Source organism: Coffea eugenioides, chromosome 3, assembly GCF_003713205.1.
Source record: "Coffea eugenioides isolate CCC68of chromosome 3, Ceug_1.0, whole genome shotgun sequence".
Classification (NCBI taxonomy): domain Eukaryota; kingdom Viridiplantae; phylum Streptophyta; class Magnoliopsida; order Gentianales; family Rubiaceae; genus Coffea; species Coffea eugenioides.
The window spans coordinates 37,533,049-37,595,732 of NC_040037.1; the positions used below are offsets into that span (position 1 = coordinate 37,533,049).

Consider the following 62,684-nt stretch of genomic DNA (forward strand, 5'->3'; position numbering starts at 1 on the left):
GTACAAAGCGCGTATGGTTGCCAAAGGTTTCCATCAACGCCCAGGGGTTGATTTCTCCGAAACCTTTAGTCCTGTCATCAAACCAACCACTGTACGTCTAGTTCTTAGCCTTGCGATAAGTCAAGGCTGGTCACTTCGCCAACTGGATGTCAACAATGCCTTTCTTCAAGGCACACTTTCAGAAGCTGTGTTTATGTCTCAACCTCCAGGCTTCATTGATCGTGATCATCCTCACCATGTCTGCAAGTTTCGCAAGGCCATCTACAGCCTCAAACACGCTCCACGCACCAGGTATCATGAATTACGCCAATTTTTGCTCACTTCAGGCTTTCATAACTCTACAGCAGACACCTCTTTGTTCATATTCAACACTCAAGGAGTTATTCTTTATCTTTTTGTTTACGTTGATGATATTATTGTTACTGGAAACACAGCTCAAGCTGTACATCAGTTTCTTCAGCAACTCTCTATGCACTTCTCCTTAAAGGATCTTGGAGACTTACACTACTTCCTGGGTGTTGAAACGTGTTGAAGATATGTGTAAATATTAGAAAAAATATGATTATAGTATCATGTATTAATTAGGTATCATATGATTATAGTATCATGTATTAATTAGGTATCATATGATTATAGTATCATATATTAATTAGGTAGTTACACTTGTGTATATATATGTATATTGTGTAGTCCAAAGGAATAAAGAAAAGTATTTTCTCTCCCTTTTTCTTAGTTTTCATGGTATCAGAGCCCTACCATCAAGGTTAGGGTCTTTGTCCGCTGCCAGAAAATTCATTAGTCATCATTCTGTTCATCTGGTTCTGTATAGGACACATCTGTGTTCTATTCTTCACTCTTATTTTAAAGAGTTCAGATCTGTCCTTTTTTTTGTTAATTCTGAACCCATGGCAGAAACGAAATCTGTCGTTACGTCTGATGTAGTTCCTGTGATGTCTAAGATCACGGACCACAAATTCAACAATTCTAACTATCTTGATTGGAGCAAAACGGTTCGTCTTTATCTACGAAGCATTGATAAAGACAATCATCTGACTGATGATCCTCCAAAAGATGGTTCAAGACAGACATGGCTAAGGGAAGATGCTAGATTGTTCCTGCAAATACGGAATTCTATTGACAGTGAGGTAATTAGCTTAATTAATCACTGTGAATTTGTTAAGGAGTTAATGGAGTATTTAGAATTTTTGTATTCTGGTAAAGGGAATATTTCTCGCATATATGAGGTGTGTCAAGCCTTTTATCGTGCAGAGAAACAAGATAAGTCCATCATGACTTATTTTATGGATTTTAAGAAAACTTATGAGGAGCTTAATCTGTTATTACCGTTTAGTTTTGATGTGAAAGTTCAGCAAACTCAACGGGAACAGATGGCAATTATGAGTTTTTTGGCTGGTCTTTCACCTGAATTTGAAGCTGCTAAATCTCAGATTCTTTCCAATCCTGAGATCTCATCCTTGCAAGATGTGTTTAGTAGGGTGCTTCGCACAGAGAATACCCAGTCTGTTCAGTCCAGCAGTGCTCTTGTTGGTCTTGAAAAACAGCAATACAAAGGTGGTGGTAAAGGAATTGACACTCGGGGACAGAATGCAGAAGTGGTTGTGTGTTACTATTGTCATAAGCCGGGTCATATGAAGCGTGATTGTAAGAAATTGCAGTACAGGAACCAGAGAACTCAATCCGCACATATTGCTTCTACCAATGATGCTATTAACCATGAAAAGTCTGTTACGATCTCTGCAGATGAATTTGCTAAATTTTCTCAGTATCAAGAATCATTAAAGTCTTCATCTACTCCCGTAACTGCCATCGCTGAGTCAGGTAAACCAAACACATGCCTTGTGTCCTCATCCTCCAAATGGGTAATTGATTCTGGTGCCACAGATCATATGACAGGTAATTCTAGTTTATTTTCTACCTTTCAGCCACACACATCTGCACCTACAATTACCTTAGCTGATGGGTCAAAATCTCGTGTTCTTGGATCAGGCTCAGTTAACCCCACTCCATTAATCTCATTGTCATCTGTCTTAAGTTTGCCTGAGTTGTCTTTTAATCTAATTTCTGTGAGTAAACTTACTCGTGCCCTCAATTGTTCTGCCCAATTTTTTCCTGACTATTGCTTGTTTCAGGATCTTACGACGAAGCAGATTATTGGTAAAGGGCATGAATCTGGAGGTCTTTACATTCTTGACACACAGATACCAAAGTCCATAGCTTGTTCTGGAATTGTAACTCCATTTGAAGCACATTGTAGGTTGGGTCATCCTTCTCTCCCGTTGTTAAAGATACTTTGTCCACAATTTCAGAGTTTGTCTTTATTAGATTGTGAGTCTTGTCAGTTTGCTAAACATCATCGTGTTAATCTGAGTCCTAGAGTCAATAAACGGGCGGATGCTCCTTTTGCATTAGTTCATTCAGATGTCTGGGAACCTAGTCCAGTCATTTCTAAAACTGGATTCAAGTATTTTGTTACTTTTGTCGATGACCATTCTCGTATGACTTGGTTATATTTGATGAAAAATCGGTCAGAGTTGTTTTCTCATTTTTGTGCTTTTTGTGCTGAGGTTAAGACCCAATTTAAGCGTTCTGTACAAATATTGCGAAGTGACAATGCCAAAGAATATTTATTCGCACCTTTTCAATCTTATATGGTGCAAAATGGCATTATTCATCAAACCTCTTGTGTGGATACACCATCCTAAAATGGGGTCGCAGAACGAAAGAATAGACATTTGCTCGAAACTGCAAGAGCCTTATCATTTCAAATGCATGTTCCTAAACATTTTTGGGCTGATGCAGTGTCCACAGCTTGCTTTCTAATTAACCGTCTGCCTTCATCTGTTCTGAATGGTGGGACTCCTTATAACACTCTTTTTCCAAATAGACCCTTGTTTCCCATCGAACCTAAAATCTTTGGGTGTACATGTTTTGTTCGCGACTCTCGTCCCCAAGTCACTAAATTAGACCCCAAATCATTGAAATGTATTTTTCTTGGTTATTCCCGTGTCCAAAAAGGATATAGATGTTATTGTCCTAGTCTCGGTAGGTACATTGTGTCAGTTGATGTTACTTTTCTTGAAAATACACCTTTTACCCCATCCTCATCTCATTCATGTCAAGAGGAGGATGATGATTTGTTAATCTATACTGTCACATCCTCAAGTTCTTCCCCTGCTAAACCTCCAATTACTCAGGTATATTCTCGACGACAAAAGTCTCCTGATGCATGCCCTGAACCGGTTCCTTCGTTACTAGATCCTGTCTCAAATGATGATCTTCCTATTGCTCTTCGCAAAGGTAAGCGTCAATGCACTTATCCTGTGTCTTCGTGTGTATCTTATAATCATTTACCCACCTCTTCTTGTTCCTTTATTACATCTATTGATTCTATCTCCCTTCCTAAAACTGTTCATGAAGCCCTATCCCATCCCGGATGGCGCAATGCTATGATAGAGGAGATGAATGCTCTAGATGGTAATGATACTTGGAACTTAGTAAATTTACCTGCAGGGAAGAAGGCCATTGGGAGTAAGTGGATTTTTGCAGTTAAATTTAATCCTGATGGGTCGGTTGCTCGGTTAAAAGCTCGTCTTGTTGCCAAAGGCTATGTCCAAATCTATGGAGAGGATTATTCTGATAGTTTTTCCCCTGTTGCTAAGTTAACATCTGTCAGGTTATTCATTTCTATGGCAGCCACTCATAATTGGCCTTTGCATCAACTAGATATCAAGAATGCCTTTCTTCATGGAGACCTCCAAGAGGAAGTTTATATGGAGCAACCACCAAGGTTTGTTGCTCAGGGGGAGTGTGGGAAGGTTTGTCATCTTCGGAAGTCCTTGTATGGACTGAAACAAAGTCCTCGTGCTTGGTTTGGAAAATTTAGTCTAGCAGTTGAAAGGTTTGGGATGCAGAAAAGCAAATCTGATCATTCTGTTTTCTACAAACAGTCTGAAGCTGGTATTGTTTTGTTGGTAGTATATGTGGATGATATTGTTATCACTGGGAATGATGCTGCAGGTATTTCATCTCTTAAACTTTTCTTCATAGTCAATTTCAGACAAAGGATTTGGGGCTGTTAAAGTATTTTTTGGGTATTGAGGTAGCAAAGAGTAGGAAGGGGATATTCCTGTCCCAAAGAAAATATGTTCTTGACTTGCTATCTGAAACGGGAAAATTGGGGGCTAAACCAGCTAGTACCTCAATGATTCCTAACTTGCAGCTCACAAAAGAAGGTGAATTGTTAGAAGATCCTGGGAGGTATAGAAGATTGGTTGGAAAGTTGAATTATCTTACAGTGACTCGTCCAGATATCGCGTATTCAGTTAGTGTTGTTAGTCAATATATGACTAATCCTACTATTAATCATTGGGCAGCTGTAGAACAAATTTTGTGTTATTTAAAAGGAGCTCCTGGACGTGGTATTCTGTATAAAAATCATGGTCATACTAGGATTGAGTGTTTTTCAGATGCTGATTGGGCAGGATCCAAGGCAGATCGAAGATCTACGACTGGATTTTGTGTCTTTGTTGGAGGAAACCTGGTCTCATGGAAGAGTAAGAAGCAGAATGTTGTCTCACGATTGAGTGCAGAGTCAGAATATAGAGCTATGGCACAATCAGTATGTGAAATCATGTGGATAAATCAACTTCTAACTGAAGTAGGTCTCAAAACCTCAATGCCTGCAAAATTGTGGTGTGATAACCAAGCAGCTCTTCATATTGCATCCAATCCCGTATTTCATGAGCGAACAAAACACATCGAAATAGATTGTCATTTTGTTCGTGAGAAAATACAGCAGGGCTTGATCTCTACAGGATTTGTAAGGACTGGAGAACAATTGGGAGATCTCTTTACGAAGGCTCTACATGGGGTTCGAGTTGATTATCTTTGTAACAAGCTGGGCATGAGCAACATCTATGCTCCAGCTTGAGGGGGAGTGTTGAAGATATGTGATATGATATTATGGAAAGATATGATTATAGTATCATGTATTAATTAGGTATCATATGATTATAGTATCATGTATTAATTAGGTATCATATGATTATAGTATCATATATTAATTAGGTAGTTACACTTGTGTATATATATATGTATATTGTGTAGTCCAAAGGAATGAAGAAAAGTATTTTCTCTCCCTTTTTCTTAGTTTTCAAAACGCTCTCCCATGACGATGGTCTGTTTCTTAGTCAACGAAAGTATATTGTTGATCTTCTTCAAAAAACTCGGATGACTGAAGCAAAACCAGCCACTACACCTCTAGCAACAAGTCCGCCTCTTACCTTGCATGCTGGTACTCCCTTATCTAATCCTACAGAGTATTGAACCATTGTTGGAAGTCTTCAGTACCTCTCCTTGACCCGTCCAGACATTACTTACACAGTCAATAAACTTTCTCAATTCATGCATCAACCAACGAATGAACATTGGACGGCTGTCAAACGCTTACTTTGCTATCTTTGTGGCACGTTAGATCATGGCATAACACTTCGTCGTAAGTCATCTCTTACTATTCATGCTTTCTCCGATGCCGACTGGGCTGGCAACAAGGATGATTTTACTTCCACCAATGCTTACATTGTTTATCTCGGCCATAATCCCGTATCTTGGAGCTCCAAGAAACAGAGAACTGTTGTCCGATCTTCAACCGAAGCTGAGTATCGATCAGTTGCTGCCACGGCCGCTGAACTCCGATGGATTTGTTCTCTCCTCACTGAACTTGGAGTTTCTATTCCCCATCAACCGGTGATTTATTGTGACAATGTTGGAGCCACAAACCTCTGTGCCAATCCAGTATTTCACTGGCGTATGAAGCATGTTGCCTTAGACTATCATTTCATTCGTGAACAAGTACAAAATGGTCTCCTTAGAGTCTCTTATGTCTCAGCTTCTGATCAGCTTGCTGATGTCCTCACCAAGCCCCTGTCTCGTCAACAATTCACCATGGTTTTGAACAAGATTGGACTCACTCCACCACCGTCCATCTCGCGGGGGCATGAAAAGATAACATAACCGATGCTCTATTTTTATGATAACTGTTTTGCTGTTCCTAGATTTCTGGTAGTTAGTTCTACTTTGAATTAGTCTAAGATAGATATATCTGTTGTAACAGAACAGATTCTCTAGGCTGTATTTTGTGTTTAAATACCATGGCAATCGATAGGAAAGTGGTAAAGGGAAAACGTTATCCGCAAGCCTCTCTTCTTCCTCACCTCTATTCTACATGGGGCTCTTCTCAGCAATAGCATGATAGATTTCGCCAAGACGTACTCCAACTCCAATCCAGGCTGTTTTGCTCTTAGTATCGACGGATATTCCACTCAGATTCCTCATATCAACAACAACAAATGGCTGGAGATAATAGGAAATAGAAGAAAGGCCCTCGTAATCATGGCCTCCGGATCTAATTCTGATTTGTACGCCACTGGATTTTGCACAATTTACAACTAACTGGACGTGAAAATCGTTCAGTGGCGTAACTATGACCGAGGGCTTTCTTTCCATGGGAGATATAAATCTTATGTCCTGTATGGAAGATTGCAAAACAGAATTATAGGAGGAGTTTGTTGGTTTATACATGACTTGGGAGATTGAGTCATTGTTCTGAGAATGAAGACACTGAAGAAATCTATCATGAATTTGAGCCCTAGTGCTCCGCAACATTGAGAAAACAAGAACTAATGAACAAAGAAAAATGCATGAAACTTTGGTGCTTGGAGTAGTCTCCATTATTGGCAAGGTTCTTTAACGTATAGAATTAATGCACTGCACTATCCTATGAGCATGGCTATTTATACTTGTAACTTAATGATAGTTTATGCTCCTGATACAGTATTTACAGTTTTTGTAAAGGCTTCTTTTTCGAATGGATTGCATGCCGACAAAAATTCGAACAATCTAGTTGACTTAATATAGATCAATTGTAGGCCAGTTGTAGGCCAGTTGGTTTTTGTAGGCCAGTTGTAGGCCAGTTGTAGGCCTTTACTGGTTCAAATCGAACAATCTAGTTGACTCCATATTACTAGTTGACTTAATATAGATGGTTTTAATCAAAATCATCAGTTGGTTTTTCTGTTTGATCGGTTTTGCCCCTAATTCCATTACATCTGACTCTCAAAATTGATGGAAGTCCTCAAACTAAGCATTTTTTTGGTCAAGGGCTTATTTGCGACAAATTATAGCTAAGGGGTCAAAACTGTATAAAGGCAATAATTTAGGGGCTGTTCAGAAAGTTTCCTTGCGTCACAAACTTATCTTCAATGTGCATCATTGTATGCCTCTTATGTTTGAATTATTGCATTGGATTTAGAATGAATGTCACATTTGTGTTTAAAGACGAATCCGTGCACAATTTTTACATAGAGGAGAGGGTTTTATAAATTTAAGAAAGAATTGTAAATAAAAATGTGTACTTTGTAAATTTTTAAAGGGATGAAAGTTGAGAAATTTTACGAAATTATGAGGATGGAGGGGCCAATAGGTGCTTTGACAAGAATTCAAGGGAGGCAAATAAGTTGCAAAAGTGAAACTAGTCTCATACTTTAAACCTATAAGGCTATTATACAATTTTCTAGAAATTGATGAGGGACCAATTGCCATAACTTTGAACTTTCCCAATTTTTTTTTTTTTTTGTCAAACTTGAACTTTCCCAATTAGTTTACTTGCAAATGCGTCTGAGTTTGGCATTACACAAGTAGGGAGTGAGGAAATTTCATGGCCCAAGATCAAAGAAATTAAAATCTTAGATACAAAGAAAGAAAGTGCACGAATATATAGGACCCCGAAGGATAATAAATGAGGTAGGATTTGTGCCATGTGTGTGTACAAGAGGACTTAACATGGATTCTCAGTGCGTAAACATACATGCCTAATTATTTTTTTGAGTCAAATTTGTGGAAAAACCAAGTAAGTTTATCAAGGAATGTCAAGTTTCTGCAAATACTCGTCTTTATGGGACAAAATTCAAAGTACCAAACTCAAGATATTGAGACATCGTACCTAGTACGGTTGGATGCGAATACTTGGCTTATGGGAGAAAATTATGAGTTTCAAGGTGTTCAAATCTATCGTTGCTCGTCTAACTAAACCCGAAACATTTCTGTAGTTGGATTTATAGTTTCAGTGCAAAACTTCATTAATGTCTTCTTTAATTTCAGCATTAATTTGAATGGTGGGAGGGTCACTTGAAACCCGTCCCTACTAATTAATTTTAAGGATTTTGACCTAAAAAATTAACAGTGTTTGAGAAGTCGAAATATGCAATGGTTATTTATTAAGATAACTACTCATTTTTCTATCTTCTCAGTATAATTTGACTAAAAGAAAAATATAATTTGACTATTCTCTAGTATTAATATCTATGCAATCATCTAGTTGTTTTATTTTTATTTTTTAATAATTGAGTGCATGACCATTTACGGTGTGGTTGTAACTGAGAGGGATGTTTGCCATGTGTGTACACGAGGCTTCAATATGGATTCTCAGTTTGTCATCATAGTTTTGATTAAACTTACATGCCTAATTATTTTTGAGTTTGGGTTCTCTTTTCCCACCATACACTGATCAATGTCTAAGTAGATATGCCTAACTATCAAGCTTTTGAGCCAAATTAGTAGAAAAACCAAGTTATCTTCTGGCTGTATATATGAAACTTCTGCAAATACTTGTCTAAAAGAAGATAAAATTACATGTACCAAACTCAAGAAACTAAAGGGCCGCTTAGATTGGAGTTTTTGGGAGATTTTGTAGAAAAATACACTAGGGGTGTTTGGATATTAAAATTTTTTCAAATATTGTTCTGGATATTAAAATTTTTTCAAATATTATCCTGTTTATATCTCAAATATATTTTTTAATTAACTTTTTATCTTTTCAACCGTTTTTTTTTATTTCAAATATATCACATCATAAAAAGTAATATAATAATTATTCAAAAATAATATTTGAAATAATCTCATACCTAAACAAGTCACTGTAGTATTATGGTGTATGTGAAATGAAAAGTTAATTGAAAAATAATCCAAATTGTCTTTTCACTTATGTTGTGCTATTATATATAGAGAAGAAGGAGACATGAAGGAATGAGGCATATTGGGTTTAACTTCCGCTTGACGACATTAGCTAGAGATAATACTATTAATAGTTGGCTGCTTATCACATGTACATTTGTATAATAGGATGAGACCTTCTATACAGCAGCGCTTGCTTTCAGATTAGTCATTCATCCAAGGGTTCCATTAATCACTACAAGAAAACATGTTACTTTTAATTTCAGTCTATTATTTTGCTCTAGTTTGCACATCTCATAAGATCAACATAGAGTTCTCATATTTTGAGTTTACTGATGCTTTGGAATTGGAAGTGGAATGCCTGCTAATTATATGGTTATAGCATATTGTTGAAGATGGAGAAGACATTAATAAAGGCTTATAATGAAACCTCAAATCCAATTACAGAGAGGTTGGTTTCGTGTGTATTTAGACAAACAATGTAGATTTGAATCTTGATGGTTGACCCCTAGAAGGTCCTCGTGTTGCATTCCTCCCTCTATCGATGTTTCTTTGAAAAGGAATATTTATTAGTCTAATTACTTCTCATTTTATTCTTTTTCTAGACTAACTTGTCAATTAAATATGTATAAAAACCAATTAACGTGAACCAACTAAGTTTATCCATTTACATTTCAAACGTATCCAGAGTCTTGATTTTCTTTCTTCATTTCCTTCTTTTTCCTTCTTTTTTTTTGCTTTTTTTTGGGGGGATGGGGAAGACTTGTCCTTGTGCATATTAAAACCATTTTGCATTTAAGACGTTGTTAGTGATGCCTGCATTTTGACAGTTTTTTAATAGATTACCAAACTTATACGTTTGGGAAAGTTCAAACTAGTGGCAAATGGTCCCTCATCAAGTTTTAGAAAAGGGCAAATTACATTTTATCGCCCTGTAGTTTAGTGTTTTTTACATAACTCCTTATGATTTCATAAGTTATACATAACCCGCTTATGATTTGGAATAAAGTGTCAAAGTGATGGAAATAGTTATTCGTAACAGAACTTCTAAAAATATCGAAATTACCCTTATAAATACATGATACACTAATCTCGTATGATTTTTATATTTTACCGTATAATCCCCTTACGGTTTAATACTTTACCATATAACCCCCTTATGATTTTTAAAATATATACATAACCCCCCTTGGTTAATAAATAATTTTCAACTTTACATAAAAGTATTTTTGATATTTTAGGTGACGTCGTTATTTTAGGTGATATTTTACATAAGAGTATTTTTGGTATTTTAGGTGATATTTTTGATATTTCCGTCATTTTGACACTTTAATCCAAATCATGAGGGGGTTATGTATAGATTTTAAAATCACAGGGGGGTTATGTAAAAAAATACTAAACCACAGGGGGGTAAAGTAGAATTTGTCCTTTAGAAAATTGTAAGGTTTTCAACTTTTTTCACTCTTACAACTTATTTGCCTCCCCTGAATTCTTGTAGAAGCACCTGTTTGCCCCTTTGTTCTTATAATTAATTTTGTAAAATTTGTCAGCTTTCACTCCGTCAAAATTTACGAAGTTCACATCTTTATTTACAATTCTAATTTCTTAAAATTTGTAAAAATCCTCGTCCTCTAGGTAAAAAATCTACAGAGATTCATTTAGAACACAAAAGCAATAATTTAAACAATAATTTTTCAACTTGACCAGAAATGTGATACTTCATTATAAGTCCAAAGCAATAATTCAAACATGAGGCGTATACAATGACGAAGACAAGTCTTTAACACTATCAACAAGTCTATAATTGACAATTGTCCCCCTAAATTACCAGCTGGATCCTGACTTGTTCGCTAGTCCAAATTGAATTTAGGTATGAAAAATCAATTGATCTCATCCTTCAACTTGCCTGCCAGATTGCCTTGATTTTTATCAGTCTGCAATCCATACAAAAGTGCAAATGTAGTAGCAGGCGTACAAACTATCGTCAAATTGTAAGTATAAATAGCCATGCACTTAGAATATTGTAGTGCATCAATTCTTGAAGTTAAACCATAAGAACCTTGCCAAGAATGGAGACTACTCCGACCACCAAAATTTCATACATATTTCTTTGTTCATTAGTGCTTATTTTCTCAATGCCATGGAGCACTAGGGCTCAAATTCATGAGAGATTTCTTCAGTGTCTTCATTCTCGGAACAATGACTCAATCTCCCAAGTCATTTATACACCAGCAAACTCTTCCTATAATTCTGTTCTGCAATCTTCCATACAGAATATAAGATTTATATCTCCCATGGAAAGAAAGCCCTTAGTCATTGTAACGCCACTGAATGATTTTCACATTCAGTCAGCTGTTATTTGTGCGAAATCCAATGGCTTTCAGATCAGAGTTAGATCCGGAGGTCATGATTATGAGGGCCTTTCTTCTATTTCCTATTATCACCAGCCATTTGTTATTGTTGATATGAGGAACCTGAGTGGAATATCGATCGACACCGAGAGTAAAACGGCCTGGATTGGAGTTGGAGTACGTCTTGGCGAACTCTATAACGCGATTGCTGAGAAGAGCCCCAATCTTGGTGACGGGATTTTTGTATCATGCAAGTTTAATTCCGATTTTACACCCGTTGGACTGCAAGTATACAGGTCGCAATTGTAGTACAAGATGTGTATCGGGTCGATCCCACGAGGAGCAATTAAAACAATTATTAGATACTAATTTACTCTATTATTTAGACTTACAATTAATTTGAGCAGAAACTTCAGATTTTAATTCAACTACAAAAATTCTTAAATAGATAAATGCAATTTCACAATAGGAGTAGAATTCACTAAATATTAAGATCTAGGGATGTAGATTCCACTTATGATTCAAAAGATCTAAAATGAATTAATTCAACACTTGTTACTGCTCTTGTTTAACCAAGGATTCATTTCCAGAAATACCAAAATCACATTCTCATGATGATAATGGGTTAAAACAGATTAGTTTTTCCTAATCTCTTGGTAAATACTAAATCTGTTCTTATTTACACATGAAATGCAGATTTCATCCACTTGAATGTATTTCTATTCTCATGAATATACAACTCAAGTTCTACTTGTGTCATTCCATTATTTTTACCATTTCTCAATGAGTAAAAACAACTATAAACCTGCTATTGGTGATCAAGCAACAACAAGTAATCCAACATACACAAGTAGATAAGTTAATACAAGACATAACAAGCATAAATCACAATCACTTCATATCATTTGGCCATAAGCTTCATCTACTCCCTAGATAAAGGAAATTAGCTACTCATGAATGATGAAACACTCATAACTTCATTAATGTAAATCATCAGGAATTACAAATACAAACAGAGTAAAGAAAGTCTTAGCCAAGATATGGTAAAGCCTTCCAAAAATCTCCTTTGTCTTGAACTAAGATGATTACAAGATGAAACCTCAATTGCCCCTTGCAAGTACCTAGCTAGAGAGACTATGTTTTTCTGTAAGAAGCTAAGCTACGAATGGTTGTTCTGACCTCTCCCCATATCTCTGCATAAAAAACACTCAAATGCTCCATTTTTCCAAGTCAAATTCTATCATTTGATTCCCAAATCTCCACTTTGTTAGCATATTCAAAAACCAATATTTTTGACTTGAAAATAAGCCACTTTTCTTGCCCTTTTGTCTTCTGAAGCATGTGCACCGAATTCCCTTGCATCTTATAGCTGGAAAGTGGTATGAACACAAGAGAATTGGCTGAGTCAAATTGCAGAATTTCGGCTATAAAATGCGCCTACACAAAACGCGGTTACAAGTCACGTTTTGTGTACTCGCGTATTCACTTTGGCCTTACTTCATCTGCGATTTTCTCTATCATAAAGGCCAAACTAGCTTTTGTGCAAAACACAAAAGTTGTAGCCCTTTGAGTTAGCTTTCCAATGCTTCAAGAATCATCCAAATCGGAGCTTTGTAGCCTGAGATATGATCGAAATACTGTCACCTGTTCAAACCTCTGTTTTAACTTCCGACCACAGAATGCAGCTTCTGTATTCCAACGTTTTGCCCATGAAGATGGCAGAAATGGATTTCGATGTCTTCATACGAATTGTAGGTCTCTTTCTTAGCTTTAAAATGGTATAAAGATCACCTCAATCCGATAAGTGTAGCTCCAGATATGGTCAAAATACTGAAGAGTATCAAAACTGACTTGTATTGCATTTCCTCACTTGAACGTTTTTCACTTCATTCTTCTTGTTGCCACTTGAATTCATCACCAAATCTCTATTTTTTTACCTCATTTGACATCCTTTGGTGATTGAATCATCCTTCCTACATAAAAATGAAGTTTTTACCATTAAAATCAATAGAAATGCAATATTATCCACTTTTACCAAAAATATATAATTTTACCAAAAACCTCTTTATTTTAATTATAAAACTAAATAATCAACTCAAAATTAACTAATAAAATGCACTTAAAAATATGTAAAATAAACTCTTATCACTTGGCTTTCCTGCAGGGACGTGTCCTACCGTAGGAGCTGGTGGACATATTAGTGGGGGAGGAGAAGGCACATTGACGCGAAAATATGGCCTAGCTGCTGACAATGTCATTGATGCTAAAATTGTGAATGCGGATGGAGCAATTCTTGATAGAAAATCAATGGGAGAGGATCTTTTCTGGGCTATTAGGGGTGGAGGAGGAGCCAGTTTTGGAGTAATTCTAGAGTACAGACTCCAATTGGTATCCGTTCCATCCATAGTTACTGTTTTCACAGTCAACAGAAATTTAGAACAGAATGCAACCAAGCTTGTCCACCGATGGCAACAAATTGGATACCAGCTTGATCGAGACTTATTCATCAGACTCTTGATAACACAGGCAAGGAGCGGTCAGGGTGGAAACTTAACAGTTCAAGTTGGATTTCAATCTTTGTACCTCGGAACAGTTGCCAAACTTCCCACTGATGCAAGAAAGCTTCCCTGAGCTAAGATTACGCCGAGAAGACTGCACAGAGTTGAGCTGGATTGAGTCTGCTCTTTATTTCTCTGGTCTTCCAAGTGGATCAACCGTGAATGATTTGGAACGCAGCACTCCATATCCCAAAAATTATTACAAAAACAAATCAGACTACGTGGTCGAGCCCATCTCTGAAGTTGCATTGGAAGGATTGTGGAAAAGACTCTTCGAAGAAGGGGCTGAGGCAGGTGTGCTTATCCTTTCACCATCTGGTGGAAGGATGTTTGAGATTTCAGACTCTGAAACTCCGTATCCACACAGAGCTGGAAACATATACCAGATTCAGCATATCTCTTCCTGGACTGAAGAGAACAATGCAAATTCTCAAAGGTACATAGATTGGGTCAGAAGGGTTTACAAATACGTGACTCCATTTGTTACTAAATTTCCCAGAGCTGCATACCTGAATTATAGATACTTGGACTTGGGAGCCAACAGGGAAGGCAACACAAGTTTTGCACAAGCTAGTATCTGGGGTATGAAGTATTTTAAGAACAATTTCTATAGGTTGGCCCATGTGAAGCAGGAGGTTGATCCAAGTAACTTTTTCAGATATGAGCAGAGCATCCCTCCTTTCTCATCCTCATAGAAATGGAGAAATGCTTGAAGGATTAGTATATCATATGGTCATCTATCAGAAATTAGTACATATATACGAGTGCAACTACAGTTAGCTTGGGTCATAAGTGTTTTCTTTTGTATACTTATTATAGTTGATGTGTTTTAATAAACATAGAAATATGGGCAGATGCATCTTTGTTAGATGTTTAATTATGTTAGTGTTGTAACATATGCCATTCCTTGAATGCTATGAGGTACTACCTTGGGGTTTTAATTGTGTACGTATTATATTTTTCAATTTTATTCACCATCTGTTGCAAGTAGGGGTTTATTGACTTCTTCTATGACTTACTTCTTAGACACGCATTTGCTTGTAGAATTCATCTTAAGGTCACTGTTTATCTCGTGGAGTTGCAAAATATTCTATTTTTTATGGTCAGAATCATAGTACCAGTAGTTGCATTATTCATCAATCCTGTAGCAGTTCAACTAATGAAATTTTGGATTGCAAAACAAAAAATCAGAGATGAATTTTTGGATAAATGAAATTTTTTGGGAAGATATTTGGGCCAAATGGATACCCAAGTATTTTCCAATATTTCCCGTCAAATAATGGGTACAATTGAGATGCATCCCATTTTAAACTCAATATCAAATTACAATACCCATCCCGCCCAAAGTTCTTTTGGACATGGGTAACCCATTGGGACTTGGGACAAATTGCCACCTCTAAGCAGTTGACAGCCACCTTACTTTGGAGGTGTTAATTGCAGAAGATTCGGCTTCAGCCCTCGATTACACCTTTCATGACTAGAATGATAATGTCTCACTTGTCATGAATAATTAAAGAAGCAAGTCATACAGGTTAGATTTACCGTGACCGTGAAAGCCAATTTGTTTCACATAATTAGATCAGCTATTGCATGATAAAATAAAAGATATTGAATAGCTGGAGATGACAAATCCGAATAAGAGAATTAGTATTAGTTTGCAAATGAAATATGCAAATGTACAGTAAAGACTCTAAATGTAGAAATAGAACATGTAAATGTATACATGAGTGTTGAAAGACGTAAAAATGAGTGTTCTAATGAAAAAACAAAGTGGACTAATTGATCAATGATCTAACGCCGAATCTTGGTGTTAACCAAACGGGGATTCAAAGCCGGATCTCGATCGGAAAGGTCCTAAGTTTCCATTTTTTACATCTGGCCTTGGATATGGTCAGGATCAATTAAGGATGTGCATCTTGATTCGATGATTTGAAAAACCCGATGATCCAATTTGAATCTGATTTGAATTAGTGGATATTCAATCTTATAGATCATATATATGGGGATCGGATCACAACCAGATTAAGAAGTTATGTGGATCGGATTCAGATATCATTTTTGTGCTCCGCTGATATCAGATCCTATGTCCACTAATTTATAATAGTTTCATCTCTTGTTTCTTATTTTTATATCTATGCCTTCTTTCAAAATAGGTTTTTTTTGCATATGGGGTCAACTTTTTTAAAATTTATGGATTAAAAAAATTATAGATGAAATATTGAATCTTATTTGTTTGAATTAGAATAAGAAAAAAAATGAAATTTACTTTATATTTCAACAAAAAAGTATTGATTAATTTTAGAAACTCATATGTAAGCACACCAAATTACTTACATGATATTTTTTAAAGAAATTTAAAAAATTAGATACGAATTGGATATCCGATTGATCCGATACGCATAATGCAGATATCCTAATATTTGCATTAGCTGATCAGTACATAGATCACAAATGATCACCCTGATTTTTACGGATAGGGTCAACAATTTGGTTCATGGATCAGATATCCAATCCACGAACACCCCTCGTCATAGTTATTAAAACTGTCAATTGAACCTGTGAGCTTGGTGACCCAGGCATCAGACAAGGTCGAGTCTCCAGTTTGACTAGACAAATAATTTTTGTCTTTTTTTTTTTTTAACAATTATGGGTCTTTGTTTGTGAAACAATGTGTATAGATGCATTTGTCAAGATTTGTGCATTATATCTGCATTTAATTGTACATAAGACTTTACCACTTGGTTAGTTTTTATTTGACAATTAATCTGTTTTGAGTTATAACCCAGTTATGGTAGGTCGCAGGAGCCAATCCATATAAACCACTCTTTTGGCACAACATGTATGACAATAACATGCATGTGGCTCAACTGGCTCTCCAATGCAGAAAGCCAGCTATTGAAATTTGAAACTTTTCCTCTGGATTTTCCTCCAAGGGTTTTCATTTCCGTCTACAGAATAATAGAAAAAAGGGCAAATTCCACTTTACCCCCTTGTGGTTTAACATTTTTTTACATAACCCTCCTATGGTTTTAAAAATTATACATAACTCCCTTATGGTTTGGATTAAAGTATCAAAGTGACGGAAATAACCATTCGTAACAGAGTCACCTAAAATGTCAAAAATACCCTTATGTAAAGTTGAAAATTATTTATTAACCAAGAGGGGTTATGTGTATATTTTGAAAATCATAAGGGGGTTATATGGTAAAGTATTAAACCATAAAGGGGTTATATAGTAAAATATAAAAATCATACGGGGTTAATGTGTCATGTATTTATAAGGGTAATTTAGACATTTTTAGAAGTTCCGTTACGAGTGACTATTTCCGTCACTTTGATACTTTAATCCAAACCATGAGAGGGTTATGTATAACTTTTGAAACCATATGGGGGTTATGTAAAAAAATGCTAAACCACAGGGGAGTAAAATGTAATTTGCCCAAGAAAAAATGACTATAATTTTTTGAGTTATTTTAACTGAATTGCTAGGCCGAAGATCCATTCACCATTGTGATCCAAATGCTATTCTCCTGATCTTATTCATCATCGTATCAATGTTGATGGCAATTTCCTGTGTACCCCCACATTTACTCTTGAAATTCTGTGATTACTGACGAATTAAAATCAGGGCTAAGGGTTATTGTTTTCAATATATGGCCATTTCCGGTCCCTTCAACCAATACTTCAAGACTCTTTGGATCAGAAATTCTGTCACAAGAATAAACGAGCCATCTTTACTAATTGCCACCCCTGCAAGAATTCTGACCAATACTGTGGCTTTTTCCATCCGTGGATCATATTTCAATAACCTTCCTGATGCGTCTCTAGTGGAAATTATTTGTGAAATTTGACTGCAAACAAACAACGTTTTACATAAAAGTTCAGGAATTAAGATTCAATCTTCTACTTCCAAAGTATCTAATTATCTGAGAAAATTAGCTTTGCAGTACGAGTTATCCTGTCAACCTGATGATATTGTACCAGAAGCTTGCTTCTTCGAAGTATACATACCAGATTCTTGATCAACTTCAAGGCCACCAGGCAAGCCAAATGGCTCTTCCTCAGCACCGGAGGCAAGTTGTTTTCCAGGACCTCCTCCAGGTGGGGCTAAAGATGATATAGAGTTTGAATATTTATGTATAAACGAATTGAATATTCATGCCTCATAGAGGACTATATTCAATGGCTTTAAGAATATACGACTAAAATTCTGATTATTGTGTAAAGATAGACAGTTAGCACAAAGTTTATAGTAATTTTTTTTATTTCACTCTCAATAAAATTTTTTGAATTCTTTGTATTTCAAACTATATATAGTTACTATCAGAATCGAAGTACAATTTCTGCATATATTTGCAGGGCCACAAGAGTTGTGGTGAGAAAGAAGAAGGAAATTTTACAAAATTTAAAGGGCGCAAATGTGAGAAAAAGAGAAAAACTACAAGTTTGAAAGCCAAATTTTTAATTTTTAAGAGTTGTGGGGAGGCAATTACTCGCCCTCGCAACTATGTGGCTCACAAATACTAGTGAGGATCAAGGTAGTATTTACAATTTGTAATTTCTAGTTTACAACCTGTCAGTTGCCTTGTGCATTATGATAAATATCTCTAATTATGATGGCTTCGCTCTCATCAAAATGATTTGTACTTGTACTTTTGGAGCTCCTCCTTTTTTTTTTCCCTTCTAGCTGGGAAGGATGGGATTTGAGAAACAGAAGAGGGGTGCGTGGGATTTAGGAGCTCTTTCAAATTAAGCTAAATTGGTGCGAAAATGTTGATTTTAGGATGTATTTGATAAAATTGAAAATTTAAATTTAAAATTTAAAATTTGAAATCTGAAATCGGAATATGTTAAATTATTGAATTGTTACGTATTAAATCTAATACATTTGAGTGCATATTATATTTAGTGATAAGTGAATAGCTTATCATTTATTTTTTATAGCAGGTTTTGCCTAAGAAATTCAGTGTCATTTAATTAATTTATATGTTTAATTTTTAGTTATCAAACACATCTGAATATGTTAAGATCTCGGAACCACAAATTTAGCAATTTCTTGTAGAAGTATGAATTTGGTGGATTTTCACTTCTTAGGTCTACTCAATTTTTTGTCGCCTGAATTCATTTTCGGGATTCGTGGTTTTGAGATACTTTAATCGGGATTTGATCGATTTTTTTTGTCAGACTCATGATCATGCAATTTTAATTGCGTGCAGTCAAAAAAGTGAATTATCAATTAAGGTTGAAAATTGTTGAGAAATTTCATTAGTTAAGACACAAAGGAAAATGACCAACAAAGAGTTCTCCCCATTGTCGTCCGTCCAAATATGTACGGACAATAGTATGTTGATTGTTCTATGATGGATGGATTCAAGGATTTTTTTTGTTTGTTCTGGTATTAAATAGGTCCCCACAATTCCAGCATGGATGATATTGTAAAAATGCTTGCTCACATCGAAGTTCTACTGCATGTCGCTGATATTTAGAAAGCACCAATTTTTTTTTAAATTTTATTTGTAGGAGTTGTACATTTCAGTAGTTTTCTTAATGGACTAACTTTTTATACACTAATAATGTAGTAATTCTTTTACGTTAGCAGTTATGAACGTATGTCACATATACATGATTTGAATTTCAAATTTAAATTTATGTTAGGTAGTATCATCTAAACTTGCTAGTATTAAAATAATTATATATTGACAGTGTATAAAAAACTTGTCTTCTTTTTAAAAATAATTATGTATATTTTGTCTTTTTAATCCGGTTGTATGCCTTTCATATTATTTATAAGAATTTTCAAGCAAATTTATTTTGAATAGAAACTTTAAAGGTAATGTCCCAATAGCAACGTGGTCATCATCGGCCATTTGCCATCACAGCAATGCATAAAATGAGCCTAAGCATCCTTTGGCAATCTGTTTTAGAGCGCCCATTCGTTTTGGTCGCATTTCGACTACATTGGGATTTAGTATGTTGGAATCAAAGTCCAAACGGTAAATGGGGTTTAAAAAATTAATTCACTTGTTCTTTTCTTATTTTGGCCCAAATTATCTTTTCCATAGAAATTCTGAGGGGACCGTTTAGGGCACTGAAAGAGCAGCATAACCTTTCAAAGTTTTAATTACGAATTCTTATGGCCGAGAAATATCAACAAGACACAGTCAATTTGGCAATTTATTGTTTCTCCTTTTCGCTCATTGCATAAAGACTTGTCATCGCTTGGAAATTAGAAAGCGCCTGTCAATATGGGCTGAGCTCTTCACAGAAGCATGTATTCTTTTTTCTTTTTTTGGTATTATTAATATCCATAGTAGCTTTCATGTATTACGGTACACCGATAGCTAATATTTTCTGACATCAGCACACATCATTATAAAAATTCGACTTACAAAAGGACTTGCATAATGAGTCTAGCTACTTAAATAGTAATCTTGACGTTTAGGGCATTTCAGTTTATTGTCTTTTTTTTTCTTTTTTTTTCAGGTGGGGGGTATCCGGGACCACCCGACTAGTCCCACCAACCCTGAGGAGAGCGGGCTCCACCGATCCCCAGGAAGTTACCACGAGCCGCCCAAGCTTGGAATTGAACCCAGGACCGGCGCCTTAACTAAGGAACGTGAAGTCCGCCCGAGCAACCCAGGGGACTCATTTCAGTTTATTGTCGTTCTAGCAAGGTTTAGGGTGCTTCTGTTTGATTTGTTAAAGACTTTCTCTTATTGACTTTGTAGACAAATTGAATGTGGTACTGTTTGTTAGCGTATACCATCCGAACTAGTCTTTGTAGTCTTTGTCCGGTCTTTGTGGTCTACTACTTAGACTAGTAGTCAGCCTAGGAGTCTACTACTTAGACTATAGTCTGCTACTAATTCTATATATAAGCTTTCGATTGTACAAGAGAAAACAATGGGTTTTTCAATGAATAAGATTACCATTCTTTGTCAGGTACAAAATGTCCAAGATGAACGTCATTTCTTGGAGTGTTATGATTTTTAGAGATACACAACTTTGACCAGAAAAAGTGGATGAGTTTTAGCTGTTGATAGAAGGTTTTGAGGCAATTAGGATTGTTTGAGGCATTGAATAATGGGTATTATTGGGTAACCCATTTATACCTATATGCAAAAAACTTAAGATACTCATACCCATCTATTCATAGACAGGTATGGGTAAATTTAATTAAATGGATTAATTTGCCACCTATAATTCTAACCAACAATGATATACTTTAATGATTAGTCCATTCTAAGTTACTTGTAATTATAAAAAAAAAAAAAAAGTTTCAGGAAGATGCAATCAGACATAGCAAATCCGGACCGCTTACTCAAGTCAATGGCCAAATGGGCACTACATTTTTTTTTTCCGGTATATAGTTTATTCCACTGGAAAAACAATTAAAAACTAAACGTTGTATTCACTAATTATTATGGTACAAAAAAAAAAGAATATCAATAAGTCATCGTCTGCTTAATTATATATTGTCCCTCATTTTCTTGCCTTTGCAAAGTAATCAAATGTTGTAAACTACTTTGCTGCTGTCCTCATATGGACTTCTGCTGTATGCACTTTTGCAGCTGCAGTAGTGGATAAATTTTGGGAATTTCCTGAATCCTGCCTACTGCCAAGAGATCATAATGTTTGACATGTGATAAGAGCTGCAAAGACATAATCTGCATTCCTCTACTTCAACAGACCGGTAAAACATTGACACCATATCAGTCCCAGCCCCAAAGTTGTGAAACCTGTGTGAAAGGAAAATAACCTCAGAACTTCTCTCGGTGTAAGTTCTTTTTCATCGGAAATCATTTTCCCAAATTAATTGACAATCAAACAATGGAAAACAGACCCTAACGGAGGATAATAATTGTTATTATGTATATATATCTTTATATCTTATAAGAAGACGTTTTGGGTCCTGTTCATTGGGCATTTTTGTCCATAAAATTTCATCTGCTCACTTCAGGGGCATTTTTGTCCTTCAAATTTCATCTGCCGCAAGCTTTAGCCGAATGTTGTAGAACACGTTTTGGGTTCCTGTACGCAGCTATCCTCCCACAACTTTCAAAAATACCCTTGTAAGTTACACTATAGAAGACGTTTGAAAGTTACTGTTCATTGCAATTTTCATCTGCTCTCCTCTGTGGCATTTTTGTCATTTCAACTAACCATCACGCAGCCTGTCATGCTGGCTGTACTGCAACCTTTTGAATGTCCATTGAGCCAGATTACGGTTTGATCTACACTTTTTTTCATCTGTCTTGAAAAGGATATTTTGGTAATTAGGTGACAATCACAAAAACTGTGTTGACAATAATAACCCAAAATATGCCTTTTGTGTGGTGTGTAGACAACCATCTCCAGGTCAGGATCGTCCTTTTAGCCCAAAAAGAGTTTCCAGCCCTCTAAAGATAATTCCCCGCCTTCTTATTAGCCTCCATCTCTATCTTCTTCTTTTTATTTTCTCGTTCCATTTTCTCCCTTGTCTCTTTGTTCATCAAGCTCTGCTCTCTCTCTGTTTCTCTGGTCCCTCTTCTTCGATAGTATAGATCGATAAAATATTTTGATACACAATGGATATACCGTTGATTAATCTTTCTTGAAAAAGGTCCGGTTGAAAAGGAAGTCTTGAGGGGTTTTGCTGCTCAGAAGGTTCCTATGGCCGCAGCTAAGAAAACCCCAGCTCCTGCAGCTGCTCGGCAGCAGCAATCCAAGCCGGCGGCTAAGCTTTCTTCGAAGCCGCTCCCCCCAGCTCAAGCTGGTTAGCTTTCCTTTTTCCTTTCTCTATCCTTTTTTTATTTCTTCCCTTTTGTTGAAGCGGATGATTTGTAGATTAGATTGTTCAGGGAGATTTGTAGGCAAAATAGCTGGTAGATTTGAGGTGGGTTATGGAGCTCACCTACTTTAAACTAATTTTGTTTAGCGGGCAAATCTTCCATGCACAGTTTTGGCCTGTATGAAAGATGGGCGTTGGAGAACTTGTAGAAGTGACTAATGGTACTCAAGACTTGTAGTGTATGCCTAACTTGCAGGGCAATTTATGAAACCAAACCTGCTATTTCTGCAGTAGCAGAATACATATGAACAATAAATAAAGAATTGAGCTTAGAATGGAATTGTGATGATCAAGATGCATCTGCCATTAGTTGCTAATTCCTGCATATAATCAGAACAGTGGTTAAAAAGAACAAAAAGAAAATGAATTTTGGGCAAAAACTAATGGGCCTGCATCAAAGCTCAAAAACCGTGACAAAGTTACAAGGTAGGGATGCCAATTTAAACTTCTGACAATGGTAAGAAATGACTAATTGGTTCAAGGAGATCAATTTATGTTTATCTTCTCAGACAAGGGAAAAGGGCAAAAAGAAAAAACTGTAGACATTTCTTATGCATTCGGCATTTGCTGTTCCAAAAAAGAAAAAAGAAACATGGATTGCTACGTAAATATTTTTAGTTCTACTTCAGCCCCAGTTATATAGAATATGGCTTATAGTTTATAAGATAATATTAAGTGGAGCATTAAAATGCTTATTTTACAGATTTATAACACTATAGTTGACGAGGGCTTAGCTTAATGGTTAAAATTGAAACCTCTATCCGCTTTTTAAATCACACTTCTCCCCCGTGTTAATAATATACATATACTAATTGAAAGTTGAAACTTATAACTGATTGCATGAACTGTTGAGAAAAGCATGGAAAATCATTCAAAACATCCTTTACATTTTAGCAAATGATTTTTTTCATCCCTTATTTTAAAATACTGAACTTTACATTTCTTACAAAATCAAGTCAATCAATTTTGATCCCTAGGTTTCCAACTAAGTTTTGGCCTAAGTTCATCTTGTGACCTATACGTAATCATTGTTTTAGGGACAAAAAGATTAAAACTCATCCTTTTAAGGGCAAAAAATGGATGTGAGTTGGGTAATTTATTTAGCTACAAATCCTTTTTAGGAGCAAAAATGAATGCGGGTTGAGCAATTTGTTTAACTACAAATATCTGACTTTTTTGCACACAAAAATGACTATATATGGGTCATATGGTGTATTGAAGTTAAAAAGTGATCAGAAACCTAGGCTTGAACCAAATTTGAAGTTAGCATTTTAAAATTTAGGGATGAAAAAATTTATTTTAGTAAAATGTAAAAGATGTTTTGAATGATTTTTTCGAAAATATCACTAACATTTGATACAAAATATTTTAAAAATGTTTGATAACATATAACAACAGTATTTCTAATTACTTTATATTCAGTGAAAGAATTACAGAGGTAATTCTAATTACCAATCTTATATTCTTGTGCAGTATTGATTCTCTATCAATCCGAAGGAGGGAAATACTCATATGCAAAACACCAATTATAGCTAGAAAAATAACCCTCTTTGTAGAACCTACGTCTAAAAAACAGCAATTATTTTATATGGCTGCCACGTGAGGAATTTTAAGTTAGTCCTTGTAGAGAAGCATTTTGAGTTAGTCCCTGCAGAGTTAGTTGATCTTTTGTTGACTGTTACTACGGAGGATATTGCCGGTGCTTTTGGTGGAATACTTGAAAAATTACCCATGGACCTAAAATCTCATCCATGGTAGTTATAACAGGGATAAGCAAGTTTTGTGTTATGACTCAATCTGATAATTAGACCAATTAGTTGCAAGAGGAATATTAGTTACATGGTAACTACTCTATAAGATGAATCTATACATAGGAGATTGGGGATGTAATGAAGATCAGTTTGTATGTGAATTGTAGTCTCCTTACCCAGACAATCAATTTTACTCTTTTATCTCCTTATTTTGAAGTCTATCTTCCCTATCATTTTTGTTCTCTTTCCTCTCCTTCTATCTTCCTCAATTCCTTAATTCTTCAGCCCTAATCAGTATTACATTTTGTTCTTTGGGCTCTTCGGCCTTTAGTTATCTTTTCAAAAAAATAGCTTGTTATATATATATATATATATATCCTTATATATTATAAGAAGGCGTTTTTGGATACTGTTCATTGGTTTTCATGTGCTCTCCCCAGCGGCATTTTTGTCATTTTGGCCCGGCGCTTGTTCGTTTTGTTGCAGCTGGTACAACTGGCTGCTGTTCATTGGTTTTTGGATACCATTGCTTGAATTCTTGAGTCAATTTTCATCTCAGCCACTAGCCCTTCTGAGTCAATAACTCATACCATTGCTTCATTTATTGAGCTAGCTTATACTTTTACAAATATCCTTAGGAAATGTTCAAAGAACAGAGGTTAGTGTTGATTACATTTGATCTGCTCTCCTTAGGGGCATTTTTGTCATTCCAACCTCTTGCTTGATCTTTTTCTTAAAGCTCATACAACTGATTACTGCTTTTGTTGGGAAAATGTCTTTTTTCTGCTCTTATTACAAGCTTTATGCAAATGTTAGTTATTGCTGAACTCTCATGATGCTACCCTTATTACTCATTCTTGCAGTTGTATGTACACAACTTTTTGTATGTTCAGAAAATTGATTACTGAGTGTTTATCGTTTTGCAGTGAGAGTGTATATGAAGATGAGGACTTTGATGAGACCCAGAGGCAACTAGCTGCATTACTGGCCTCAAAGATTCAAACATGCTTTTCCTGTATCTTTAATTCTCTTCTTGCCTGTTTTATATAATAAATTGGATGATAGAAATAATCATCTACCTTACTTTGAAGTTTATGATTAGAGAAACTCGAAATCCTTCTAAACAATAGTTTTGTTGGAAGTTTTTGTTTTAAAGCCTACTTCTACAGAGTGCTCATCTTCTTGATTAATATGTTAGCATACATTTTACCAGGTTATGTAAAATACATCTCAAGAAGAGGAAGCATAAGTTATTTTTGCTTTTGTATGCATTCATTATTTATAACAAATCTCTGTCTCCCCTCTCAGGTCATTTGTTATTTGAATGAACTAAATCACTCATTGTCGTATGCCCTTGGAGCTGACCTTCTATTCGATGTATCAGAAGATTCAGATTATGTCCGAAGTATTATAGGTAGGATGTTATTCTTGAATTCTGCCTTCTAAATTTGTTCAGTATTTATATGTATTGCATTTATAAGAAAATAATACATGGTTAGATAAATACTGATTTTTGACTATAAAGTGGCACTGGTACTACATAACTTAACTATGCATTTCTTTTTAACCATGGCATGCACTTCTTACTTATCTTTCTATTATATGCTTTTGTGTCTCAGCTAAAGCTATAGACGAATGTCTTGACCTAAAGACCAAGGCTGCTGAGTCAAATAAAGCAGCAAAGATAGATTCAAGATCAAAACCCATTGTTGAAAGGATGCTTGATAAGTATGTAAACTTCTGAAATGCTAGATTACACTAGAGATTTGAACTTTTTCTCATTATCTCATTTTTGGACCTCCCTGTAGGTTTATAACTAACAGAAAACATCAATAAGCTGTGAGAATAGCCATAAAATACCAAAGATTGGATAAGATTGGGGAAGCAGTTATAAGAAGTGACAACATTCAAGTAATCCTATACTATTGTAATCATGTCTCTCACAATTTTGTCAGCTCTAGAAAATATCAGAACAGTGGTTATATCTATCTAATTCATTCTTGTTAACCTTATTCCTAATTCTAGAGAACATTAGTCCAAATATATCAGATGTCAAAATTTGAGAAATTTTGACCCTCAACTACTTTAATGCAGATACAGCATCTTCCTGTTAGAGTATTCTAAAAACAGACATCAGCTCATTATTTAAGCATATGTCAGCTTCTCATGTTTTTGGATAGACCAGAGGACATTGCTGTTGTATTTGAGAAACTCTTAAGAACAGAAAGCAACAATGATGCTTTATTGGGATTTCAAATAGCATTTAACCTTGTAGAGAATGAACACCAAGCTTTTCTTTTGAAAATGAAGGACCAACTTTCCAGTCTCAAGGAACATGTTTATGCTGAGAGGTTATCAAAAATAAAAGGAATACTGTCTGGAGAGACTTCCATACAGTTGACATTGCAATTCTCATGGAGTTATTATAACTAAGGCATTTTCCCTATTTTCTTTTCTTCTCTTCCCAAGATAGTTTCTCAGTTTACTGGATTTCTTTGAAGTATTTTACTAATTTTTGGTTTTTTGCATATTACATTGCATGTCCTAATTCTCAACAAAATAAAGCAATCTGTTGAGATGAGAAATGGTATTTGTCATAATGCAACTATATACGCTAATAGCATTATGCATGCTGTCAGAACCGTCAACACCTTACTGTGCACCTGCTTTGCTCATCATTTTATATGTTGCATAATGATAAAAGTAGTCATTTCTATCTAACATTTCGTATTTGTTTAAACTCTCAGAACTGGCTCACCAGGGCTATAAATTAGGCTAAGTTTAACACAACAGCACTACGAGAAACACAAGCATTGTCTACTATGGGGAAGGCATAAATCAGTTCCTGTGTGATAGTCTAACAAGCACTAATGCTGAGGTATTTGCCTTGTTGTATTATGTAAAAAAGTACCTATTTTTATCTTTGCACTTTTCCGCCTTTTTTAAAAATTGTCTCCTACAGGTTATTCAGCATAGTACCTACCTTAAAGAATGTCCTTTACAGTGCTTAACGTCTATAATCTATTTCTAAAATTAAAAGCTTAATGAATTCTCTCTTATTCTCTCTTTTTGTGAAAAAGAGAAATCAAAAGTCAGTTGGACATTTCTAACGATTTGGCATTGGGAATAGCTCTTGACAGTTTATGGAACAGAAGAAGCAACTCATACACTGATTGAGCAGATAACTTGGGATCAAGACCCCATACTACGTTATGGATAAATGTATGCATTGGCATTGGCTTACAGTAGAACTGCAAACAACAAGGCCATTCGACAGCTGCTGCATTTTGCTGCATCAGAATTGAGTGACAATGTTAGGCACACTGCGGTTTTGGCACTGGGTTAGTTTCTCTTATGTTCAGGTTTGGCACTTGCATATGGTTTATGTTCTAGGCTATAAGAATTTGACACCAAGGCTTTACTTCTCCAAACAACTTTTCATATGATGTATTCGCTCTTAATTTTTTCTAACCTTCTACAAGGATCGATGAAAATGCACATATTGAACAATCCATCTAATTGAGTTGCTAACCTTAAAATGTAGACTCTTCAAATCGTCTCCCTGCTCTCTGAATCATATAATCCACATGTTCGTCATAGTCCAGCTCTTATGTTTGGCATATCATGTGCTGGGACTGGTCTGAGTGAGGCCATATCATTGCTGGAGCCTTTGACATCAGATGTGCCAGCGATTCCCCTGTTGATGCATTCAGGTAGTTTTTTGCCTCATTTAACAGTGATTCCCTGATATTTTTGCCTCATTTAACAGACGGCCATTGGAAAAATTTATTCTGGATAAGCATCAGGACACTGTGAGCAAGATGCATACAATTTTAGCATTAGGAATCTTGGATGCTGGTGAAAGCAATGTGACAATAAAGTTGCTTTCAAAGACAAAACATAACAAAGTAATTGCAGTTGTTGGTCTTTTTTTAGCCAATCTTGGTACTGGAATCCGCTCATTTACTTCCTTAGCTTGTCCTCTACCACTTCAGCTGTCAAGCTTCCTGCGGCCATTTTTATGCACACCAGTCAAAGCAAAGGCCAGGACAGCTAAGAAAGAGACACAGCAGAGATAGCATCAAAATTTCTGGGTAATAACAAAATCAAAATTTTTGAAAAAACAGAGACCCAATATATTAGGCATTAGAATCAGCAAAGAAATGAGGGGAAAAAATTACACATTACAATCAGAGAGAATTTGCAAGCCCAAAAATAGTGTAGATGCAGAAAACGAAAGCAAAGAACAAGAGCAGTGGTGGAAAGCTTATGCCAAAATGACCCTCTTGCACAAGAATTCGAGACATTTAGTCTATTGAATTAAGCATCTCTAAGGAGAAAAATGTAATTAAACATAGCAAAACACTATTCACTGATTTAACCTGAGCATCAATTCTCATTAATGCTGTACAATAACTCATTCTTATTAATCTTCTTGTTTCATTTTCTTCTCTACATCTGAATTATATAGACTTATTTCTTCTGCTGAATCCATTTTAGATTGCATCACCATAATAGATATTCAGTGTTTTCCCATCTATTACTACCTCTATGCTATTATACTCGCACCTTCTCCACATACCAACCCCTGCTGTTACTTTGACTAAAACTTTCCTCCTTGTGTAATGAAGATTGAGAAACGCATCATTTTCATTGCACATTTAGTCACAATAGATGCATGATCTCTTTATTATAGAATAAAAAAAATGTTTTCGTTGACAATGCTTTATGTTGGATGTTTTTTAGTTGTTACAAGCTTTGCTCATGGACAATTTTGTAATTGGTAGATTCATGGTGCTGCAGAAAAGAAATCAGAACTGGAGCTCTTTGAATGGACTAAGCATTTTGAACTCGTGTAACACACTCAGTTCACGACACAAGCCTGAACTAGCGTCGGTTATTGCTTTTGTTTTTTAATAGCAGCATAGACATTATTCTTAAACTTTTATAGCAAGAAACTCACTCTGTTGATTTCTGCTTACACTTAATATCAGAGCCTAAAACTTCATGCAATGAAAGCAATTGCTCATGCTCATTCATTGTACGACACTTATTGTGCTTATAGATTGTGTATACAACTTCTGCATTCCTACTATTTTCTGTTTCTTATCTTCGCTTCTTTTTCTCTTCCAACTTTTTCCCTTCCCTCACCCCTGCATAATACTCTATATATTTAATCAAGTTTGTTTTCTCTTCGTTACTTCTCAGTACAATGACAATTTCAAGCAGCAATCAATTATATAAAAACTCAGACCAGTTCTCCTCTGCTAATAAAACAGAAAAGTGAAAATCAGCAATTGCTTAAACTCAATGACACCTTACTAATATATACTGGTTTTTCATAATAAGGAACCTTGCTAACAGGTCTAAAGCTCCCACGCCTTGCGTGGGAAGCAATCCCTAGTATATATATATATATATGATATGTTAAGTGAATTTTAAAATGCGACGCCAGTTAAAAAAAAAAACCCATTAATTATAACGGATAGCTCATTCAGTTGATGATTTACTACTTTAATGCTCATACCATTATAGATTACCTGTAACGCCATAAACAAAAGAAAGTTTGAGCAAGGTATCATGACCATGATACATGCATAGCAATTATGGACCGTTTACTTGAGTCAATGGTCTCCTGTGAAACCATTTCATAGAAATTCATTAATTTTTTCTGTTTATAAAGCAAGTGGACTTTGATTTTTGAGTAGTCCTCGCTACTTTTTCTTCTACTATGACACAAGATTCTCCGTGGAAAAAGTCTATCAATATTCATGTGTATACATATACTATTGTATATCACATGACTTAATAAGCTTTCGTGTCTATGTGGTTCAAATTGCTGCAAAATAATTATGAAATAAACGTTATTGGAAGCATTCACTAATTATTATGGCACAAAGAAAATAAAAATGCAATTTTTTTCCCTATAAAAATTTCCAATCCAAACAGACGGTAATGTTTTTCATTTTTGCTCATTGGCTGAAGACTTACGAGTCGTTGCATTTGGTCCTGCTCTTGGTCTTTGTGGCTTGTAGAATTCACCATAACTTAAGGGATAACTGGCAACATAATTCATATTAATTATTAGGGTAAATTATATATAATCTCCATGTGATTTCGTCTATTGTCACATAACCCCCCCAACGTTTCAAAATGCCCACTTCACCTCCAATTGGTTTATATAGAAACTTAACGAAAAATAGTCTATGTAACGTCCTTAATTAAAATACCAATAGTATCCTTACTTAAATGCTAAATTAGTTGAGAGCTTAACTGCCTTATATAAAAATATAGGGGGATTACGTGGATAAATATAAAAATCATAAGGTGTAAGGTGGATATTTATACAAACCATAAGAGGGTTATATGGAGATTAATATTGTATCGCACGCGCTTTTAGAGCGCATTGGTATAAAGTTGTACTAATTGGTTGTGCATTTCATCCATTTTTCACTTTAATTAAAACCATAGTAGGGTTATGTGGCTATTTTGAAACCTTAGGAGGGCCATTTAGTATTATATAAAATCATTGGGGCTTATAAGTAATTTATCCTAATTATTAAGGAAACGCAATGCAATTTTTTTATTTATTGGTGAGGGGGGTAATTTGGTTATTACAAAATCAAGACAAACTTCGGCTTACACTCTTAATTACCAAAACTCAACCATACTTTTTATAGGATAATAGATAGGTAGGTAGCTAATAGATAGATTAATGTGTCTTAACCAATGTTTTAAGGACACCAAAATAGAAGAACTCTTTAATTAGATTTAGAATTATTACATTTATGTTAGACGCAAGTCAGTTGGACCAATAATACTTGTAGCTTCCTTTAATGCGGTTAGTTAATAGATGAATTAATTTTAAAACTGCTAATTATTTATTAGTGATAGTGGTTTATTCTAACCAACAATGTTATACTTTAATGATTAGTCCATTCTAAGTTACTTGTAATCATAAAAAAAAAAAAAGAAAGTTTCAGGAAGATGCAATCAGACATAGCAAATCCGGACCGCTTACTCAAGTCAATGGCCAAATGGGCACTACATTATTTTTTTTTCGGGTATATAGTCTATTCCACTGGAAAAACAATTAAAAACTAAACGTTGTATTCACTAATTATTATGGTACCATTCTGAATGATTCCAAGATTAAGGAAAATTCTCATTATAATTAGCTTGGAAATGCATCTGTGAAGAGAGCAACAATCCATGAATAGTAACATAGAAAGTGTTCAAAAATTATTGTCAAATTCAAATGCAAATTATGACATCACGTATCTTTTTTTTTTATTTAATTTTTTTTATAGAGAGATTAGATGAAGAGAAACCTACCTCCAAAGCAAAAAGGGTGCAAATTACATACCCTTGGATTTAACCAGGATAAACCTTGGAGAACTCCAGGTATACTTTTTGCATATATGTGCCCAAAATATATCAAGAAAAGTGTTCAGTACCACAAAATTAAATAGAATATTTGCAATTCCACAAGATGGACAATGACCTTAAGATGAATTCCGGAAGCAAACTTGTGTAAGATGTAAGTTATGACTTATAAAAGAAGTAAATAACCACCAATATGCAACAAATGCTGAATAAATTCTTCAAAATATACACAAAAGGCTAAGATAGAATCTCATAGCATTCAAGGAAAATCTCATATGTTACGACGCTAACATAATCAAACATCTACACAGGTGTATTATACATTTCCAAGTTTATTAAACTGCACAACTGTGCCTAGTTCACAACACTAACATATTCAAACATCTATATAGATGTATTACATGTTTCCAAGTTTATTGTAAACCACACAACTATATCAAGTATGAAAAAGAAAACACAAATATATGACCCAAGATGACTGTATTTGTACCCATATGTACTTATTTCTGGTAGATGATGTTTTGATCGATATATGTTTTCATGCACCAATTCTTCAAGTATTTCTCCATTTCTATGAGGATAAGAAAGGAGGGATGCTCTGCTCATATCTGAAAAAGTTACTTGGATCAACCTCCTGCTTCACATGGGCCAACCTGTAGAAATTTTTCCTAAAATACTTCATGCCCCAGACGCTAGCTTGTGCGAAACTGGTGTTGCCTTCCCTGTTGGCTCCCAAGTCCAAATCTCGATAATTCAGGTACGCACCCCTAGGAAATCTGGAAACAAATGGAGCCATGTATTTGTAAAGCCTTCGGATCCAATCTATGTACCTTTGAGAGTTTGCATTCTCCTCTTCAGTCCAAAACACCATGTGTTGAAATTGATATATGTTTCCAGCTCTGTGTGGATATGGAATTTCAGTATCTGATATCTCAAACATCCTTCCACCAGATGGTGAAAGGATAAGCTGAGCTCTCTCAGCTTCTTCTTCGAAGAATCTTTTCCACAATCCTTCCAATGCAACTTCAGATATGGGCTCAACTACGTAGTCTGATTTGGCTTTGTAATATGTTTTGGGATATGGAGTGCTGCGTACCAAATCATTCACGGTTGATCCACTTGGAAGACCGGCAAAATAAACGGCAGACTCAATCCAGCTCATCTCTGTGCAGTCTTCTTTGCGCAATCCTAGCTCAGGGAAGCTTTCTTGCATCAGCGGTAGAAGCTTGGCAACTGTTCCCAGGTACAAAGATTGAAACGCTGCTTGAACTGTTAATTTTCCACCGCTCCTCGCCTGTGTAATAAAGATTCTGATGAATAAGTCTCGATCAAGCCTGTACCCAATTTGTTGCCACTGGTGGACAAGCTTGCTTGCATTCTGTTCTAAGGTTCTGTTGACTGTAAAAACTGTAACTGTTGATGGAACGGATACCAATTGGAGTCTGTACGCGAGAATTACTCCAAAACTGGCTCCTCCTCCACCTCTAATGGCCCAGAAAAGATCTTCTCCCATTGATTTTCTATCAAGAATCGCTCCTTCCGCATTCACAATTTTAGCATCAATGACATTGTCAGCAGCCAGGCCATATTTTCGCGTCAATGCGCCTTCTCCTCCCCCACTAATGTGTCCGCCCGATCCTACAGAAGGGCACACACCTGCAGGAAAGCCAAGATTGGGGCTCTTCTCAGCAATTGCATGATATAGTTCACCAAGACGTACTCCAACTCCAATCCAGGCTGTTTTGCTCTCAGTATCGACGGATATTCGACTCAGATTCCTCATATCAACAATAACAAATGGCTGGAGATAATAGGAAAGATAAGAAAGGCCCTCATAATCATGGCCTCCGGATCTAACTCTGATCTGTAAGCCATTGGATTTTGCACAATTAACAACTAGCTGAACGTGAAAATCGCTGAGTGGCGTAACTATGACCAAGGGCCTTCTTTCCATGGGAGATATAAATCTTATGTTCTCTATGGAAGATTGCAGAACAGAATTATAGGAAGAGTTTGTTGGTGTATAAATGACTTGTGAGATTGAGTCATTGTTCTGAGAATGAAGACACTGAAGAAATCTATCATGAATTTCAGCCCTAGTGCTCCACGGCATTGAGAAAACAAGAACTAATGAACAAAGAAAAATGCATGAAAGTTTGGTGCTTGAAGTAGTCTCCATTATTGGCAAGGTTCTTATGGTTTAACTTCAAGAATTGATGCACTACAATATCGTAAGTGCATGGCTATTTATACTTACAAATTTGATGGTAGTTTATAGTCCTGCTACAGCATTGACAGTTTTCTATACGTTTCTTTGTTTGTAAGGATTGCAGACAGAAAAAAGAAAAAGTCAAGCAATCTAGCGACGAAGCTAGATTGACCCATCATACCTAAACTCAATTTGAACCAGCGACGAAGCTAGGATCCTGTGGGTACTCGGAGGGGGGATGACTGTCAATTATGGATTTGCTAATAGCGTCAATTTTATGCCTCTTGTGTTTGAATTATTGCATTGGATTTATAATGAATATCATATTTATGTTCTAAATGAATCTATGTAGATTTCTTACATAGCGGAGAAAATTTTATAAATTTAAAGAAAGAATTATAAATCAAAAGGTGAACTTTGTTAGTTTTAAAGGGGTGAGAGTCAAGAAATTTTGGAAAATTGTGTGGACAGAGGGGCAAATAGGTCCTTTTTACAAGAATCCAAGTCGCAAAAAGTGAAAATAGTTGAAAACTTTAAACCTATTATAACATTTTTCTAAAACTTGATGATGGGGGTACCAATTGCCACTAATCTATAATAGGTCTTTAGCGTATGAGTTTGGTATTAGACTATCAGGGAGTGGGGAAAATTCATGGCCAAAAACCAGGAAAAAAATGTTGGATACAATGATGACAGAAAGAAAAACAAGGCATTCACACTGTGGTTATAATTATACCTGAGTGAAATTTGTGCCATGCGTATATACAAGAGGATTTGGATTTCTCATCATTGTTTTTTTTTTTTTGGAGCCACCATAGAATGGTTTTTTTTTCTTCTTTTTATTGTTTCCTCTTTGTGGGTGTCAAAACACATGCTAATTATTTTTGAGTCAAATTTGTGGAAAAACCAAATAAGTATCTCAATTTGTACCAAATTTCAGCAAATACTTGTCTTATGGGAGGAAATGGAAAGTACCAAACTCAAGAAACCAAGAAGCCGTCCCTACCATTGGAAATTGGGAGGTAGATGATCTAATTAATAAGCTTGGAATTTGAAGTTTCACGGTGTTAAAATTCTATTAGTTAATTAATTTGAATGATACTGGGAAAGGGTCAATTTCAAACCCCTCCCTCCGAATGAATTTTTCAGATTTTAACCTCAAAATTTAAGAGAATACTTGGAAGGGAAGCTTTCAAGGACAAGTATTGGGCACAAAAAAGAAAAAAAAAAAGACTCTAGATTACCTTTGAAATGTACGTATTCAAGTTTGCTAATGGAAATTTCAGGTTTTGCACTTCTTATATCAATAGGTCCATGCATGCATGCACGCATGCATACAGTGGAAATAGTCCATTACGCAGCCGTGATTTGATTGGCTGTCTTGGAAGTCCACAGCGTCTCTCTCTTCTTTTTTTTTTTTTTTAATTCATCATTTGCCAAGCACGTTTTAAATTTGGATCAAGATTTTGGTGCAGTTGTATAGCTATTATAAATTTTACACAATCTCGTGTATGCTATATTCTATTGTACTCTGTTATATGCATGAATTTTGTTCATGTACATCAATTCATTACACGAATACAATCACGTCTATGATCGTACATCAACTCTTAGGATTGATTGTATCAAAATCCAATTGTATGTACCCAAATTCCGTATTTTTCGTAGTAAAAAAATATGCTAGGTAAGTTGCAACAAAAGGAAAGTTACCTATGTGTTTAAGCACGTTTACTCGTTTTTATACATATTTGTATATGTTTAGTGGGAAAAAAATCATTTCTTTTCAAAGAAAAATCGATAGAGGGTGGAGTACAACTTTGGGTCACCCATCAAGATTCAAATCTACATTGTTTTTCTAAGCAGAAATTCCATTTTGAAAGCAAGGAAGAAACATTTCTGCAATTAGATTTAAGGTTTCATTGTAAAACTTTGTTAATGTCTCCTGTATTTTCAACATTGTGCTATGCAACCCATATATATAAGCAGGCATTCCATTTTGAAAGCTCCTGCTAACTCAAAGTGTGAGAACTCTATGTTGATCTTCATCAGATCTGTAAACAAAAGTAACATGTTTCCTTGCAGTGATTAATGGAACCCTTCACTATAACTTTGTACTTGCGGGTCATGCCCCGTAAGAAGCTATGTTTGAGTTGAAGAAAAAAAAAAATTTGATGCAACTTTTAGAGTGAATGACTAATATGAAAGCAAGCCCAGATCTATAAATGGTCCCATCCTACATTTTTTGTTGTCTATGTGCAACAATTCAATAATCAATATATTCATGATCTCAAGCCACCTTAAAACAAAGAATGCAAACTAGGATTCGTCCTTCATCAATAAGAACTATTCAGTTTTCGTTTTTAACAGGGTGTGTTCGATAGCAGGGAATTCAACAAGACAATATCAGTAGTCAAAACCTCATTGTCTAGGATGATGTCTGTCAGCTCTCGATGATAACATCTAAATTTCATGGCAAGGGATTTAATTTTTCTGAATATCTGAACTGACAATGCTTATATCTGAACTGACAAGGATTTAATTCTTCGATGTTGGATTGCACCATGGAATTTTGGAACTGATAAAGATTTCCCAAATGTAAAATTAAGGGACAAAATTGCAGCTTACACTTTATATTGTCTGAGAAACTCGTTAAATTACAATAAACAATATGTACAATAAATATGTACAATAAACAATTACCTTACTCCATACATATGAAAATCTGCAAATATTTGTCTGACACAGGAAAAAAATTAGGGCAAATTACATTTTACCCCCCTGTGGTTTACCTTTTTTTTACATAACCCCCATATGGTTTCAAAAGCTATACATAACCCCCTCATAATTTGGATTAAAGTGTCAAAGTGACGGAAATAGTCACTCGTAACGGAACTTCTAAAAATGTCGAAATTACCCTTATAAATACATGACACATTAACCCCGTATGCTTATTATATTTTACCATATAACCCCCTTATGGTTTAGTACTTTACCATATAACCCCCTTATGATTTTCAAAATATACACATAACTCCCCTTGGTTAATAAATAATTTTTAACTTTACATAAGGGTAATTTTGACATTTTAGGTGACGCCATTACGAATGATAATTTCCGTCACTTTGACACTTTAATCCAAACTATAAGGGGGTTATGTATGGCTTTTGAAACCACTAGGGGGTTATGTGAAAAAATGCTAAACCACAAGGGGGTAAAGTGGAATTTACCCAAAAAATTAAAAGTACCAAATCAAGAAACTAAGGTGTCATACCAAGACTTGGAGAAAATTGAGAGAAAGAGGATGTAATGAGTTTAGATTTTGGAGCTTCAAAATGTTGAAGTTCTAGTGACTAATTTGAATGGTGGGAGGAGGATTTGATACTCGTCCCTACTAGTTTAGGATGATCCATTGAACAGTCCCAGTGGTTAATTTTAACTTCTCTTTGATTCCTTAATTTCAACAAAAACAGCCACATTCAGATAGATGTATAGCCACAGTTTTCCGTGTTTTAACTTAACGAACTAAGAGAATTTAAAACGAAAAGTGTCAAATTAATGCATGCATATTGCAAGGACAATCGTATTGAATTCTAGAAAAACCTATAAAATTAAAATGCAATGATCATTTGTAACGGAGTCTATAAAAAATATCAAAATTACTCTTGTTTAAAAATTAAAATGGTTGAAATGACCAAAATATATAAACATAATATATATGACATACTAACGCCATATGATTTTATGTTTTACCATATAAACCCCTTATGGTTTAATACTTTACCATATAACTCCCTTATGATTTTCAAAATATATACATAATCTCTCTGTAGTTAATAAATAATTTTCAACTTTACATTGGGGTATTTTTGACATTTGAGGTGACTCCATTATGAATTACAAATTCCGTTACTTTGACACTTTAATTCAAATTATGAGGGGGTTAGATATAACTTTTGAAATCATATAGGGTTATGTATAACTTTTGAAACTATAGGAGGGTTATGCACAAAAGTACTAAATCATAGGACAGTAAAGTATAATTTGCCCAAAAAAATTATCGAGACTCATGACTGATTAGGTGTACACTGTGGAGATTGTCCACTGCGACTGTGATTTTATTGACAGATGGAAAAAACCTGGTCTGTGGGTTATTTTGTTAATAAAAAAAGAGACTTGTGCTTCAGCTCGAGTTGAGGTACCTTAAATCATGTAAAGACGAAAATATGCAACCTACTCCAAGATGTGGTAAAAATTTTGAATTTGCCAAACTTATTTTTTTCTTTCTCATTTTTACCAATACAATCTTAAGAGTGTTGCTAGTTCTGCTTGCTCACTTCTTTTGTTCCTTCCAAAGATTAACTTCCTACCAGGAAAAAAATTCATAGACAAAAGTTTTAAACGTAGATGTAGAGATGCCTTGCTTGCTTCATAAGAATTAGGTACTAGCTTATTTCAAGAGCCGATTTAGGAGGTGGACCTTGAGGTACTACGTCCCATAAAATTAGTGTCATGTCCTATTTAATTCATTGAGTTGTATATTGCAACTATCAAACAATGATACACAACCAAGAAAATAAAAATAAAAATATAAAAGAAAGAGCAAAAAGGTCGACTAATCATGCTTATGCAGACAGTTTTGATCTTCAATGTTTGGCCTTATGTTCTAAACTAATCCTTAATGTTAAGGATGGCAATGGGGGCGGGGGCTGGGGCGAATTTTTTTCCCCCATTTAGAAACGGGGCGGGGTTATACTCCCCCGCCACCCATTTAAAAATAATAAAGATATATATATGTACATAATTATATATATAATATTTAATTTAATTAGTTATAAATTTATTATAATGATATTATTAGTTATATGTATCATTTAATGTATATTAGTATATGTAATATAATTGATATTATCAATTATACTAATAATTATGCATGTCTATTAATAAAAATTATTAGTTATTTATACTAAATTTATTAATACATTTATATTAAATTCCTAACTACATTTAATACAATAACACTTTTTTCTAAAAATACACAATAATAATTTAGTGATTGTATTTGTTCAAAAGTGAAAACTTGATTATTTTAGTTATATTTGTTTTATCATATTAGATTGTATTCAAATAACTTTGATTTAATTATTTTTATAAGTTTCAATTGTGAAGTTATAATGAATAATAATTTGGTGATATGTTGATATTTTAGTACTTGATTATTTGCTAAAATTTAATTATAATGAAATTATATAATAAAATTTTTTTAACCCCACGGGTGCCCCTGCAGGGGAAGCGGGGCGGGGTGGGGGAAGCCGGGGGCGGGGGCAGTGGGAATTAATAGGCAACGGGGAGGGGGTGGGGGAGGGGTCCCCCGTCCCAACCCCACCCCACCCCCATTGCCACCATTACTTTATGTTTAACCAAATCAAAATAATGCTCAAAATTTCTAATTTCGTGTAAATTTTGGGCAGTTTATGGAATTTAATAATTCTAGTCCTCAAAATAAATTTGCTGTTAGTCAATACTTTTGAGTTTGCATTTTTTACCTCTATTATTCAAAGTTAAAATCATGATGGTTTTCTAAGTTTTAGAGATGTACTAGGAATTCAAGCTAAACTTCTCTTTTCTTTTTTATTTTCTTTTTAATTCATGCCACTAGTTGCTCATGTCTTTCTTCTCTTTTGCAGATATAGTCAGTCTCAACTTGCATAATTTGAACATATTATTTTAGACTATGAATAGCTAATTAATTTGATCATGAGTGTGGTCATTTTTTCATCTATATTGATTATTTTACACTCATTTAAATATCACTTTAATATATGATCACGTGTAAATTAAGTTTATAATCTAATAAATTTTTTTTTTCTGTTTGCATTTCAATAGATTTCAATTTAATATGTATTTTATAGAATTATTTGGATTACTCAATACAATTATCAATATACATGAACATCAAAATAATTTAATATGATCACCTGCAGGAAATTTTAAAATTCCCATGTATATCTTTGATAACTTTGTATTTCTATTTATTTGCATTTTAGCTCTCCAATTTTTATCTAACATTTGGCAAAGAAATTGAAAATTTTAAAATGCATAGTTGAATTCATTCATATGATGTATATATGAATTTGATGCGTGTGAGGCCTACAGGACAGTGTACAAAGCTATTATACAAGACTTATTTTGAAGAGTTGAAGGGTACGTACCCAACTAATTAATACAATTTCTTGTTCCACAGGTAATTTGTAGCCGCCTTTGCTGCACTCTGCATTGATCCTTTGATGCTGTGTGAACTTACGTACACTCCTAATAACTAAATTCATATCGATGGGACGTTAATTAATTTAATGCTACAATAATAATTACGTTCTAGGATGTTAGCTGTGTCTGGACCTCTTTTAATTGCAAAAATTGTCAAATTCAAATGCACGTTAGGTCACGGCCAGGGGAGGTCTGGGGTGGTGGGGGGAGGAGAAGAGGGAGAAGGAAGGGGGAGTGAGGGAGAGGGACGAGAGAGGAAGAGGAAGAAGGAGGAATAAAGGGGAGGAGAGAGAGGGAGAGATCGAGAGGGTCGTGGTGATTGTTGATTTTTTTTTCTTTTTCAAAAAAATACCATAACCATATTTAAAATTTTAAAAACACTCCAATAAACAACTATAATAACAATATTTTTTTTAAAAACATGTTCAAAAGCAGTTCATTCAAACGGAGCCTACGATACTGGCTACACGTTCAAGAAAACTACTTGGTACCACAAAATAGAATATTTTGCAACTCCACGAGATAAACAGTGACCTTAAGATGAATTCTTCAAGCAATTGCGTGTCTAAGAAGTAAGTCATAGAAGAAGTCAGTAAACCCCAGCTTGCAACAGATGGTGAATAAAATTGAAAAATATAATACGTACACAATTAAAACCCCAAGGAAGTATCTCATAGCATTCAAGGAATGGCATATGTTACAACACTAACATAATTACACATCTAACAAAGATGCATCTTGCCCATATTTCTATATGTTTACTAAGACACATCAACTATAATAAGTATACAAAAGAAAACACTTATGACCCAAGGTAACTGTAGTTGTACTCGTATATATGTACTAATTTCTGATAGATGACTATATGATATATGTACAAGTTGTTTTCCAGGACCTCCTCCAGGTGTGGCTAAAGATGATATAGAGTTTGGAAAATTATGTATAAACGAATTGAATATGCATGCCTTATAGGGGACTATATTCAATGGCTTTAAGAATATACGACTAAAATTGGTTAAAAATAGATAGGGTGCGCTTGACAACACTGAAATCTGAAAATTGAAAATTGAATCTAAAATCTGAAATCGGAATCCATTAAATTATTAAATTGTTAAATATTAAATTTAATATATTTGAGTGTATATCATATTCAGTGATAAGTGAATAGTTTATCGCTTATTTTTAAGAGTAAGTTTTGCCTAAGAAATTCAATGACATTTAATTAATTCAGATATTCAATTTTTGATTATCAAACATGTCTGACCATGTTAAGATCTGAACCACGAATTTAACAATTTCTTGTAGAAGTATGAATTTTGTGGATTTTCACTTCTTAGGTCTACTCAATTTTTTGTCACCTGAATTCATTTTCGGGATTGGGTGGTTTTGAGATACTTTAATTGGGATTTGATAGATCTCTTTGTCAGACTCATGATCATGCAATTTTAATCTTCAGTTCTGGCGCTTTATTTCCCAAATCATATGCATACAAGTACTGCAAAAGAATTTGCTAGCTATAGTCCTTCTCATTCATTTCTCCACAAACAGAGCTTTGTTCGCAAGAAATAGTAAGGAAAGTTTTTTGGGTTGGCAGCAAAGGTGGAAAATTGTTAGCACTTTCTTGTACTTTCCTAATTTTGTAAGAAAAAAAGTTAGACATAGGAATTTCAATAACCGTTACTAACTATCACTAAATTCTCAATTTTCTCTTAACAATTTTCTTGGTAAACAAATGTGCTCATAAATCAAGAAAAGTATTCAGTACCACAAAATTAAATAGAATATTTGCAATTCCACAAGATGAACAATGACCTTAAGATGAATTCCAGAAGCAAATGTGTATAAGAAGTAAGTTATAACTTATAAAAGAAGTAAATAACCACCAATATGCAACACATGCTGACTAAATTCGTCAAAATATAGACAAAAGGCCAAGATAGAATCTCATAGCATTCAAGGAAAGTCTCATATGTTACGACACTAACATAATCAAACATCTACACAGATGTATTATACATTTCCAAGTTTATTAAACCGCACAACTGTATCTAATACACAACACTAACATAATCAAACATCTATACAGATGTATTACATGTTTCCAAGTTTATTGTAAGGAAAAGTCTGAAGTAACGATAGTTATGGTAACGAAACTATTTTTACCTGATATAACAGGTAAAAATATTTTTAGCGACCATTTGATTACCTGTTGTACTGGTCATCTAAATGAAATAGTACCTAAAATTTTGGTTAGTAAGTTTTGCATAAAACATAGTAAGTTAACTCGATATATTAGTAACTTTTATGTCTCAAAAAGTAAACTTGAATAAATATGGAACTAACTTTTTTTTTTGAAGTAAAATACTACTCTATATCTGAAACTTAGTTTTTGGAGAGTAAGTTTAGTTCAAGTAATAGTAAGTTTTTATAGATTAATAGTAAATATTGTTGATAGAATATTAAATTTGGTTAATCATCAAAACTTAATAGTTTGTGGCATAAATTTACTATTTTACTAAAAGAAACTTACAATTGTACGTATCATTTATAAATGTTATATGTTTGAAGCATTTTAAATATACCATGAAAACTTTTTTTTTTGCATATGACCTTATGAAATATGTAAGAATAATTTGTCATATTTTAAATTTTTAATTATGGGAAAATAAACAACTAAGTTCCCAAAATATTTCACTTTTATTGTTTAAAAAATCTCAACTTGTTGGTTAAATTTAAAATAATTCTATTGTCAAAAATAGTTTTTCTCAAATTAACTTTCATGATTAGATGTGAGATACAAATATGGTAAAATATCCCTCATACATATGTAATGGATATTTCAGACTTTTAGTAAAAAAAAAAATTGTTGTTAAAATAACACATATCATAGTGTACTAATTATTTTAGGACCATTTTATAGGTGAACTAAATTTAATTTAAATTACACAATAGATTATACATGCATGTGATTTTCATTTATAATTATTGGATCCTATTCTTATGAACAATCTCCCAAGGGAAAAAATCCAGATCATACTGATTTTCTTATATTAATTGTTATACTAATTTTGTCATTTTTTTTATTATATTCTTTCTCATTTTGTTTAGGCTTTTACTCTTATTATTTCTTGTGTCTCAGATGTAAATTTATTAAAACTTTATCATCTTATTATATTCATAGGTGTTAAATTATAAAAATTTTGATATATAAACAAGTAATATTCTATATATAACTAGGAAGATTTGTTGTTATTGTTATTCGAACTTTCAAACTTTTCAAAAATGGAAAATGATTAAAAGCTTATAATACGACAAAATTTTATTACATATTTCACAAGATTATGTGAAAAGTCAAACTATTTTTCATAGTATTTTAAAATATATAAATAATTTTTTTAAATTATACCTATAATCATGTATTATACAAGGTATATTATGAGTACTTACTAACTAAGGTACTAAGAATTAATCATTAATAAAACATCTTATCGTTATTTCAAATAAATTTCCTAATACTATTTTGAAATATGTTTTAAAATAAAATAGCACATGTGTCCCATAAATCAGTAAGTTTTGATTATTAATCAATTTACCATGTTATTAGTAAGAGTTACTATTTATGTATAAAAACTTACTATTACTTGAATTAAACTTACTCTCTAAAAAGTAAGTTTGGGATATAAAGTAGTAATTTATTTATTTAAAAAGTAAGTTTAATATTTATTCCAACTTACCTTTTGAAGTATAAAAGTTACTAATTTATTACGGTTAACTTATTATTTTAGATAGAAAACTTACTTTCTTATTTTTAAGTGTTATCCTATTTAGGTGGATAGACCTATCAAATAATCAAATGATCGCTAAAAGCAAATAAAAAATAATCAAAAATGGTCATCCAAGTGTTATCCTATTTATGTCTTAAAAAGTAAATTGAAATAAAAATGAAAGTTACTTTTTAAAAAAAATAAATTACTACTCTATATTCGAAACTTACTTTTTGGAGAGTAAGTTTAGTTCAAGTAATAGTAAGTTTTCACGGATTAATAGTAAATCCTGTTGATAAAACAGTAAATTTGGTTAATCATCAAGACTTACTAGTTTGTGGCATAAATTTACTATTTTACTTAAAGAAACTTATATGAAACAAGTATTAGGAAGTTTATTTAAAATAATGCTAAGATTTTTTTATTAATGATTGAAACTTAATATTATAGTTAGTAATTGTTGGTAACGTAAATGTATAATATATGATTGTATGTATCATTCATCAATGTTATGTGTTTTAAGCATTTTAATAAATGTATGTATCATTTACAAAGGTTATGTGTTCTAATAAATTTATTTTCTAGGTCACAAGTATAAAAGTTAAATTTGTACTAATGTGGCATAATCTTTGAAAACTATAGTAAATTTACCCACATATCAAGTTTCGTGAGATTCAAATATATTTTGTATCATTTACAATATGGATTTATATGCACATTTTTTTTATCAAACTTACTTTTAATTGGCAAATAGTATGTAAATTATTATAAAATGTCATTTTATAATAATCATAATTTTTATAGGTGAATTGTATATAAACTGCTAAAATTGCCAATTTATAAATGATCAAATGTTACTACTTTATGGCATATATTAGTTTGGTCAACTAAAAAATTATCGTAATTAAGTGTACGTTGGTTGTTGATTTGAAATTTGCACCCCTGTCACTATTTTGTTATTTCTACCACAAGTTTTTCTAATCAAAGTAAAACAAAGTCAAATATATTTTCCTTTCGTATGTAGTATTTATATTTAGTTAAAAATTAATAAACCATGATTACATTTCATAATTTCTAATGAAATTAGTAACATTTTCTAAATAAATTGGAATAATTTGTAAAATATGTTATTTTTTTACCAATATAATTAGGGGTGGCAATCGGGTCCAAATCGGAGTGACGGGTCGGGTTGAGACCCAGGTATAAGAGAAAACTGGCTGACCCGAACTTGACCCGCCAACCCGAAATGGGTCAGGATATCTGACTCGAATCTGAAAATTCCAGGTTTTGGGTTGGCGGGACGACCCGAATGACCCAAAACTTAATTTTAATTTATTAATTTACCACTATAATTTCTAATTCACACAAGACTAATTACATAATCAAGTAATAAAAATTTAAATAAATAATCCCAAACCAAATCTAAAATAAATTAAAAACACCGTAAAAGTGTTTTATTCCAAACCAAATATAAAATAAATAAAAGCAGTATAAAAGTAAAAAATAATATAATACATTATTTGTCCAAATATAATAATTTCAACTTCGAATAAGTTAAATAAATTCATTTAGGATTAAGTGATTAATGCCTTTGAAAAAAAAAAGAATAACTTAATTTAGTTAGGTAAAATAATTTTTAATTCATAAACAGGTGATCGGGTCGTATCGGATCACCCACGGTTTGACCCGAATTCGACCCGTTTTCCTGAGTGCATATGACAAACACTAATTTGCTGCGAGACTTATGGGATATATCTGTGATAAAAGGAAAAGTGATCCATCCATTGTCATCTTTTTGGCGGGATTGGAAAGTTGAGCTGCTTGGTTCTTCTATGTCCATGGTGCAGGAATTAACTGTTAATATGATGCAGGTGCCTAGCTAAAAGTTTGTCCCATTATTCCTAATGGCAGATTGTCATTAAATAGAAAGGTGGATTCGTTGTTTATTCGTAGAGGACGTGGGAAGATAGTATTTGTTTGGACTTCTGCTAATGGCTTACTGAGGAAATCGCGGCACTTAAATTCACAAAGGCCGATGCTCTCTCATAAAAATGCCGTCAGTCTATATAGGAAAGCAACACATTTTTTTGGTCCAAACGAAACGATACATTCGTTTTGGAGTAAAAACTTCTAATGCTCGCAGAAATAAATAAGAGTACGTGCTCCTACGATAGAATGGATGTTACACCGCTATTAATGTGGTAAGGGCATCCTCCATAGTACTTTACAGCAAAATGTAGCATGTAGTAAGTAGCTGCTTATATAAAACTACTGAGGTTTTATCATGGTTAAGCATTAGAACAACTACTGCATAATAGTCCCTGACTAAGCTGAACAAAATGTGACAGGGTCACAACTACAAAAGTAGTAGCGCAATCAGAAAACACCTATAACAACTAAGACCAAAAGAGAGACTGTGTCCGATGCACCCCATGTTTGACTAGAACCATCCATATGGAATTTCATGATTAATGCTAATCTTCCCTGCTTCCTTTCACTTATTCCATCCCGTTGAGCTATCCAGTACTGAAAAAGAACATGACTTTCAGTTTTAGCATATCTGGAAGCGGAAATAACCAAATGATGACAAGAATAATAGTAAAACGTATACGTGCTTCAAGCCCCTAAGCTTTAGCAGCAGAACAAGCCATGTGAGACACATTTCTATAGTAAACCACCTGTACCAATTTTAATGCTCGAAAAAATCGAAGTAGATAATTCATTTATTTGAGAACATAAGAATAAAAATCATTCATTTGGAGTATTTTAGCTAGTAATGACAAGTTTACAATAAATGAGTTTGATTGAACTTGCTACCTATCCCATTGGCGTAAACCCCCAAATTTTTTACTTGAATACACAAAGTCGTATTTTTTGGACAAAAAAAAAGAGAATACACATAATCGTATTTATGAATACTTCAACCACTATGCTTGTCTTATTATGGAGCTTGGAGTCATCTTAATTCTCCATATCTTATGATTGAGAGTGGCGCAAGACTCCTTCCTAGCAAGTAAGCAGTGGTAATTAATATGTATGGATGAAACTTGGACCGATTCCCACAGACTTCCAAGCCAAGTAACCCAAATCATTAATATGACCTTCAAACCACATATATACATACACTTTCTCTGTTTAATTGAAGGACAATGTTAGAGGGCCCCAGTGGAATCTTAGTCAATAAAACCACATTTATCCATTGGTATATTTACGCCATTGGGCTGCAGCCGGCTGACCATTAGCTTAAGTGCAATATTGTGATGGATAGTAGATTTCAATGATTATTATACTTTTGGCAGATTTTTTTTCAAATGTCAATAATCTATGTCTTTACCTACTCTTGCTCCTAAATAACGAGGAAAAGGACAATTCTAACTGGATTATTAGGAATAGAAAGAGACTAAATTACCTTTGAATTAGACGGATGCCCCTTGACACCTGTTGGATTTAAAAAAATTACATAAAGTGACAATTAATAGAAGGCAAGATTCAAAACTCTGACCTCCCATCTCACAAAATCTTGAAGTACTTTTTGTGGTTTAACAGGTAGCGTACATATACAGGTATCATCTATCCTTGCATCTTTATCATGATAAAAAATCTATCTGGTCATTTCTTTCCCTCCAGCTTGCGTTTTTCTCAACCCAGTCGGAAGCCATTGAAAGCATGGCAAGTGAACAATTGAGTGGTAGGTGGTCTCTTAATGGAATGACTGCCCTTGTTACTGGTGGCACCAGAGGCATTGGGTAAGCAAATTTCTTCAAATGTAGTTCCTGGTATTTATATTTATATCAAAAAATTAGTAAATTCATTTCAACATTAGTTTTCTCATTCACTCCTCAAAAGGGTATGTTAACTGTTAACAACCAATTGGACAACTTTTAATGAGCAGAAAAACCTACTCAATCACGGTCATATCTCGTTTCGTATACATAAATCCTTACTTCCTTCACTGGTTCTAGTATATATGTGCGATTATGTCCCTAGTAGCTTTAATGCAACATTCAAAATGCGTGTCCCCATTTTAACTATTTGACCCAAAATTTCAGGCATTCCATAGTGGAAGAGTTAGCAGGATTTGGAGCCACAGTATACACATGTTCAAGAAACCAAAAGGAACTTAATGAAAGGCTGCAAGAATGGGGAGCACAGGGTTTCAAAGTCTATGGTTCAACTTGCGATAAGGCTTCAAGAACAGAAAGAGAGGAACTAATAAAGAATGTCTCTTCCACCTTCGACGGCAAGTTGAACTTACTGGTAAGTACAAATTCTGATCCATAAAAATGGTTGGTCCATCTATTTCTTGACTTGTTAAAGAATCATAAACATCATTTCTGTTTAGAATTTTAGTATTTGCATCCAAAGTAATTCTTAGGGGAAATATTTCGGATATCTTGGTTTGAATTAATTTCCCAAATGCGGACTGCAGTGCAGATATTTTGTAGGATGTGCCGGCTGAAAGTGAATGGTATGCTTAAAAAGGAGTAATTTAAGAAGCCTCCCATCAGATTTTTAACAATTTGACTGCCATTACCATTTGGCAATTAGAACTTTTAATTTTCTCACCCGCACAGAGTAGCAATCATAACACACAAATTTCTCTTTGACATTTCACCAAACATCTTATATGCATTCACAAATTAATCACATTTAACTTAAACGCCTAGTCTCAAGTCCTTTCCTAGATGTTTCATATGGCTATTAAGCATATTTTACTCGTAGACAATCAAAACTACAACCATGTCCTAGATGTTTTAACGGACATTTTCAGCCCCAAAATTGCAATAAATTCTTCAAATTCTCAGCCCTGATTTCGCAAGAAAATCTTGACAAACAAAACAAATGAAATATAAATAAATTACAGCAATATAATCAAACGATTTCAAGAGAACATGATGGTCTAACCTCGTCACCGCTATTTTTCATATGTTCTTTGATTGGCTACCACAGTTGCTAACCCTTTTGTTGTGTTTGATAGGGGGGAAACCCTTTCTCCTGAACCTGTGATATCTATAAAGCATATTTAGCTTTTCCTCCACGCCTAGGCAGGCCAATTGATTGACCGAAATGAGAATCAATGCTTAGTAAAAGGTAGAAAAAGAGACTGAGGCATGAAACCTACCAGAAGAGTTCAGCCTGAAGATATGATAGAATTGCTTAGCCCGCTTGATCAGTTTTCTAAATTTTAGCTAAAGCTAATCCCGTTCCATAAGATGATGATTGTACTCCTTCCTTTTCCAAGAAAAATTTTCTACAATCTTCCGTGAGGTGAGAAGAAAATAAAAAGAAGGGAAGCAACTTTGGAGAGGTGGAAACCCAAACCGTTTTCAGAAACCGATTATTTTTTTACTTTAATATGTAAATTTTTTACTTTTAGTATTAGTAAGTTTAAATTAAACACAAGTAACATTTGTCAAATAATAAGTAAATTAAATTATTGAAAGGGTAAATTTTGATTTTTGACTAAAACTTATCTTTCAGGCATATACTTACTAGTTTTAATTAAAAACTTACTAAAGTTAATATTAATTATTTTAATATAATATTTAAAAAGTCGCTAAAAAATTTGATTTGTCACTAAAGGTAATAGAAACCTGTAATAGTAGGTTTCCTTAACATCGTTACCATAACTATAGGCACTGTAGCATTGTCCTTATTGTAAACTACACAACTATATCAAGTATGAAAAAGAAAACACAAATATATGACCCAAGATGACTGTATTTGTACCCATATGTACTTATTTCTGGTAGATGATGTTTTGATCGATATATGTTTCATGCACCAATTCTTCAAGTATTTCTCCATTTCTATGAGGATAAGAAAGGAGGGATGCTCTGCTCATATCTGAAAAAGTTGCTTGGATCAACCTCCTGCTTCACATGGGCCAACCTGTAGAAATTTTTCCTAAAATACTTCATGCCCCAGACGCTAGCTTGTGCGAAACTGGTGTTGCCTTCCCTGTTGGCTCCCAAGTCCAAATCTCGATAATTCAGGTACGCACCCCTAGGAAATCTGGAAACAAATGGAGCAATGTATTTGTAAAGCCTTCGGATCCAATCTATGTACCTTTGAGAGTTTGCATTCTCCTCTTCAGTCCAATACACCAAGTGTTGAAATTGATATATGTTTCCAGCTCTGTGTGGATATGGAATTTCAGTATCTGATATCTCAAACATCCTTCCACCAGATGGTGAAAGGATAAGCTGAGCTCTCTCAGCTTCTTCTTCGAAGAATCTTTTCCACAATCCTTCCAATGCAACTTCAGATATGGGCTCAAGTACGTAGTCTGATTTGGCTTTGTAATATGTTTTGGGATATGGAGTGCTGCGTACCAAATCATTCACAGTTGATCCACTTGGAAGACCGGCAAAATAAACGGCAGACTCAATCCAGCTCATCTCTGTGCAGTCTTCTTTGCGCAATCCTAGCTCAGGGAAGCTTTCTTGCATCAGCGGTAGAAGCTTGGCAACTGTTCCCAGGTACAAAGATTGAAACGCTGCTTGAACTGTTAATTTTCCACCGCTCCTCGCCTGTGTAATAAAGATTCTGATGAATAAGTCTCGATCAAGCCTGTACCCAATTTGTTGCCACTGGTGGACAAGCTTGCTTGCATTCTGTTCTAAGGTTCTGTTGACTGTAAAAACTGTAACTGTTGATGGAACGGATACCAATTGGAGTCTGTACGCGAGAATTACTCCAAAACTGGCTCCTCCTCCACCTCTAATGGCCCAGAAAAGATCTTCTCCCATTGATTTTCTATCAAGAATCGCTCCTTCCGCATTCACAATTTTAGCATCAATGACATTGTCAGCAGCCAGGCCATATTTTCGCGTCAATGCGCCTTCTCCTCCCCCACTAATGTGTCCGCCCGATCCTACAGAAGGACACGTACCTGCAGGAAAGCCAAGATTGGGGCTCTTCTCAGCAATTGCATGATAGAGCTCACCAAGACGTACTCCAACTCCAATCCAGGCTGTTTTGCTCTCAGTATCGACGGATATTCCACTCAGATTCCTCATATCGACAATAACAAATGGCTGGAGATAATAGGAAAGATAAGAAAGGCCCTCATAATCATGGCCTCCGGATCTAACTCTGATCTGTAAGCCATTGGATTTTGCACAATTAACAACTAGCTGAACGTGAAAATCGCTCAGTGGCGTAACTATGACCAAGGGCTTTCTTTCCGTCGGAGATATAAATCTTATGTTCTGTATGGAAGATTGCAGAACAGAATTATAGGAAGAGTTTGTTGGTGTATAAATGACTTGGGAGATTGAGTCATTGTTCTGAGAATGAAGACACTGAAGAAATCTGTCATGAATTTCAGCCCTAGTGCTCCACGGCATTGAGAAAACAAGAACTAATGAACAAAGAAAAATGTATGAAAGTTTGGTGCTTGAAGTAGTCTCCATTATTGGCAAGGTTCTTATGGTTTAACTTCAAGAATTGATGCACTACAATATCCTAAGTGCATGGCTATTTATACTTACAAATTTGATGATAGTTTTATACTCCTGCTACGGCATTGACAGTTTTCTATACGTTTCTTTGTTTGTAAGGATTGCAGACAGAAAAAAGAAAAAGTCAAGGAATCTAGCAGGCAAGTTGTAGGATGAGGTCAATTGACCTTTCATACCTAAACTCAATTTGAACCAGCGACGAAGCTAGGATCCTGTGGGTACTCGGAGGGGGCATGACTGTCAATTATAGATTTGTTAATATCGTCATTGTATGCCTCTTATGTTTGAATTATTGCATTGGATTTATAATGAATAGCATATTTGTGTTCTAAATGAATCTATGTAGATTTCTTAAATAGAGGAGAAAATTTTATAAATTTAAAGAAAGAATTATAAATCAAAAGGTGAACTTTGTAAGGTTTAAAGGGGTGAAAGTCTAGAAACGTTACAAATTGTGGGCAAATAGGCGCTTTTACAAGAATTCGAGAGAGGCAAACAAGTTGCAAAAGCGAAAATAGTGGAAAACTTTAAACCTATTAGACTATTATGAACAATTTTCTAAAACTCGATGGGAGAACAATTGCAACCAATTTGAACTTTCCCAATCATAGTTTCCAATTGTTTAAAACTTAATAGCGTGTGAATTTGGTATTTGACTGTTAGGGAGTGGGGAAATTTCATGCCCAAAGAACCAGGAAAATTTTAGATAAAATGACATGAAATGTCTGTAAATACTTGTCTGATGGGAGAAAACTAAAACTACCAAAATCAAGAAACTGAGACGTTGCACCTACCGTTGGAAATTTGGAGGTGGAGGATTTAATGAGTTTGGAATTTGGAGTTTCAAAGGGTTAAAATTCTAATTTTTTAATGAATTTGAAACCATCCTACTATTTAATTTTCTCCCATAAGACAAGTATTTGCAATAAAAAATGAATTTGATTGACGGAGGGGGGTTTGAAACCTGTCCCTACTAGTTAATTTTCCAAGTTTCAACCTAAAAAGTTAAGAATATTCGGAAGGGAAACTGTCAAGGACAAGTATTGAGCCCACAAAAAAAAACCTTTGAAATGTACGTAGCCGAATTGGTTCATGCAAAATTAAATCATGCATGCTTTGGGGGAAAAAAATAAGAAAAAGATCAATTTTGTGTTATAAATGAATCTATGTAGATTTCTTACATAGCGGAGAAGATTTTATAAATTTAAAGAAAGAATTATAAATAAAAATGCAAACTTTGTAAATTTTAAAGGGGGTGAAAATCAAGAAATTTTGGAAAATTGTGAGGACAGAGGGGCAAATAGGTGCTTTTTACAAGAATCCAAGGCGCAAAAGTGAAAATAGTTGAAAACTTTAAACCTATGATAACATTTTTCTAAAACTTAATGATGGGGGTACCAATTGCCAGTGATTTGAACTTTCTTAGTCTTTAGCGTATGAGTTTGGTATTAGACTATTAGGGATTGGGGAAAATTCATTGGCCAAAAACAAGGCATTCATACTGTGGTTATAATTATACCTGAGAAAAATTTGTGCCATGCGTATATACAAGAGGATTTGGATTTCTCATCATAGTTTTTTTTTTTTTTTTTTTTGGAGCCACCATAGAATGGTTTTTTTTTCTTCTTTTTATTGTTTCCTCTTTGTGGGTGTCAAAACACATGCTAATTATTTTTGAGTCAAATTTGTGGAAAAACCAAATAAATATCTCAATTTGTACTAAATTTCAGCAAATACTTGTCTTATGGGAGGAAATGGAAAGTACCAAACTCAAGAAACCAAGAAGCCGTTCCTACTATTGGAAATTTCGAAGTAGATGATCTAATTAATGAGCTTGGAATTTGAAGTTTTTTTACAGCGTTAAAATTCTACTAGTTAATTAATTTGAATGATACTGGGAAAGGGTCAATTTCATACCCCTCCCTCCTAATTAATTTTTTAGATTTTAACCTCAAAATTTAAGAGAATGCTTGGAAGGGAAGCTTTCAAGGACAAGTATTGGGCACCAAAAAGAAAAAAAGAAAAAAAAAAAAAAAGACTCTAGATTACCTTTGAAATGTACGTAGTCAAGTCTGCTAATGGAAATTTCAGGTCCATGCATGCATGCACGCATGCATACAGTGGAAATAGTCCATTACGCAGCCGTGATTTGATTGGCTGTCTTGGACGTCCACAGCGTCTCTCTTTTTTCTTTTTTTTTTTTTTAATTCATCATTTGCCAAGCACGTTTTAAATTTCGATCAAGATTTTGGTGCAGTTGTATAGTTATTATAAATTTTACACAATCTCATGTATACTATATTCTTTTGTACTGTGTCATATGCATGAATTTTATTCATGTACATCAATTCATTATACGAATACAATCACGTCTATAATTATGCATCAACTCTTAGAAAAAAATTGTATTGATTGTATCAAATACAATAACTGTACTGATTGTATCAAAATTCAATTTTACCTACCCAAATTCCGTATTTTTCGTGGTAAAAAAAAAATGCTAGGTAAATTGCAACAAAAGGAAAGTTTCATATGTGTATTAAGCGCGTTTATTCGTTTTTATACATATTTGTATATGTTTAGTGGGAAAAAAAAACCATTTCTTTTCAAAGAAAAATAGATAGAGGGTGGAGTACAACTATGGGTCACCCATCAAGATTCAAATCTACATTGTTTTTCTAAGCAGGCATTCCATTTTGAAAGCAAGGAAGAAACATTTCTGCAATTAGAGATAAGGTTTCATTGGAAAACTTTGTTAATGTCTCCTGTATTTTCAACATTGTGCTATGCAACCCATATATATAAGCAGGCATTCCATTTTGAAAGCTCCTGCTAACTCAAAGTGTGAGAACTCTATGTTGATCTTCATCAGATCTGTAAACTAGGGCAACAGAATAGATTGTAATCAAAAGTAACATGTTTCCTTGCAGTGATTAATGGAACCCTTGACTATAACTTTGTACTTGTGGGTCTTGCCCTGGTCTGCGCATGATTTATAGAAGCTATGTTTGAGTTGAGAAAAAAAAAATTTTGATGCAACTTTTAAAGTGAATGACTAATATGAAAGCAAGCCCAGATCTATAAATGGTCCTATCCTACATTTTTTGTTGTCTATGTGCAATAATTCAATAATCAATATATTGATGATCTCAAGCCACCTTAAAACAAAGAAAACCAGAGAAAAAAGGGCTCAAATTGAGGACCATGTTATATATATATATATATATATATTGCAAACTAGGATTCGTCCTTCATCAATAAGAACTATTCAGTTTTCATTTTTAACTGAATAGCGGGGACTCAACAAGACAATATCACTTTAATATATGATCACATGTAAATTAAGTTGATAATCTAATAAAAATTTTCTTTTTTTTTTTCTGTTTGCATTTCAATAGATTTCAATTTAATATGTATTTTATAGAATTATTTGGATTACTCAATACAACAATCAATATACATGAACATCAAAATAATTTAATATGATCACCTGCAGGAAATTTTAAAATTCCCATGTATATCTTTGATAACTTTGTATTTCTATTTATTTGCATTTTAGCTCTCCAATTTTTATCTAACATTTGGCAAAGAAATTGAAATTTTTAAAATGCATAGTTGAATTCATTCATATGATGTATATATGAATTTGAAGCGTGTGAGACCTACAGAACAGTGTATGAAGAAGCTATTATACAAGACTTATTTTGAAGAGTTGAAGGGTACCCAACTAATTAATACAATTTCTTGTTCCACACGTAATTTGTATAATGACGTCATGGGCATTAGCCGCCTTTGCTGCACTCTGCATTGATCCTTTGATGCTGTGTGAACTTACGTACACTCCCAATAACTAAATTCAACCAATTTAATGCTACAATAATAATTACGTTCAAATGCTGTGTCTGGACCTCTTTTAATTGCAGAAATTGTGAAATTCAAATGCACGATACTTAGGTCGCAGCCAGGGGAGGTCCGGGGTGGCAAGGGAGGAGAAGAGGGATGAGGAAGAAGGGTAGGAGAGGAAGAGGGAGGAGGAAGGGGGTGGGGAGTGAGAGAGACGGACAAGAGAGGAAGAGGAAGAAGGAGGAATAAAGGGAAGGAGAGAGAGGGAGAGATCGAGAGGGTGGTGGTGATTATTGATTTTTTTTTTCATATTCAAAAAAATATCATAATCTTATTTAAAATTTTAAAAATACTCCGACAAACAACTACAATAAATTTTTATTTATATACATCGCTATTGTAAGTTTTTTGAAAAACATGTTCAAAAGCAGTTCATTCAAACGGAGCCTACGATACTCGCTACACATTCAAGAAAACTACTTGGTACCACAAAATAGAATATTTTGCAACTCCACGAGATAAACAGTGACCTTAAGATGAATTCTAGAAGTAAATGCGTGTCTAAGAAGTAAGTCATGAAGAAGTCAGTAAACCCCAGCTTGCAACAGATGGTGAATAAAATTGTAAAATATAATACGTACACAATTAAAACCCCAAGGAAGTATCTCATAGCATTCAAGGAATCACATATGTTACAACACTAACACAATTAAACATCTAACAAAGATGCATCTTGCCCATATTTCTATATGTTTACTAAGACACATCAACTATAATAAGTATACAAAAGAAAACACTTATGACCCAAGCTACTGTAGTTGTACTCGTATATATGTACTAATTTCTGATAGATGACTATATGATATACTAATCCTTCAAGCATTTCTCCATTTCTATGAGGATGAGAAAGGAGGGACGCTCTGCTCATATCTGAAAAAGTTACTTGGATCAACCTCCTGCTTCACATGGGCCAACCTGTAGAAATTGTTCTTAAAATACTTCATACCCCAGATACTAGCTTGTGCAAAACTTGTGTTGCCTTCCCTGTTGGCTCCCAAGTCCAAGTCTCTATAATTCAGGTATGCAGCTCTGGGAGATTTAGTAACAAATGGAGTCACGTATTTGTAAACCCTTCTGACCCAATCTATGTACCTTTGAGAATTTGCATTGTTCTCTTCAGTCCAGGAAGAGATATGCTGAATCTGGTATATGTTTCCAGCTCTGTGTGGATACGGAGTTTCAGAGTCTGAAATCTCAAACATCCTTCCACCAGATGGTGAAAGGATAAGCATACCTGCCTCTGCTCCTTCTTCGAAGAGTCTTTTCCACAATCCTTCCAATGCAACTTCAGAGATGGGCTCGACTACGTAGTCTGATTTGTTTTTGTAATAATTTTTGGGATATGGGGTACTAAGTACCAAATCATTCACCGTTGATCCAGTTGGAAGACCAGAGAAATAAAGAGCAGACTCAATCCAGCTCAACTCCGTGCAGTCTTCTCTGCGTAATCCTAGCTCAGGGAAGCTTTCTTGCATCAGTGGGAGAAGTTTGGCAACTGTTCCGAGGTACAAAGATTGAAATCCAACTTGAACTGTTAAGTTTCCACCCTGACCGCTCCTTGCCTGTGTTATCAAGAGTCTGATGAATAAGTCTCGATCAAGCTGGTATCCAATTTGTTGCCATCGGTGGACAAGCTTGGTTGCATTCTGTTCTAAATTTCTGTTGACTGTAAAAACAGTAACTATTGATGGAACGGATACCAATTGGAGTCTGTACTCTAGAATTACTCCAAAACTGGCTCCTCCTCCACCTCTAATAGCCCAGAAAAGATCCTCTCCCATTGATTTTCTATCAAGAATTGCTCCATCCGCATTCACAATTTTAGCATCAATGACATTGTCAGCAGCTAGGCCATATTTTCGCGTCAATGTGCCTTCTCCTCCCCCACTAATGTGTCCACCAGCTCCTACGGTAGGACACGTCCCTGCAGGAAAGCCAAGATTGGGGCTCTTCTCAGCAATCGCGTTATAGAGTTCGCCAAGACGTACTCCAACTCCAATCCAGGCCGTTTTACTCTCGGTATCGATGGATATTCCACTCAGGTTCCTCATATCAACAATAACAAATGGCTGGAGATAATAGGAAATAGAAGGCCCTCATAATCTTGACCTCCGGATCTAACTCTGATCTGAAAGCCATTGGATTTCGCACAAATAACAGCTGACTGAACGTGAAAATCATTCAGTGGCGTTACAATGACTAAGGGCTTTCTTTCCATGGGAGATATAAATCTTATATTCTGTATGGAAGATTGCAGAACAGAATTATAGGAAGAGTTTGCTGGTGTATGAATGACTTGGGAGATTGAGTCATTGTTCCGAGAATGAAGACACTGAAGAAATCTCTCATGAATTTGAGCCCTAGTGCTCCATGGCATTGAGAAAATAAGCACTAATGAACAAAGAAATATGTATGAAATTTTGGTGGTCGGAGTAGTCTCCATTCTTGGCAAGGTTCTTATGGTTTAACTTCAAGAATTGATGCACTACAATATTCTAAGTGCATGGCTATTTATACTTACAATTTGACGATAGCAATCTATTAGACAAGTTGAAGGATGAGATCAATTGACTTTTCATACCTAAATTCAATTTGGACTAGCGAACAAGTCAGGATCCAGCTGGTAATTTAGGGGGACAATTGTCAATTATAGACTTGTTGATAGTGTTAAAGACTTGTCTTCGTCATCGTATACCCATTATGTTTAAATTATGGGTAAAATACAGAAAATCCCTTTCTAGTTTTGCTGAAAGTTAACTAGCCGCCTTATAATTTCAAGAAATATCCACATAATCCTTTCATGGTTCAGACTATAGTGGAATAGCATTTTTTGACCTTCTGTGATGCCGGTAACCATCTTTTGTTAATTTTTTTATTTTCCTTTTATTTTTGTTCTGTATTTTATTGCTTCTTTTCCTCCGCTACCACACAACTACCATTGCTGCACCACCACCTCTCTCTTCCTCCTCCTTCCTCCCTACTACTCGCCACTACCCCTTTCTCTTTCCCTTCCCCCTCCCTCCTCCTGTCCCCCTCTTCCGAGCTCTCCTCTCCTACCTTTTTTGCTCCTCCTCCTTTCATACTAATTTGTCACAATCTCTAGGATCTGAACAAAGAGCATGTAACTGAGCAGTTCATACAATTGTTGTCACGCTATCTTTTGTAGTATTTGGTATAATCTGTCCTATTGTTTAAGTTCTAAAGGCTCCATTTTGATTGATGGATGACTTGAAGTCACAAATAAATATGGATTATTTGGCAATTCTGTAGTTAGTATAGAGCAATATATGTGACAAATGGACAAATGAGTTGTTAATGGAGAAATGATTTCATCAAAAAGAAGGGAAGAGAGGGGGAAGGATGGAAAAGGTGGGAGAGGAGAGTGGGAAAGAGGAGGAGAGGAGGAGGGAGGGGAAAGAAGAAGAGGAGGGAAGAAGGAGAGAAGAGGAGGAGGTGGCACCGGTTGGCGGGTAGTGGTGGCAGGTCGCGGCCGGGGGTGGAGGGGGAGGGGGATGAAAGAGCAAGAGGGAAGATAGTAATTTTTAAAAATTTTAAAAGTGTTTCAAAATTTTTTAAATTGATAAAAACACCCATAATAGTTAAATCAAAGGAATTTGAGTATCAAAAATAAAAAAGTGAAAAGAAAAAAATTTATTAAAAAATAATAATAATACATAGGTTAGAGGTGAAATTCCATATCAGTTTAAAACATGAGAAGATTATGTGGATATTTTGATGGGTTTGGACTTTGAAATTTCACAATATGAATATTCTACTAAATAATTTGAATGGTACGGGAGAAGAATTTCAAACCCGTCCCTACTAATTAATTTTTCAGATTTTAACTTAAATAATTAAGAGAATATTTGGAAGGGAAACTTTCAAGGATAAATATTGGCCCCAAAAAAAAAAGAAAAAAAACAAAGACTCTAGACTACTTTTAAATGTACGCGGCAAGGTTGGTCCAGGCCGCCGGGAGTTTGTCTTGGATCAGCGGCCGCCGTGATTGGGTGCGTGCACGCAAGCAGTTGAAAAGTTCCACTTCGCGGCTGTCATTTGATTGACTGCCGGCGACGACAACAGCGTCTCTTTTCTTTATTCACCATTTGTCAACCCTTTTTTCTGGAATTGGAGATTTTCGTACGGTTGTATAGTTATTATAAATTTTACATGATCCGCTGTATATTATATTTTATTATACGTATGAATTTTGTTCATGTACATCAATTCAATATATAAATACAATCACGTTTACAATCGTATATCAACTTTTGAAACAAATATTTTAGCCTTACTAATTGTACCAAAATCCAACTGTACCAGTCCAAATCCCATAGTTTTCATAATAAAAAATGCTATTGGTAAGTTGTAACAGAAGGAAAATTTCATGTGTACGTATTGAGCACGTTTATTGGTTTTTATACATGTTTGCCTAAATACGCCCTAAATCTTTGGGTAATTAGATTTAAGGTTTCATTGTAAAACTTTGTTAATGTCTCCTGTATTATTATTATTTTTTTGTTGTATAAGCGGGAGGATTCGAACCCGAGACCTCTTGCTTACACTCCCTCTCGCTCCTGTATTTTCAACATTATGGTATTAATCATAATATAAGCAGGCATTCCATTTTGAAAACTCGAGCTAACTCAATATATGAGAACTCTACGTTGATCTTATCAGATCTGTATACAACAGAATAGGATGTAATTAAAAGGAACATGTTTCCTTGTAGTGATTAACGGAACCCTTGACTATAACTTTGAATTATTTTTGAGTTTTTTTTTTAAATTTTTTTAGATTTAATGGAACCCTTAAATGAATGACTAATATGAAAGCCAGCCCAGATCTATAAATGGCCCTATCCTACTTTTTTTGTTGTCTTTGTGCAACAATTCAATAATCAATATATTCATGATCTCAAGCCACCTTAAAACAAAGAAAACCGGAGGAAAAAAAAAAGTGATACCATTGAACTGGTGAATCCTGGTTTTTCATATTCTTCGCTGTTATAGGAAACCAAAGTGATATCATTGCACTACTACCAACTTTGTTGTAAGCTGTACAAGAAAAACTACAAAGAAAAAAATGTCAATCCCCTAAGAAGTTTAAAAGAGACACAAGCCAAGTCGTAGCTTTCAGCTGTCATCTTCTCCTCTCCCATTTTCTCTCCACTCTCCAAAGTCGCTAGTTTCTTTTTTCCAATCTCACCTCTTTCTCCTCCTCCTTTAATTATAGGGATTTTCATGGCCAACAAATTCATTCGCAAACTCATCTTTCTAATCAATCTCTACCTTCTGTTGTTTTGTTTTTTTTTTCACTTCTTCGCTTTTATCTCTTGAAGTTTTTTTCTCATTCTTTCTATATATCAAGTTTTTTTATCTGGTTTGAACTTTTATTTTGTTTGTTTTTATATGATGCATTTTTTTTTAACATATAATGCATTTTTTTAGCCTTTTTCTTTGAATTGTGATGATTTTGTTTGAAGTTTTCTTCACTTGGTGGCTAGAAGAAATTAGATTGGTGAATGTTCACAAGGTTATTTTATTTTTAATTTTTTCACTTGATGGCTGGATGAAATTACAGTGATGAATTTTCACAAGGTTACTTTGTTTTTTTAAAACTTTTTTCATGTTCTAGAGAAAATTTTTATTTTTTGGAAAAAGATTACTTAAAAGTAATGTGTCCAAAATTGTTAAATTTATTTGTTAACTTTGGGTGATGAGGATGAAGTGAAAGAAATTAGGAATTTGAGATCATCTTCACCACAAGAGTCATCACTGTATCGGATGGTTGGGAATGATGATATTCAGATTTTTAAAATTTTTTTTTTAAAAAAAATGGTGAACCGGTGAACCAGCCAATTAAACCGGTTAAACTGAGAATGGTAGTTCAATCGGTTCAATTACCGGTCCGAATTTAAAAGCATTGACATAAGTCACGTTATACTCGGCCAGAAACTTGCTGAAAGCAATTCCACAAACTTATTTATAACTTACTTCTTATCCACATTTGCTTCTGGAATTCATCTTAAGGTCATTGTTTATCTTGTGAAATTGCAAAATATTATATTTTTGTGGTACTGAATACTTTTCTTGGTATACGCAACCAGTACCGTAATCGATTTCAAAACCTCAAGCACCTCTTAGATTTGTATATACATTAGGTTGTGCACATATATGCAAAACTTAGTGCTTCCTGCATACCTGCAGTTCTCTTAAGTTTATCCTGATTAAATCATAGGGGTATGTAGTTTGCAACCCTATTGCTCTAAAAGTAGATTTCTTTCCTTCTAACCTCTTTATAAAAAAAATGAATAGATAAAAAGCTACAAAATGTCCTAATTTGCGTTTGAATTTGACCATAATTTTTTGAACACTTTCTTTGCTACTATTCATGGATTCTTGCGGCCATAAATTGTCTGTAACTCCTTCCGGAATTACAGTCTGTGATGCATGTATTTTCCTAGACTATTAGAGAGTGGGGAAACTTCATGGCCAAAGAACGAGCAAAAAAAAATGTTAGATACACGAATGGTCTGGGAGAGGGTCAATTTCAAACCCGTCCCTGTTAATTAATTTTCCTGATTTTAACCTAAAAAGTTAAGAGAGTATTTGGAAGGGAAGCTTTCAAGGACAAGTATTGGGCCCAGGGGAAAAAAAAACAAAGACCGTAGAATATTGAAACAAAAAAAACAAAGACCGTACATAAAGGGAAGCTTTCAAGGACAAGTACATAAAGGGCTTGGGGCACAAACGTACGTAGCCAAGTTGGTTTAGGCTATAGTTAGGTGGCAAATCAACCCACTTAACTAAATCGATTCATACCCGTCCATTAATAGGTGGGTATGGGTATCATAAATTTTTGTATATGGATATAAATGGGTTATCCAATAATACCCATTTATTAAATGGGTATTATTGGATAACCCATCAAACCCAATTAACCCATTTAGAATTCTCTTCCCCTAAGTCTCTTCTCTTCCCCCACCCTTTTTTTTTCAAATATTTCATTTTGTCATGATGTTAACTACTTTTGTTTCAATATTATTATTATTTGTTGGTTTTATCTTATTATTTTATTTTCTCTTAATTTGTTAACTTGCTCACTTTTTAGCATTACCAATTTATGATAAGTTTTAGCCTCTTTTCTTATCTTTCTAAAATGAAATTTTA

At 34.4% G+C, this 62,684-nt stretch overlaps 3 protein-coding genes, 2 long non-coding RNA genes and 2 pseudogenes across 10 annotated transcripts; 3 read left to right on the forward strand and 4 right to left on the reverse strand.

Annotated features, from left to right (window-relative positions):
* Positions 1-11,131: 11,131 nt before the first annotated feature.
* LOC113766538 lies at positions 11,132-14,634 on the forward strand (annotated as a pseudogene).
* Positions 14,635-22,395: 7,761 nt separating this feature from the next.
* On the forward strand, positions 22,396-29,615 carry LOC113766841. Of its 5 annotated transcripts, XR_003467802.1 has the most exons (8): positions 22,396-22,694; positions 25,447-25,535; positions 25,829-25,934; positions 26,140-26,248; positions 27,268-27,398; positions 27,651-27,861; positions 28,065-28,233; positions 29,308-29,615. It is a non-coding gene; the product is annotated as an uncharacterized LOC113766841 (long non-coding RNA). The 5 variants fall into 5 exon arrangements; XR_003467803.1 differs by having other exon boundaries at positions 25,447-25,934; positions 27,651-27,882; XR_003467804.1 differs by having other exon boundaries at positions 25,447-25,934; positions 29,267-29,615.
* Positions 29,616-32,377: 2,762 nt separating this feature from the next.
* LOC113766539 (berberine bridge enzyme-like 18) lies at positions 32,378-34,085 on the reverse strand. Its single transcript, XM_027310720.1, has one exon. The coding sequence runs from the start codon at positions 34,083-34,085 to the stop codon at positions 32,478-32,480; it is 1,608 nt and encodes a 535-aa protein (XP_027166521.1). The 3' UTR covers positions 32,378-32,477.
* A 12,229-nt stretch (positions 34,086-46,314) lies between these two features.
* LOC113766972 lies at positions 46,315-49,450 on the reverse strand. Of its 2 annotated transcripts, none has more exons than XR_003467829.1 (3): positions 49,266-49,450; positions 49,049-49,153; positions 46,315-46,669 (listed from the first exon to the last, which is right to left on the reverse strand). It is a non-coding gene; the product is annotated as an uncharacterized LOC113766972 (long non-coding RNA). The 2 variants fall into 2 exon arrangements; XR_003467830.1 differs by lacking the exon at positions 46,315-46,669 and adding an exon at positions 47,843-47,916.
* LOC113766971 (tropinone reductase 2-like) lies at positions 47,789-48,584 on the forward strand. The gene is made up of 2 exons (XM_027311136.1): positions 47,789-47,889; positions 48,193-48,584. Exons 1-2 carry the CDS (start codon positions 47,810-47,812, stop codon positions 48,422-48,424), a joined length of 312 nt encoding a protein of 103 aa, XP_027166937.1. The 5' UTR covers positions 47,789-47,809; the 3' UTR covers positions 48,425-48,584.
* A 364-nt stretch (positions 49,451-49,814) lies between the features above and the next one.
* LOC113766540 (berberine bridge enzyme-like 18) lies at positions 49,815-51,561 on the reverse strand. Its single transcript, XM_027310721.1, has one exon. The coding sequence runs from the start codon at positions 51,559-51,561 to the stop codon at positions 49,954-49,956; it is 1,608 nt and encodes a 535-aa protein (XP_027166522.1). The 3' UTR covers positions 49,815-49,953.
* Positions 51,562-56,112: 4,551 nt separating this feature from the next.
* Positions 56,113-57,889, reverse strand: LOC113766541 (annotated as a pseudogene).
* Between the last annotated feature and the right edge of the window lie 4,795 nt (positions 57,890-62,684).

Bases quoted from the DNA above. Each gene is read 5' to 3' on its own strand.
- LOC113766539 (XM_027310720.1), bottom strand. From the start codon at position 34,085: ATGGAGACTACTTCAAGCACCAAACTTTCATGCATTTTTCTTTGTTCA.
- LOC113766971 (XM_027311136.1), top strand. From the start codon at position 47,810: ATGGCAAGTGAACAATTGAGTGGTAGGTGGTCTCTTAATGGAATGACT. The intron at 47,890-48,192 runs GTAAGCAAATTT...CCAAAATTTCAG, and splicing joins GGTGGCACCAGAGGCATTGG to GCATTCCATAGTGGAAGAGT.
- LOC113766540 (XM_027310721.1), bottom strand. From the start codon at position 51,561: ATGGAGACTACTTCAAGCACCAAACTTTCATACATTTTTCTTTGTTCA.